Raw genomic sequence first — 72,089 nt, 5'->3', positions numbered from 1 at the left:
GAACTGATAATGTCTAAATCTAGACAGAAGAAGAAACCCTGAATCTAAAATCCTGCATTTTTAATTCAAGAAATGTATACAACGTAATTACATAGAAAATCATTTATCCTTGTGCCAAACTTTTGGATGTGATTGACCTAAATGTACACTAGATAGTGTTAGATATCATAAAGGGATGTACACTAGATTTTTTAAATAAGAAAGAGTAATTTGAGAGAGATTTAAAATCTGTAAGTTTTAAGAAAAATAGAACTTAGCACCTGGTTTTTTCTGTACATGTGGATGGTAGCAACTCTGCTGGTCAGGACTATCAACAGATCATCTGCTGAATTTATCCCTTTCCCCTCTCACCTGTATTATATGCCTAATGTCTGTATGTATATATTTGATATGTGTACAAACCCCACACAAGAAATAGTTCTGGTTCTTCAGGTATATTCTCTTTCTATCCCTCTCTAGTAGCTGCACATATTCCATGATCAGATTTGACCATAAAAGACAGCTTACACTTTGCATCATCCCCCAATCTTCTCTTCTGCCTTGTCCTCGATTTCTTGCTAATAAGATAAAGGAATCTAGTTCTGATTATAAGGACGTTTAAACACAATAATTTCCTGCTTACTTAAGACCTTAAAAAGTCTAGCATTTTAATGTTAAACCACCACCACTTTTTAATAAAAGATATTCAACCTAGTTACCTAGAACAAATTTTATCTTGTGTAAGCTTAGAAACATACCTAGTTTAGCATGTTAAGGATAGTTTCTCAAGTGAAAACATAATATCTGTGCTGAAAATTAAACTCATATTTGCAATTTTGTGTGGACAGAAGGAAGGTAGGCATACAGGAAGAAGTGTTTAATATTTATTAGACAAATCACCATCCTTATCTGATGTCAAACAAGGACAGGACATCAAAAGCTGTAACCCCATACTTAAAAACGTCAATCAATTTTTAATTTTTTTTCTTTAAATGGGGAATCTAATCCAGAAAGACATTGATAATTATGGAAAAGAAGTAACCAATATTTAATAACTAACCATTTGATCAGCCATAATTAAGACTGTCTTTAACGAGAACTTTCCTCCACAATAAATGAACAAATCTTCAAGACTTGGCCCAAGTAAATCTAGGACAAGCATATTATCTTCACCATCTACACCAGACCATTTTGTGCCAAGTATACCACCTAAAAAGACAAACAAAGTTTAAACAGTACACGACACCAAATAATTTGTTATTAAGGTTATGTATCACAATCCAGTGACAGAGCTAGGCGAAGACACATTTATTATACAAGAAAGAATTTTGTAATGTAAGAACTTTAAAAGTAATATACACGTACTTCCTCCCTGAAGAATATTATATAATTTGGCCTCATATAGAAGTTGTGGATTTTTTGTCTTGTTCTTCTCCTGCACGATAAAAAATAAAATCAAACTGCACTTGACATAAACATAAACATGCACATTCTCAAGGTCATAAACATGTAAACGGTCTCCAAACAACACACGAAACATGAATACATACAAAATAACTGAAAACATGCTTAGTCATTCCAAAACATATTCTTCTCACACTAATTAACATCACAATGCTACCCTCACTCTATTAATAAATATATTTATAAGCTCAGAAACCAATAAGCCAAACGATCACAATTCTTGTAAACAAAACCTACAACTCACCAAATCTACAAAACAACTAACTCATCCTCCCACTTCAATATACGCGCGGATAAACAAACGGCCTCAGAGAAAATAGAATAAAGCACTCAATTCATCACCAATATCAATACAAGCACCTATCCAAAGCTATAAATAATCAACTCTCCATAAATTCAAAAATCCGTAATCGTGCAGATCGGAAAACCTAATTGATCAAACAAGCCTACACAAATCATCAAAACACTCAATTTTCTTCTTGAGCTTCAATTTCCCCCTCCACATCCCCTTCACTTACTTGTACGCACAAAATAAGAACTAAAATCAGCACAAAATGAGAACTAAAATGAGAGAGAGAGAGAGAGAGAGAGTGATACCTCAAAATTAAAGACAGGCACCTTCCATTGAATCCACAAATAAGCCCTAAAGCCCTAGTTTTGAACACGAACTAAAACCCCAAATTGAAGTCGAATTGAAACCCTAAACGGAACCATACTCCATTAAAGAAACATACAAATCAATCAAATGAGGCTCAAATCGAAGCAAATATTTATGTATGTATAGATTTTTCATAACAAGGGAGAGTAGAGGGGGAGAAAGAGAGGGAGAGAGGGAAGGGGAGAGACCATAACCTAAATCAAAACTCTATACATAGGTACGGGCATAAAATGAAACTAAGGGTTGAGAGTGATGTTGAATAATCAGGAAAGAAGCAGTACCTTGAATCCAAAGACCAAAGCTCTAAATTACTCCTTTTTAATTGAAGATGTAGAAGAGAAAGAGAGAGCTATGGAGAGAAACAATAAAGACAATGAAAACTAATCAATAATCGGTGAAACCTAATCAAAGAAATAGAGGGAGAGGGAATTTATTCTCAGATCTAGATGTAAGGGGGGAACGAAATTTTGTTAACGGGGGAAATGAAAGATTGGCCCAGGGACCAAAAATTTTTTTTTGATTTCATATTATTAAAAAATCAAATTTTTAAATGATTGTTTTTCATATAATAATTTTTTCACCAAAATTAATATAAAAATCTAGCTAAATTTTAAATTTTTTTAATATCTTAATATTTGTACGGTTGAATCGTCGACGAGATATATTAAAAAAATTATTTATTCAATCACCTATCAATATCGTGTGCAAGAGTAGTATTTTTTTGAGTTTTTCCTGTTTCCAACAAGCTAAATAAATTAAAATTATTTCATTTATATATTTTTTAATTTTTTTATACAACTAAAAATGATAAATATTAATAACCGTATATTTGGATCGTCGAAAAAATCATTTAAAACAATTATCTTGTTAATCGAGAGTGGTACTTTTACTAGATTTTCCTAATCCTAACATGCAAGATGAATTTCAAATTTTTTAATAATTTTTTTAAATGACTAAAATTAATATATCCTAACATCCGTACGGTTGGATCGTCGAAAAAATCATTTTAAAAATTAATCTTGTAAATCGGGAACGAGTCTCGTTGTCGGGAGGGGTACTTTTACCAGATTTTTCTAATCCTGACGTGCAAGATGAATTTCAAATTTTTTAATAATTTTTTTTTATGACTAAAATTGATATATCTTAACATCCGTACGGTTGGATCGTCGAAAAAATCATTTGAAAAATTAATTTTGTAAATCGAGAACGAGTCTCGTTGTTGGGAGGGGTACTTTTACTGGATTTTTCTAATCCTGACGTGCAAGATGAATTTCAAATTTTTTAATAATTTTTTCTCATGACTAAAATTGATATATCTTAATATCCGTACGGTTGGATCGTCGAAAAAATCATTTAAAAAATTAATCTTGTAAATCGGGAACGAGTCTCGTTGTCGGGAGGGGTACTTTTACTGGATTTTTCTAATCCTGACGTGCAAGATGAATTTCAAATTTTTTAATAATTTTTTCTTATGAATAAAATTAATATATCTAAACATCCGTATGGTTGGATCTTCAAAAAAATTATTTTAAAAATTAATCTTGTAAATCGGGAACGAGTCTCGTTGTCGGGAGGGGTACTTTTACCAGATTTTTCTAATCCTGACATGCAAGATGAATTTCAAATTTTTTAATAATTTTTTCATATGACTAAAATTGATATATCTTAAATTCGTAAGGTAGGATCGTCGAAAAAATCATTTTAAAAATTAATCCTGTAAATCGGGAACGAATCCCGTGTTGGGAAGTAGCGGTTTTACCAGATTTTTCTAATCTTGACATTCGAGATGAATTTGAAATTTTTTAATACTTTTTTCATGTGACTAAAATAAGTATATCTTCACATCCGTACGATTGGATCGTCGAAAAAATCTTTTAAAAAATTTATCTTGTTCATCGGGAACGAATCTTGTGTTGGGAAGTAGTGCTTTTACCAGAATTTTCTAATCCTGACATTCGAGATGAATTTGAAATTTTTTAATATTTTTTTCGTGTGACTAAAATAAGTATTTCTTAACATCCGTACGGTTGGATCCTCTAAAAAATCATTTAAAAAATTTATCTTATTCATCGGGTATGAAAAAAATCTAGTACGAGGCAAAACCCAACGGTTTTCTATGAAAAAGTCTTGTCTGAAATAAATTGTGACAACAGTGTTTTAAAAAAAAACCGTTGTATTAGATGATCAACTGTTTTAAATCTTACGGCTGATATTAAATCTACTTTTAATCAACGGCTCTAATTATACCAACTTAACAATCCAAGTGAATGTTTTGTCACGAATCACATGGTGGCACCTCATCACACGCAACGCTTCAGAAATTTCAAGAATCAGACTTATAAACAACCGTTTTCTATGAAAAAAGGTTGTCTTAGATGAACATTGACAACATTTATTTGAACAAAAGCTGTTGTGTAAGCGTAGCAGCGTTTTTTAATCTAATGGCTGAAAATAAATATACTTTCAATCAACTGCTCTTATTACACCAACTCAGCAATCCAAGTGAAAGTTTTTTCACCAATCACATGGTGCCACCTCATCACAAACAATGCTTCAGAAATTTATAGAATCAGACTTCTAGACAATAGTTTCTATGGAAAAATGTCGTCTTAGATAAACATTGGCAATACTTCTTTTGAACAAATAAGGTTGTGTAAGCATATCAATGTTTTTTAATCTAACGGCTGATACAAAATCTCATATCAATGAACGTCTCTCATTATACCAGCTCACCAATACAAGTGACACTGGTTTTATGAGAAAAACGCTTGTGTGATATCGTGAGATATAACAGAAGAAAAACACTTGTATGTCAAGTGATATTCAAACAACACAATGGAAGAACGTTGTTTGATTGCAGCTTAACTAATCCATTGAGAAAACACTTGTCTAATTCCAACAACGGTGTTTCACAACATTGTCTCCATTACTTTCAGACAATGCAAAATTAAACTATTGTACAAACTACCTCATTTGCACAACATCGCTTTGGAAAGGCTTGTCTGTGTCGACTACCTAGACAATAGTTTTTAAAGCATTGTCGGAATGATGAAATCTTTTGATTTAAACAACACATTATCTCATAAAACGGTAGTCTGATACGATATGCTAGACAACAGTTTTAAACCTATTGTAGTAAAGGTTTCACACAACACCCGTTTTCTGGTTTTTAAAAAACTGTTGTGTAAAATTTTTGGGCAACACTTTTTTGGTCAAGCATTCTATGATGGAATTTTTCTTGTAGTGCAAAGTCATGCAAGGTAAGTTTGATTTTTTTGATAATATTTTTACATGACTAAAATTAATATATCTTAACATCTGTACGGTTGGATCTTCTAAAAAATAATTTTAAAAATTTATTTTTTATTCGGGAATGAATCTTGTTTAGGTAGTAGTACTTTTCCCGAATTTGCCTTATAAAGTCACCAAGATAAGTTTGAATTTTTTTATAATTTTTTCATATAACTAAAATATGTATATTTTAACTTTCGTATGGTTGGATCGTTCAAAAAATCATTTAAAAAAAATAAAATGATTATTCGAGATTCAAATTTAAGAATTCGATATCACACAACAGTTTTCTTAATAAACCATTGTGTGACACCTTTAGAAAATCAAGGGCTCTTATTGTGCCAACTAAGTGATCCTGGTGAATTCAATCAATAGCGAGATTTTTCCAACTAAGCGATCCGGGTGAAATATTTTCCACCAATCAGGTGGTGACATATTTTCTTATAAATAGACAACATTTATGGTCTTGTTAGAACCGTTGTCTGAACCTCATTTAAGAACCGTTGTTTGATATATAATAAGACCAGACTTTTCATAAACACTGGTCTGAAAGGTAAACATTCAGCAAAAAAACTTCTAAATTAACTGTTGTCTCGGGATCGCTTGGAAAACACCTTCATAAAATGTTGTCTTTTTACATTTACAAGACAACGGTTTTTTAAACCGTTGTATTAAGGCAATAGTTTAAAGAAACTCATGTGCATTATTTAACAACGGTTACTTGCATTATTATCTGACCTGTGTTAAGACAACAGATTTGAAAAATTGTTGTCTAACATTTTACAACAGTTTCTCATCCCGTTGTGTGAATCATATTGTTAGATATATTTGATAATGTCATGGCTAATATGATTTATGTTTAGTTTTCAGATCTTACTTAAACAGGATAAATCAGTACTTACTGGAAGTCAGGACTTAAGGATATCAGTACTTATATTATCAGGACATAATCATCAGAAGATGGATATCAGAACTTAAGTACTGAAGGATGATCAGATAAGGACAACAGCTGATTAAAGGAAAGAATATCGAGATAAACATAAGAAGAGATATGCATGAAGAAGGAATTCTATGAAGAATAGAATACTTGGAAGAAAAGATATCTGATTGATATATTTTAGGAAGCAGAATTATATTCCATATCAATTAGCGATTATCTTGTAACTGTGTAGTATATAAACACAAACATAGGGTTTACGCTAAACGTGTTATCATATTCGAGAAGATTATTAATTGTAACCCTAGCAGCTCTCGTGATATTTGTTCATCACTGAGAGGTAACAGTTCCATACTGTAACAGAATTTATTGTTTCAATAAAGTTTGTTTTCCGTTACTTGAGTTATTAAAGTTCAATTTGATTATACTTTACACTGTATTCACCCCCTCTACAGTGTGTGTATGACCTAACAAGTGGTATCAGAGCCTATCTGTTAACGCACATACAGTTTAAGATCCAAACACAATCATGTCTGACACAGAAACTCCAACTAAGCCTACCAAAACTGAAGAATCTCCAAAGACAGAAATTCAAAGTCGGTATGAGACCATCAGAGTTCCCATACTGAGACCATCTGAATATGCCATATGGAAGGTGAGGATGACCATGTTTCTGGAAGCTACAGATCCAGAATATCTTGATAGAATCAAGGAAGGACCTCACAAACCAACCAAGGTCGCTGTTGTAGTTGCAGGTGAAGCAGCAAAGACTGTACCAAAGGAGAAGAGTGATTATACTGCTGAAGATATCGCATCAATTGCTAAGGATGCTAAGGTACGACACTTACTGCATAGTGCCATTGATAATGTAATGTCAAACAGGGTAATTAACTGCAAGACTGCAAAGGAGATATGGGATGCTCTGGAAACAAGGTGTCAGGGAACTGATACAATTAAGAAGAACAGGAAGACAATACTCACTCAAGAGTATGAACACTTTGACTCAAAGGCTTATTGAGTCATTGACTGATTTATATGATAGATTTATCAAACTCTTGAATGATTTGTCACTGGTTAATAAGGAGTATGATCTTGAAGATTCAAACCTTAAATTCCTGTTAGCTCTTCATGAATGCAGGGATTTGAAGGCAACAATAATAAGAGACAACTATAATCTTGATGAAACAACTCTTGATGAAATTTATGGAATGCTCAAGACTCATGAACTTGAGATGGAACAAAGAAGCAAGAGGAAAGGAGGAAAGTCAAGGACAGTTGCTCTTAAGGCTGAAGAAGAATCCCCCAAGGCAGCTACCTCAAGAAAAGACAAGGGTAAAGCTCTTTTCAAAAAGTCTGATACTGAGTCATCAAGTTCTGAAAGTGATGATAACTCAGATTCTGAAAGCTTGCCTGAGACTGATGCTGATCAGGAGATGATGAGCTATGTGCTCTTATGGTGAAAGGGATCACAAAGATTGCATACAGGAAGTTCAGGAAGGGAAAGAAGTTTTCCAGGAAAGGCACAAGTTCTGATAAGAAGAATATCAGAAGATCTGAGGGCAGAGGAGGAAAGTCTGATAGAGGAGATTATACCAATGTCAAATGCTATAACTGTGGTGAAAAAGGCCACATATCTCCTGATTGCAAGAAAGTGAAGGGTGACAAAGGCAAGGCTCTTATCACAAAGAAGAAAAGCTGGACAGACACCTCAGACTCTGAAAGTGAGGAGAATTATGCTTTGATGGAAAATGTTGATAAAGCAAGTGCTGAAAGCAGTTCTGAAGCTGCTGAATCAAAGGTACCTCAGACTACTTATGCTTTTCATACTGATGATATTAATGAGTTGAGAAGATATCTTAAAACCATGTTTGTTAGTTATAGAGATCAAACTTTAACATGTGAAATATTAACTTCTGAAAATCTTACTTTTAAGAAAAGAAATGATTTCTTAGAAAAAGAGTTAGTTATGTTCCATCAAACTCAGAAGGATAGAGATGATGCTTTTTATGTTAGGAATGAAATGCTAAAAATGAATGAATCTCTAAAAATTGAGTTAGAAAAGGAAAGAGAGATTATCAGGACTTGGACTAACTCTGGCAGAACAACTCAAAATTTGCTAAGTAGTGAAAATTGGAAAGAGGGCTTAGGTTATGGAGAGGATAAGAATGATAAAGGAACTGTAGAAATTGAGCCTATTGTTAAGAAAAAGCCAAAGTTAAAACCTGTTAAGTTTGTAACTGTAAAGTCTGATAATGAGAAATCAGAAGTTAAAGAGGGATTAACTTCTGACAAACTTAAACAGGAAAAGACAACTGAAGTAAACATAGGTTTAATGACTAAGAAGCAGCTTAAGCATAAGCTGAAAGATGTTATAAACGCAAATAAGGTAAAATCACCTAGGAAAAATAGGAATGGAAAGGAAGGTGTGAATAAAAGCAATGATTATAAGCCTGTTCCTAAAGCTCCTAGGAAAACGTGTCATAACTTTGGAAGTTCTAACCATCTGACCTCTTTTTACAAGAAAAATAAGAACATAAACTCCTTACCTTCAAAGTCAGGAGTTAAGAGTTAGTCTGTTAGATATAAGCCACAAAATCCTTGTTTTCATTGTGGTAGTTTATGGCATTCCATTTATACTTGTAAGGAATATCATAGTTTGTACTATGATTATTATCAAATAAAACCTTCTTTAAAGAAAGTTTCCATTGTTCCTTCTAGTATAAATTCTGATTCAAAGTCTGATAGTGTAAGTTCTGATAAGAAAAATGTTAACATAAACTCTGATTGTAAATCCGCTGCAAATGTTAACAAACTTGATAAGGCCAAAGGATCCAAGCAAGTCTAGGTCTTTAAAACTAATCATTAGTGGTCTTTGTGATTGCAGGGCAACAGGAAAAATATCCTAGTTCTCGACAGTGGATGTTCAGGACATATGACTGGAAATAAAGCCCTGCTATCAGACTTTGTGGAGAAAGCTGGCCCAATTGTTTCTTATGGAGATGGCAATATTGGAAAAACATTGGGATATGGCAATATCAATCTTGGGAATGTCATCATTAAAGAAGTAGCTCTGGTCTCAGGACTTAAACACAATCTGCTTAGTATAAGTCAAATCTGTGACAGAGGATATCATGTTGATTTCTTTGAAGAACACTGTGAAGTTGTGATTAAATCTAAAGGCAAAGTTGTTCTGAAAAGATACAGGCGTGGTAACATTTATGAAGCAAAGCTTTCAACAAGTACTAATGGTTCTGCAATCTCTCTGATAAGTAGAGCATCAATTGAAGAAAGCTGGAATTGACACAAGAAACTCTCTCATTTAAATTTCAATAATATAAATGAGTTGGTCAAGAAAGATCTTGTGAGAGGACTGCCAAAGTCAGTATTTGCTCCTGATGGCCTTTGTGATTCTTGTCAGAAGGCGAAACAAAGAAAATCTTCATTCAAGAGCAAGACTGAACCATCAATTCTTGAGCCTCATCACCTTCTACATGTTGATCTATTTGGTCCAGTAAATGTCATGTCTATTGCAAAGAAGAAATTTGCTATGGTCATAGTGGATGAGTTCACCAGATACACATGGGTGTATTTCTTGCACACAAAAAGTGAAACTGCATCTATCTTGATTGATCATGTCAAACAACTGGATAAATTGGTCAAAGATTCCGTGAAGACAATAAGGAGTGATAATGGCACTGAGTTCAAGAATTTGATAATGGAAGAGTTCTGCAAAAACCATGGAATTAAGCATGAATTCTCTGCTCCTGGAACTCCACAGCAAAATGGAGTTGTTGAAAGGAAGAATAGAGCTCTCATTGAAGCTAAACGTACAATGCTTGAAGAAGCAAAGCTTTCAACCTATTTCTGGGCTGAAGCTGTGGAGACTGCTTGTTTTACTCAAAATGTAACACTCATTAACAAGCAAGGAAATACACCATATGAGATGGTGAAGAAAAAGAAGTCAAATCTGAAGTATTTCATGTATTTGGATGCAAGTGTTTTGTTCTCAAGACTCATCCTGAACAGCTATCCAAATTTGATCTAAAAGCTGATGAAGGAATCTCTGTTGGATTTCCACTTTACACAAAAGCCTTCAGAGTCTATAATCTGAGAACAAGAGTGGTCATGGAATCTATCAATGTCTCTTTTGATGAAAAGAAGATTACTGGACTTGAAGATTTTTTTGATCATGATCAGCTGAGATTTGAAAATGAAGACTCAAATTCTGATACTGAAAATCTTGACAATCTAAGTCCTGATACTGTAAACTCTGATGGATTAAACTCCGATGTTATTGAAACTGTGGTGACTATGCCAAAGGAAGATGCATCTATGCAGGGGGAGCATACTCAAGATCTTACCACATCTCAAGAAGCATCAGAACATACATCTGGCTTTTCAAGTTCTGATTCGTCAAGTTCTGATAAGCCAAGTTCTGATAGTTCTGAAAATCTAAATACTGAAGAATCCAACTCAGAGAGCATAGTTTCAGGGGGAGCATCAGAGAATGAAAATGAAGACAACATGGATCATGGGGGAGCATCCAATTCTAGAGAAAACCTTCCATCTGCAAGGAAGTGGACTAAATCACATACACCTGAGTTGATAATTGGAAATCCTGATGCAGGTGTCAGAACTAGAATAGGTACTTCAAATGAATGTCTTTACAATTCTTTTCTTTCTCAGACTGAGCCAAAGAAAGTGGAAGAAGCTCTTCAAGATGCTGATTGGGTGCAAGCAATGCAGGAAGAGTTAAATGAATTTAAAGAAACAAAGTCTGGACCCTAGTACCAAGACCAAAGAATAGATCTGTTGTTGATAGAAAGTGGGTATTCAGAAACAAAACTGACAGTGATGGAATAATTACAAGGAATAAGGCAAGGTTGGTTGCAAAAGGATATTCTCAACATGAGGGAATTGATTATGATGAAACATTTGCACAAGTTGCTAGGTTAGAAGCCATAAGGATATTTTTGGCTTATGCTGCTCACAAAAAGTTTACTGTCTTTTAAATGGATGTGAAAAGTGCTTTTCTCAATGGAGAATTGGAGGAGGAAGTATATGTTGAACAACCTCCAGGATTTGTAGATTCCAAATATCCAGATTATGTCTACAGGCTAGATAAAGCACTTTATGGACTTAAGCAAGCTCCTAGAGCATGGTATGAGACTTTAGCTCAGTTTCTTCTGGAAAGTGGATTTAATAGAGGAACAATAGACAAAACACTGTTCTACCTCAACCATGGAAAGGACTTACTTCTGTTCCAGATTTATGTTGATGATATCATTTTTGGATCTACAAATGACAGACTTTGTAAAATGTTTGCCAAACTAATGCAGTCAAGGTATCAGATGAGTATGATGGGGGAAATTAGCTATTTTCTGGGCCTTCAAGTCAAGCAGAATGAAGAAGACACTTTTATTTGTCAAACTAAGGACACCAAAAACTTGCTGAAGAAATTTGGAATGCAAGATTGTTCAAGTGCATCCCCTCCCATGACCACTGCAACAAAACTGGACAAGGATACTGGTAAATCAGTAGATATTACTGATTACAGAGGTATGATTGGCTCTCTATTCTATCTAACTGCTAGTAGACCTGATATTATGTATGTAAGATTTCAAGCAGATCCAAGAGAACCTCACTTAACAGCTGTGAAAAGAATTTTCAAGTATCTTAAAGGAACAGCTGATCTGGGATTGTGGTATCCCAGAGAATCAGATTTTAAACTAATAGGTTACTCAGATACAGATTTTGCAGGTTGCAAAATTGACAGGAAAAGCACAAGTGGAAGCTGCCAATTTCTTGGAGGCAGATTGGTTTCCACATCAACTGCAGAAGCAGAGTATATTGCTGCAGGAAACTGTTGTGCACAGATTCTTTGGATGAAGAATCAGTTACTGGATTATGGGTTAACATATTTCAAAATTTCTATTTACTGTGATAATCAAAGTGCTATTGCTATGACAGGTAATCCAGTTCGACACTCTATGACAAAGCACATCAGCATTAGGTACCACTTCATCAGGGAATATGTGGATGAAGGTACAGTGGAATTGCACTTTGTTCCAACAGATCAACAACTAGCAGATATCTTCACAAAACCATTGTGTGAAGCTACTTTTACAAGATTGGTAAATGAACTTGGAATGGTTTCAGGTTCTTTCTCGAAATCTGCTTAGTTTTGTTCTGATGCATCAGACTTTATGATCAGTATTTACAGAATTTACTCTCTTTGTGTATTCTGTGCTAAATTGAAAAATTTGCTTAAGTACTGACTGTTGTCTGATATAAGTCTCTAAACTCTAAAAATGATATATCTGTTTATGTAACTATTCGATCCTATGAGGATACCTGTGCTAGATGCTGACCTAGTAGTCTTCAATAAATAAGGGATCCCATGTTAGATTAATTATTTCTGTGGAAATCCATTGACACAAGCAAATTCTGATATTGAGCTTAGTTGAGTTTAGTTTGTCTATCTTATTACTAAGTCACAAACTAGAATATTGCTTCTCATCTGTTGAGTTCTGATGCTAGTAAATCTATTTGGATGTACTAAGTGCTGATAAACCTCACTTATCAAAAGAAAAAGAAAAAGAATCAAGTATTAAAATTCAGGTACTCCTTTGAGATCTAGAGTACAAATATGGAAGGAACGACCCAAGTCCTTTGCTGGTATTAAGTAAATATGCATCAGAAAAGCAAAATATTTCCTTGGTGACTTTTCACACTCTATGATTACTGGAGAAATACTCTGATAATAGCATAAATTCTGATAAGCAGTCATGACTCACTTACACTAAGAAGCCACTGTAAAATGGAATTTAAAAAGATGCAAAAAATTAGCACAAAATAGTTGAACTCATTCAATAGTAGGTTTCAGAATAATGACAGGTTTTTAGTAAAGTTTTAGTTATGCCTTATTTCTAAGATATACTGAAGTGAATTAGACTTTATTCTTTGTCTGATATTTAACTTAATGAACACACTAAACACTCCATATGAATGACGAAAATTACTGTGGTGATCTATGTTGGTTTAGATGAACAGTTTTTATGTCATATTGCACAAATTCTGAGGACAAGTTCTGATTGCACGTTTGATGATTGAGTTCTGAAGAATCTATATCAGAATTTGTGTGAGGAGTTACTAAGATAGGCATTCATTTTTCGAGTTAAGAAATCATCAGGAGGAGATCATTCAACTGGACATCAAAATCAATTTGGTGAACAGTCCATAACTGGAAGCTTCACTCAATCAGAAAATGATAGCACTGATATTGGCGAAGCTTCACATGAAAATAATGCATCCAATGCAGGGGGATCATCAGGAAATGGGACTGAACTTCTAAAAGTTGTTAAATGGATAAAAGATCATACACCCAATCTTATCATTGGAGTCCCAATGTTGGTGTTCAAATAAGGAGTGCAACTGAACATGAATGTCTATATCATAATTTTCTTTCTAAGGAGGAGCCAAAGAATATAGAGAATGCACTCAAGATGCTAATTGGATTCAAGCAATGCAGGAAGAATTAAAGGAGTTTGAAAGAAATGAAGTTTGGAAACTTGTTCCAAAACCAAAGAACAAATCAGTAGTTGGCACAAAATGGGTCACGAACAAGACAAACTCAGATGGTACTATAATCAGGAACAAATCTAGACTTGTTGCAAAATTAGAAAAATGCTTGCATACCTTGTTGGTAGTAAACCAAAAAATTATATCATCGACATAGATTTGCACCAAAAGCAGATACTTACCCTTATTAATGTAAAATATGGTTTCAAATGAGGTACAATTGACAAAACCATATTTTACATTAATAAGGGTAAGTATCTGCTTTTGGTGCAAATCTATGTCGATGATATAATTTTTTGGTTTACTACCAACAAGGTATGCAAGCATTTTTCTAATTTTAGGAAGTCAAGGTATCAAATGAGTATGATGGGGGAACTTAAATACCTTCTTGGACTACAAGTTACATAGACTAATGAGGGTATTTTCATTAATCAGTCTAAGTATACAAAGAATTTGTTAACTAGATTCAATATGCAGGAAAGTGCAACAGCTACAACTCTAATGACCACTGCTACTAAGTTGGATCCTGATCAAGGTAATGAGGTTGACATCACTGTTTATAAAGGTCTGATTGGCTCATTATTATATATAACTGCAAGTAGAAAAGATTTCAGGCCAAGCCTGGAGAACCTCATTTGGTTGCTGTAAAAAGAATAATGTGATGTTTAAAGGGGACACAATCTCTTTGTTTGTGGTATACAAGAGAATCAGACTTTAGTTTGATAGATTATTCAAATGCTGATTTTGCAGGATGCAAAATTGACAGAAAGAGTACCTCAGGTGGCTATCATTACACAGACTAATGAGGGTATTTTCATTAATCAGTCTAAGTATACAAAGAATTTGTTGACTAGATTAAATATGCTAGAAAGTACAACAACTACAACTCCAATGGCCATTGCTACTAAGTTGGATCTAGATCAAGGTAATGAGGTTGACATCACTGCTTATAGAGGTCTGACTGGCTCATTATTATATATAACTGCAAGTAGACCATATATTATTTATGCAACTTATTTGTGTGCAAGATTTCAGTCCAAGCCTAGAGAACCTCATTTGGTTGCTGTAAAAAGAATATTATGATATTTAAAGGGGACATAATTTCTTTTTTGTGGTATATAAGAGAATCAGACTTTAGATTGATAGGTTATTCATATGCTGATTTTGCAGAATGCAAAATTGACAGACAGAGTACCTTTGGTGGTTGTTAGTATTTAGGTAGAAGACTTCTTACATGGAAAAGCAAGAACCATAAATTCATTTTTACATCTAAATCTGAAGCTGAATATATTGCTACAGACAATTGCTGTGGATTGTCTTATTCGAAGATCCCTATTTATTGTGATAATCAAACTTCAATAGCTATGACAAGAAATCCAGTGCAACACTCTCTCACAAAAAAAATCAGTATCATATATCATTTTATCAGGGAACATGTCATGGAAGGAACAATTGAGCTTCACTTTGTTCCTACTGATCAACAAGTAGCTGACATTTTCACCAAGCCATTACTAGAAGCAACATTTGCAAAGCTCATACATGAACTTGGAATGATCAACTATGAGAAGAAATGATTTTTAAATCCTACTTGTATTAGTTAAATCCTGACACATCATGTCCTGACAAGATGAGCCAAATCCTGACATTGATAATTAAATCCTGACAAGATATGTCAAATCCTAACAAGTTGAATCCTGATGAGGAAATTGAATCAAGATAAGGTCAAATGCTGACTACGAGTACTTGTGATTTTATAAAATTATTTTTATTAATTACTAATTGACGTAATTCATTATAATTGGAAGTAATTTTTGTCCTTAATTTGAGAGTCATTTGTAATTAGAATAATTTATTAATATAATAGCTAGTATATAGGCGCAATAACACATAACTGTTCCTCAAAAGTCATGCAATATTAACTAGTTTAACACATTATATGGTCCACTAATAATGCCATCCAATTCATTACTGCCATGTGTCTATTTTGTCTTACTATCTTGTACTGAATTTATCAGTTTTTGACAAAACTATTCACATTCACAATATACACAATACACATAATTGTGCATCTTCTCTCACTCTCTCTCTATAAAATTTTCAAAATTAATTTTTCCTCTGAAAAACCCTAATCTTTAACAATGGTCAAAACTATTTTTTCCCTCTCCAATTGTTTTCACCATATACATTTAAAGCAATCGTACTTTTGGTGCTAACAATTTCAAAGCCCCATTATATCCTAATAACACTCATAATTATTTTAGAAAGGTTCAAGATTTTATTAAATAAAGTGATATTGGCTATTCTTTAACAACTCCTTATCAAGTTTGGTTTAATTAAGAAGATCATGCAGATATGGACCAATACTCCAATTGATGCTACAAGGAACAACCTTTTTTCTCTATGGTAAAAAGGAGTATGAGATCACTCCTGATGTTATGGAAAAGGCCTTGAAGTTTCCTTCTTTTGATGGTAAGGATGTTGTGGTGACATATACTACAACTCTCTTTGAGTTTGTAAGGGAGATAGGCCGTGGCCCAGAATTCACAAAGGTTAGAGTGTTGTACAGAATTCAAAAGAAATGGAAATTTTACTTTAACTGCATTAGTCATGCTTTTCTCAACTAGGTATCTACATTAATGCACTACTTCTGGTATCATTTCGATTATGTTATTCTTTAATCCATGGTCATGTTTTTGATTATGGAACTACAATTCTCCAATTCCTGATTTCTAGACTAAGTGATAAAGATGGTGTGATATGATACACTAGGTTTTTACAGCTAATATTCACTTATCTATTTCCTAATGTTTGTTTTAAAAATGATGAACTGATATCTATTTTATAAATTACATCAAAGTCTATGCAATATTTGGATAAAAGAAAAGACGAGTTTGTAGGTAAGACTGTTTTACCAATGCAGATGTGGAAATTTTTGCACGACATTATGCCATTTAAATACTCTTTTTCCAATCCTGACATATTGGAACAGGGTACATCCAAGCTTGTTCCTGACCTAAATGTTTCTATTTTCAAACATAAATCTAAACACATTTCCACCTCTGGTTCTTCCCAAAAGGAATCAATTGTAAAAATTATACAACTAGCTGAGACTGATGTGTTAGAAGGAAAATCAGGTCCAAGTGTTATCTCACCTGTACCATAAACACAGAAAGAACAAGGTGGAAAAAGGAAACTGCCTAGATATAAAAAGCGTATACCATCCACTAGGGTTAGACAAGAATCAGATTAGAAGAAAAAAAGTATAGCTGGTAGGAGAATAGTTGGTGAGTCATCAGACACTGATAGTGATAAATTTTTTATAGTATTAAACTGAATGTTAAACAACTAGAGGTTACTAGTATTGTTACTGAGTATACAAAGGCTAATGTTGTAGAGGATGCTCCAAAGAAAAAGAGAAAATTGATGAAGCAGGCTGACAGGCTTCAAGCAAAACAGGACAAAGTGAGGATGCAGACTACACTTCATGTCACTCCTGATTAAAAAAATCTATACCCAGACAGTGCAACATCATCACTTCCTGATGAGATCATATCAGTTCCTGATCAATCAAATCCTAACTCACCTCCAGCTAAAGGTATTGAAGTTATAGGTGAGAGAATGAGAGAGCTAACTAAGGAAGCTGGTCTTGATCAAGCTGGCAAGAGAAATGATGAAGTTATAGAAGTTTTTACCAGAAAGAAGTCTAAACTATAATTTCCACAAAATGAACACAGCACACAAAAACACTTTCTCAAAATAAAAGTGCAGTTGTTCAGTCTTATGCCCCACAGAAACCACTCTATCAAACTGAGAGTGCATACATTCTAGCTTAAAGAATAATTCATGGAAATGCTCAAGGTGGCCCTTATTCTGTGGAGACTGATATTATATAACATGTTCAATAAAAGAAATCTCATCAGGAGCATTTGACTCAATTGGATGTTATGATCAATGATCCTATTTTTGAGGTAATCCCACAAGAACTTTCAACTCAAAGGGTTAAAGCAGCTTCACAACCTCCAGTCACACAAAAACCATCAATTCAAAGTACGTATGCAGATAAACTTGCAAATTCTGACAAAGGGTCCAATCCTGACATAGCAGTTCCTGATCCTGATAAAGCTATTTCCAACACCTCAAATCATGATCAAGAAGTTGAATTTTTAACTGCCAAGAATAATACTCGAGCTACCCTAGTGACTCTAATCACCACTTTGCCACTGGATACAAGTGCTCAAGGTACAAATTCTACTATATCTTCTACTTTATCTGTTAGTATTATTATAAATAGACCTTTACCTGATGATACCCCTATTTATATGACTGCAGACCACTCTTCTTTTCCCACGCTTATTTATTCTTTTGTGAGTGATTTGAGCTTTTCTAGTGAGGTTGTGGGAAATATTTAGTTAAAGACATATATTTTGAGAGGCAATCTCCTGAACTGGAAAAAGGAGAGGTAGAATTGAGTGAAAATGGTAAAAAAGATATTGCTATTAAAAGTAATATATGTATGAGAAGTGATGAGATGACTTTAAAAAAATAGAGAGATTTAGGTGTTACTTGTTCTTTTATTTCAAGTTCATCACAGGGTACTGGTGTTCCTGATCTCAAACTTAAAGGCAATGTTAATGATCAAGTTCCTGATTCTCCTGATGTTCTTGAAGCCTACAGTACTGATTATAATTCTTATAATGATGATGATCCTAATGGTGCACAGCTTAAAGCTGTAATTGAAGCTTCTAAACATTCTACTTTTGGATCTTTATCAAACCAGGTTGCTCATAATTCTCATAGGGCTCTGAGTGAAATCATTCTTGGAGGCTAGCTAATAAAATAATTTATTTTGAAGATGCTCACACTCTTGTGGATCATGCTGTTAACTATTCTGCTAATCGTGAGCTTAAGAATGTGACGAAAGCTACAACTGTGCTAGTCAAAGGGATGCACTCTTCTATTTATGCCTTGAAAGATTCTAATATTGAGTTGAAAGAAGAAGTTGCTGACCTTTTTATAACTATCAAGGGCATAAATAAGCATAATGGATTGGTCAAGAGGATGGTGAGTGTGGAATCGCATCAACAGCAGATGAATGAAATATTGACTGCTATTGAAGCAAATCAACAGGCCGCAAATCAAAAACAGGATGCCATTTTCTCCTTGTTATAGGGTCAAAAAGGGGAAGATGGTGGCCAAGACAAAATGTGCACCTGAATCAATATTGAGGAAAAATATTGTCAATCCTGATAATGATGGTGCAGGGACCTCTAATACTGTGGTGGTTCAATTTAGAACTGGAATTAAAACTCAAAACCAAACCACACAGTCAACTCATATCTCTAAAGATTTTTCAAAGACTGTAAAAATTCAATCATTTATTAACTCTCATATTGTTATCACAAAGCAAACTGTATCTGTAATTCTTGATAAAGATGAAGTGATAATTGATAATCCTGATGATGCTCGGAGATTTTACAAGGCATTCAGGACCAAGGCTGGTGATAGTATAACTCTCTACCACAAGGCCAAAAGAGTTGAAGAGCTATATGATTGGAGGGCTTTCACTCACATGGCTGATAAATTTCCTGACATGTCACAAGAAGAAATGCTCAAAGAGTAGGAGGAAATTCTCAGTCAACTAGAAATTACAAATGACCTAGGAGTGGTAGGAGAGGTTTTAAAAGAAGGGCTACAACTAATTATCATCATGCCATTATTTCTTCTCAAAGAAGAACAAGATCAAGTGGGGTCATGATTGAAGAAATACCTGAGACATCTCAGTCTCAAGCTCAAAAAGTGCTCATTGATCCTTTATTTCTTAATTACGTACCAAGACCAATGGAGTTACCTAATCTAAATCTGTACAGAGAATAAGGCTATGAGGATGTTGAAGTTCAATTATCTAGAAGATCAAAAAAACTGCAAATTGTAGTAGCTCCTGACAATACATCTGCAAATCCTTACACGGGAAATACTAACACTATAAATCCTGACAGTTCAGTTCCTGATGCTGACAAATTGTTAATTTATGATGTTGTTGAAGATGGAGAAGTAGCTGTTTTGGAGCTTTTAAATCTTCAAGTCTTGTCTACTTATATTGATGAAATTGATGAAGAAGAAAGAAGAGTAGAAGAAATAATATGAATAACAATCAACATGGAAAATCATGAATTCAGAAATATGTTATGGAGGTCTGGAAGAAGTAGTTAGAGAATCAAAAATAGAAAAGTACTTAGAGAAAGGAAAGAGAAAAGGTCTTATTGCTTTTCCAAAATCAAGCACAATTACAAATGTGAGAAGGTTGATGATTTTAAATGCAAAAAGAAGTGAACTTTGTTCCTGGAGGAGTAAGGGATGAAGGACTACCTAATCCTAGTGATGTGGACATAAATGATGATACACCTTCATGAACTGATACATGCTAAAGCTCTCAAATTGTCTCGACCACACACAAGACCAGGAATTGGGTATCATGAAGATGAATTGATAAACTCGGGAATGGTGAATTTTACATTAGCTGATAAACCGAGTTAGGAGGTTATAGCTGATCATTTGGACAAGCTTGAAGCTGTGAAAATCATTATTGATAGACATGATGTCTTAGAACTAAAACATAAGATATTTCTTATGCTGCAAGGAGATCAAGTTCAAGTTTTTTCACTTGATGAGCTGATGGTGATGACAACCAAAGAACTCAAATACATTCATTATCTGTTGAGCATTAAAAATCAGGCATCTAAAGAATGGTCAGACTTAATATTTTATGCCATCAGAAGAAGGATTCATGACAAAGGCTCACAGTATTTTGGACACTATGTTCCTACATACATGAATCTTAATTATCGAGAAGTGAATATATGAAAGGGTGTAGTTGTATTAGAAACATTATTTACTTCAAGGAGATTAGCTATGTGATGATGGATGAGTTAATGATTGAAAGAACTCCAATTGGGAGTCTCGGAGCTTTCATATATCAGTGTCTGAAGAGACTGAATATGAAATAAATTTGAAGAATAGACTAAAACAGCTGCTTAGTAAGAAGACTGATGAAATAGTCAAAGCTTTTGTACACATATACTAATGGCTTTATCAAGAACCATGAACTGACTATCTACATCAGTAACTTAATCTTTCTACATTCCACTTACATTTTTATTTCCTATTTTTTGTATTAGACATAACAGAAAAATTTATGCTTATTATATAAAGCATAAATTAGGAGAGATTTTTGTAAAATGTCCAAGTCAGAAATAAGGATTTGTAAAATTCAACCAGGGTCCGTCATCACCGTCAGAATTTGCTAAGGCGTCAGGAACTCCATACAATCAGGATTTACATCAGGATGAAGACTGTCAGGATATGACTGTATTACAAGATAAATCAAAATTTGTTGATTTATACAGTCTCAGCATTTGAGGAGTACTATATTGTCATTTCCTGATTTATAGGATAAAAGCTGTTGATTTAGATATGAATAGAAACAAGATAAATTATATTATAACATATGTTATAATTGATAGGGTTTGTTTGTATAACTGTGTGATATATAAACACAGAATAAATTATCTGTCAGGGTGTGCATTACTCGAGTATTATCATAACCTAGCAACTCTCAAGAACACTATTTTTCTTAAGAGAGTTTTGTTAGAGTTTATTAGAGATGTAATATAAAATGTTATTTGATTCATCTATTCTTACTTTACTTTCTTAATAATTGAATTGTTTGATAATTGTATCTGACACTCTTAAATAATTATCATTTATTGGGTAACACAAGAGTAAAGTCAAGCCGGCTTTTATAGCCCACTTAAACGAGTTCGAGCCGATTTGAATTAGTACATCCCTGTCTATCGGAGAAATGCAACATACATATTACATTTATCTATATTTTTTGCCAACTAATCTTTAACAATTAAATATAAAAGATGAAAATATCCCTATAAAAGTGAAATAGTTAGGCTAATTAAAAAACTTGTTTTATTGGAGAATATTTTTTTATGAAATGATTTCATTCATGATTTGAGTTTAATATTTTACTTATAAATATCAACAATATCGAAGTTGAATATGTAACATTATCTTCATTCTTTCAACTCCAATTATAATTTTGTTTACTACAAAGATCAAAAGAATTATTGTTACAAATATAAACATAAAAAAATATTTTTTAGAAATAGTAAAAAAGAGGGTTACGAAGACATTGACTTTTTTCAGAAAGATGAAATTGTATTATTTTAGCATGATTACAGAAGATGGACATAATTTACCAAATAATTAGAACATCTCGAAGTTATTGCACACTTTCTACATTTTTCTTTAAAACTACATGCTTCTGAAGTTGCTTAGAAAATGGTCTCAAATCCACATCAGTGTCCACACACAAGGCCATAAAATACTGGCATTCAATCATTTCTCTGTCTTAGTAGATAAAGCAGCATTGTAACGTGGCTTCCACTCCCCAGTCTGCTCCTTTTTATTGGAAAATCCATATTGGCGATGAACTCAGCCGATTTGTGCCTAAGCTCCTCCCATGTATTAAGTAAAATTTTTACCTCACTTATATAGCTGGCAATTTTATGTAATTTCATGCGACTCTCTCGTTGAATTTCCATAATCCAATTCCAAGGTCGCAATTCCATCAAGCCAAATGTCAGATTTATCTGTATTGTAAGAGTCAACAAACTCCATGGACTCTTCATCTATAACTTATCTGCGGTATCACAATCATACACATAAGCTGATTAAAAAGTTGGATTTTATCAGTTTAACTATTGTTGAAGATATTAGGAGTCATGATTTGCATGTTAAACTAATAAGCTATAGTATTTATTATTTTAATTATCTAGAATGTTCTTGAAAATTCCTATATAGTCTTTGAGAGATTATAGAAAATGGATATTAAGAACCGGAGAATCAAACCAATCTTTCACCAGAAAAATTAAGCACTTTGAAGGAGAATAAAAAAAAGAAAAAAAAAGCTCTTTGTTTTATTTATCAAGCAGTGGAAGAAGTAATTTTTGAAAGAATTTCAATAAAATCAACATCAATTAGCCTTGGTGGTATATGTAAGCAATGTAGAAAAGTAATTTATAGACTCCATTTCTAGAATACATAACTACATGGGCGAGGTATTTAAAAAGAATCCATCACCAAAGACTTCATAATGAATCCACAAAACTATTATGAGAGTTTCAACTCAAGAAGTTAAATCCACAAAACTATTCTGAGAGTCATAACTCCAGAAATCAATTATAGAAATAAGGGAAAGTTGGACCTTCATTATTAAACAATTTCAGCTTCTAACTCTTTAAAAAGTGGTCTCTTTCTTATAGAAGCATAAACAAATAAGATGGTAGTCCAATATCTAATGCATAACGTAGATGAATAATATTTATGGCATCTGAGATCATGAAGATCAAATACACTAGGGGATAAAACTCAATAGGGGAGCATGGCTTTTAATCAACAGAAATGGAGAAAAAATATGTGTGTTCGGGTATTCCAAATTTGGTCTAGATAAGGCTTAAGAAGCAACAATAATTATAAGTGAAGAGAATACGACAATTACCGAATATGTTACTAAAAAACAACATTTTATGCCATGTAGAATATGTAATATTGAGTAAAGTTCTATGGAGTCCACCTTTAATTGGAGTCCTCGGAGTCCATATATGTTCTGCAAGTAAAATATAGCTTAAAATATTGCAAAACATATTATTTTCCGACAAACATCACTATTCTATCAAAAATCTTGTAGATTGTATACATTTTACAAGCAGAAAATTGCAAAAATATATATTCTACAAAAGATGTTTAGTTTGCAGAACATAAATGTTCATGTTGCAGAACATATTGCAGAACATACATATTGTACCGTAAATATATAAGATTTGCATGATTTTGTTGAAGTTATGCTATTTGTGTAACATGTTTTGCAAAATAACACGTTTTACAATATATTTTATTTGCAGAACGTAGATGGACTCCGAGGACTCCGATAAAAAGGTGGACTCCATAGAACTCAGCCCTATGTATATTATATATAAATTTTGTATGGTATTTTAGTCGGGAAAAAATTATATATAAAACACAAAATATAATGTTCACCCATAATGAGAGTGTAGGAACCAAGCATTATCCCTGGAAGACTCAAAGCAGTTTTTGTACCTTCCGCACGCTTGTCAGATAAGAAAAAATGAAAGACCATCATATCATGATTACTTGTATGCGTATTGTCAATATAAAATCTTCAACAACTTAACTCTTATTAGAGAACTCGATAAACCTAAACCAGAGAGCATAATTTGGGTCACCATAGATTCAAAAATCTACCAGGATTTTGGTATATGATATTGTTTATTATCATATATGTGCGGACCTAGACTCTGCCATCCGATTTCAATTTATTGAGTTCTCTAACAAGGATAATCTGTTCAAAATTTTATTTTTACCACGAACATATAGGTGCTTTTGATAGGGAGATCTTATATTTTTTCTTATCCAACAAGTATGAAGAAGGGGCACGAAATACTTTGATTCTTGCAAGAACTATGCTTGGTTCTCACATTGTCATTCAGGACTAAACAAATTTTTTATGATATTTAGGCAAAGTTCCGCATTCCATGATCAATATTATTTTTTGTTTCATTTACGAAGATGTCTAACATATAAAAAAAATATCAAATGTGTTATGTTATAGATCATTTACGATCTAAAACATAAGTAAGTGCATATTTATTTGTAAAACTAGAGTGTTGTGCTACTAAATATGTTATGTCAAATGTATTTTCATCAGAAAATAAATAATTTTACAAAACCTTGCTATCTCATAAATAAATTCGCGCTCTATAAAGGATCTAATCTTACCGATAAGAGTGAATTAGTTACACAAAATTAAAAATCATCTCATTGGAGAAGATTTCGTTATGAAATTATATATAGGTATGATTGGAGTTTTAGAAATCTTTACTAACCCATCTGAGCAGTGTTGACGTTATAAATGGAGCATCATCTTCATTGCTTGAGAAATAGATCCAACAATAATTGTTCTGATTATACACAGATATATATATATGTGTGTGTACGCAGTATCTGTAAAAAAAGGTATCATCAAAAAATATTAATTTAACAATAAAAGTATTTAAATTTGAAAATTTTTACGAAACTGGATTGGAAGGAAATTGAATTCAATCATAAATTATATAAAAATGAAATCGGATTATTTTGATATGATTTGACATAATGAACACAATCTATCATATATGTGCAAGATATACATTGAAGTGTCTCATTTTTTTTTAATTATCTTCTGTAATTAGATCTAAAAACAAAATTTAACCAATAAAAGCGAAATACGTACTTGAGTTAAAAATTATCTCATCGGAGAAGGTCTTGTCATGAAATTCTTTCATCCACGATTTAAGTGTGTAACCTCGTAGACGAGGCGAGGCAATAATTTATATATGATATTATAAGTAACAAGTTGTAAGTATATATTGGATTTTAATGTACGAGATGAAGGGTGTGCGGCAGATGCTATTGCTAAGAGATTATATATATATATATACATACAAAAATTAGGGTTATGGTACATGAAAGGCCCAATAAGTGGGTAACCCAAAAGTACTTAGGCTTGTGTATGGGCTTATACCTCGCCTAACAATAAGGATCAAAATAATTTGAACAACTGAACCCAAATTCGTGGAACCATCTTTCCTTTTTATATTTTAATTAGAAAATCGATATTGATCTGGAAATCATTTTGATCAAATATAAAAACATCCAAGCCAAGTTCATGTTTAAAATAGTACATTATTTTAAAATAGTACATTATTTTATTTTAATAATGTAATAGTTTATTAGTAGGATATTTTTTAAAGTCTAACTATTATCAAAGCGAATGAATACTGATTCAAAAATTTTGAAATCAATTTAATATTATTTTAATATGAATATTCATCAATTTGAATCCATATAAGACATGAAGCTAATTAAATTTGATATTATTCCAATTATATCCAAAAATATTATAACTGAAAATTGATCAAATCCGGGTTTTTGAACTTCTAAATCTACTTTTACCTTTACATGTGTCTAAAATTGTTTTTAATAGTAAAACTAGCTTAAACCCGTGCGATGCACGGATGAATAAATATTTTTCAATATTATATATTTTTAAAAAAATATATTTTAAATTGAAATCTTAAATTTATTCATTAATTTTTTTTATATTTACTTTTTTTAAATGATATAACTTCATGATAGTTATATTAATACACGTATATGTTAATAATTTTTTTAGAATAGTTAAACCTATTTAAGATAATAGTCTTGATATCGGGGGAAAATAATATCATTATAGCGATTTTATAGTTTTTTAGAGTAAAAATACAATATCTCCATTATGTTAAGACCTTAACAAAAATATTAATTTAGATAGGTTATTACTTAATCGATAAACTATAAAAACTATTTGAAAAAGACAATAGTACTAATTGAATGATCCAGTTTTATTTATCATTTTTATTTGTGTTTTAACTTTCAATAATAATAATAATAATAATAATAATGTTTAGGTGGAAAATTTTTGGTTCATATTAATAAGATATAAATTATTCTTAATGTGATATGAATTTGATTTATCCTGTATCAGAGTTTACATTATTTTATTTTAGCCCAACGCTCATTACGACCAAATCCAACTAATTATTTTTAATTTAATTCTAATTATTTATGTCCAGATCAATAAGATAATTTTGTTTTAGCCAACACGGGTAGTATATATGATTTTGTTTTAGTTGGTCGAATTTTATTTTGATTTTAATTTTGTGTCATTTTGGATCAATTGTATAATATTTTTTTATCTTAGATGACTAATCTATATTATTTTGTTTATCCTAATTCTATTGTATAGTTTTTTTTCCTGATCAGTAATATTTATTATTTTGTCTTAACCCGATAATTATCTTTAGTTTTTTTAAATTAATTTTTGTTTGAAATATTAATTAGAATAATATAGAACTAAGTATGAATTATAATTTTAAACTTGTAGAAGAAGTTGACTTTAATATTAAATAATAATGATATAGAGTTCGATATAAAATAGAATTTATATTGTTAGAGGATGTTGAGTATAATATCAATTAGAATTGAAATTTACTGATCCACCAACTGACTAATTAGAATTAAAATAATTATCTAAGGGTAATTAAGTAATTTCAGTAAGTACCGACCGACCGACTACCAAACTTTTAATGTTTCGTCTATTCATGACATAGATTTTTTAATATTACATAATTTAAAAAAATATATTTTGAATTCAATTCTTAATTTTGTTCATTTAAAATTTTAAATGATATGATTTCATGATAAATACATTAGTAAACGTACATGTTCATAACTTTTTTGTTAGGTCACACACACTATAGAAGGGGGTTGAATATAGTGTTTACTACAATCAAATCGAATATAAGAACTCAAGTAACAGAACACAGATTTTATTCAACACAATAAACTCTGTTACAAAGAACTGTTCTCTCTCAGTGATGAACAAATTATCACGAGAGCTGCTAGGGTTAAAATCAATAATAAACTCGATTAAGATAACACATTTAGTGTAAACCCTATGTATGTGTTTATATACTACAAAATTACAAGATAATCTTATAATTGATAGCGAATATAATTCTGCTTTCTAATATATATTAATCAGTTATCTTTTCTTCCAAGTATTCTATTCCTTATAGAATTCTTCTTCATACATATCTATTCTTATTTCAGTCTCGATCTTCTTTCCTTTCAATCAGCCGCCTTCCTTATCTAAAAGTCTCTTGAAGTCCTGATATTATCTCCTGATAAATATCTCCTGATAACTTAAGTTCTGAAAACTTAAGTTCTGATATCATAAGTTCTGACTTCAGTAGAAGTACTGATTTCCAGTTAAGTACTGATTTGTCCCGTTAAGTAAGATCTGAAAACTAAACACAAATCATATTAGACATGACATCACAAATATATCTAACAATCTCCCCCAACTTGTAAATTAACATAATAGACAAGTTCATCAGATATTTGATGATGTAAAAAACATTAAGTACAAATACATGAGAGTTTGACTAGATAAATACACCTTACAGTCCTTATAGATTTACCATCCTTAAAGTTTGATATTAGCTTCAGTCTGTATAGCCTTCAGAATTTAAGCAGTTGTAGATCTTTGACTTGGCTTTAATTTCTGATCTCTTTGATATCAGGAGTTATTCTGAGATAGTTCTTCAACAGACATCTCTCAGCATATTCAAGTTCATTGACCATCCTCCTTTTAGCATTTTTCAATTCAACTGTATCTTCACCAGTTTGAAAGATAGCAGCCCTGAGATCATTTTTTTTAGCTTTCCTTATATCCTGATCTAGTCTGATGATATAGACTTTATCAGACTCTAGATTGAATTCTAGTCCCTTAATACCAGAAAATGTAGTGATGATTTTATCAGTATTAGGCTTCATTTCAACAATTTCTCCACTGTGGGATCTGTACTTAGGACAGTATGGGCTGTCAGACTTTATAGAGTAAAGCTTCTTTTGTCTTTGAATATTTGATTTTAAACACCCTGGAACACCATCTGTTGATCTGTTTTTCACTTGAAGTAGAAATAGAACATGTTCTAATTCTTCAAAATACATCAATTAAAATTGCATTCTCCCTGATCTGGAATACCCTCCCATCTGTCATAAAGTATAACATGATATCTTCTTTCAAAACAGAGTGGAAACCCATTTGTACAGATTCAAGTTGATTCAATCTTTAAGGAGTTGCTCCTACTCCTGGTTCACTCAAGGAAGTTGGATCATTGGTAGTGTTGTTTACTCTCCTTTCTTTAGAACTACCCAATCCTGATTTGTCTCTTGCTTTTTTTCCTGTAACAACTCTTGCTTCAAAACCACTCAATGTAGTCTTCAAAGGTTGAGTCTGTTGAGATTTTGTGAATCCTGGTAGTAGCATCTTTAAAGGTTTAACATGAGCAATGTTAGAGGTTTCCTTTTTCTTATCTTCTGATATCAAGCCAACTTGAGCTATGTCAGAGGTTGCTTGCTTCAGTGTCATATAAGAACTTACTACATCTTGACACTGAACAACTTGACCCATGTCATAGGTTGGTTGAGAAATCTTCTTTTTCATCAGAGTAAGACTAGCATCTTCTTCAGATTTTTCTTCCAGATCCATAACTGGCATATATACCTTTATAGGGTCACCTATTTTTTCTTTTCCCTTGGATCTAGGATTTACCTCCACTTGTGATTTGGCTTTGGTTGCCTCAGAATTTGTCTTTTCTTTTATCATAATGCCCTTAGGCTTTGGAAGTTTCTTTTCAACAACATAAGTTTTAGACTTGGAGTTGATATTTTCTGCTTTAAGTCTAGCTTCTTCTTCCTTTAGACTTTCAAAGTCCATTCCAAGATTTTCTTAGAGAAATAATCTCTTTGAAATCTCTTCATCAAGTTCCAGATGTTCAGTAGAACTAATCCTTTTACCAGTATCAGAACTTATTCTTCTCCTAGTATCAGAACTTATTCTTTGACTAGTAGTTCCAGCTTTGCTTGATGAAAAACCTCTGCCTTGACCATGACCTCTACCCATTCCAGAGTTTCCCTGGTCATCATTTCCATCATCCTTACCCTTCAGTGGTTGAATAGATTTGCATTTGGACTTAATTACTTTCTCCCCCTTTTTGGCATCAGCAGGTAAAAGATGAGAGATAAGCAATTCCACTGAGTATTGGATCCCATTGAGTTGATTTTGCTGAGAAACTTGATTCTTTAGAATTTCAGAAATCTGATCTTGTTGCCTCTCCTAAGTCTTTTCAATATACCCAATTTTATCAAAGGCTGGCTTGAAAAATCTGTTTTTTCCAATTTTATATTCATATCTTGCTGGATCAGAGATTCTTGAATTTTATTCACCTTGTCATGAGTTATTAAATGTTGAGCTTGAAGGTGCCTTGTACTCAATGCAGTAACTCTCAAATGTGCCTTAAAATCATTATTTATCAGCATTTCATCAGCCTTGGCAAGGTGCTCAACAAGAATTTTTTCAGTAAGAATAAAACTAACTGTGTTCCATTCCTTAGTCCACTCATTTCCTCTAGGAGTTTCACTCCAAGGTACTGGTGCATCCTCTCTAACAAACTTCTTGATCAAATCAGCTTTGCATGGAGCTTGTTGAGGTACATGTCCAGATGGACCAATTGCATTAGCATCTACATTTGTAGCAGCTTCACCAGTAATTTCAGCATTGTCAGCATCAGAACTTACAGAGCCTGCAGTATCAGCATCCTCTGATAAAATACCAGTATATGAGGCTATAGAGGCTTCAACATCATCCTCTAAATTCTGATATGCAACTAAGTTCTTATCAACATCCAAATTTTGATGGCCACCTAAAATCTGATTTGCATCATCCAGATTCAGAATTGGTGTTGTTGGAATATCTTTATTGAAATCAGCATCTAGAATTGGTGTTGTTGGTGGACTGAATCGAGTTGGTGGAGCTTCCAAGTTCACAACCTCAGGCACAATCAAGTTATGAATATCAATTTTAGCATTTGTAACTGGGTCTTCAACATGTACTGGATTAATGATAGGAGACCCAGGAGGTGTAGACACTTGCTCTGGAATATCCTCTTGCTCTTGAATAGGAGACTGTTGAGCTTGATTAAAGTCTGATTCAGCTGTGGGAAGTAATTCAATTACTATAGGTTCTGTTGGGATCAGAGATTCCTGACCCCCTTCCTTAGCTGCTGCTTCCAGAATTTCTTCAGAGTATGATGATACACTTACAGCCCTCCTGGCTCTTTGCTTTTTAAGTCCCTTTGCAGACTTAGAGACTTTGGGAGCTTCATCATCAGAATTTAGCTTTCTAAGCCTTTTAAGGGGCCTAGAACTCCCAGTTTAAGTATCTTTCTGAGAAGAGATCTTCTCAGCTTCTATAACAACATTTTCTGATATTGGAACCTGTTCCTCAGTATCTGACTCATCTCTCAGAACAATTCTCCTTCTCTTCTGTTGAGGTTGAGGTACTATCTTAGTCCTCTTGGATTTTGAAGATGAAGGCTTCACTGGATCTGCTGAAGGTTGAGGTTGAGATAACTGTGTTGGTTTGTAATATGTCCTGATGGAGGGTTGAGTTGGTTCAGGTTGAGAAGTTTGAGGTATTTGTGTAGTTGTGGTATGTTCTGATGGCTGTTGTGTTGGTTGTGATGAGTTGGTGGGTTGAACATCAGGATAGACAGATGTATAAGTTTGCGGATCAGCATTTACCAAGATCTATTTTACTAATTGAGGAATTTGTAAGGGTCTCAGCACTGGTTTTTTATTGTCAGCATGTAATAGATCATTAAAAGCCCTTTTTGCAAGCTTAAAGGGTGAAATTAAATCAGTGACAGGTTGGGGTTCATCAGCACAATAGAAAGTATATATAAGATGACAGAATCTAGCAAAGTATACTACAATCCTATCCTTTGTCATCATATCCCCTATAAAACCTAGCACAGCACTTGCAAAATCAAAATGAGTTTGATAAATAAGGGCATACCCGATTTGGTGAATGCCTTAATGATACAATCAAAGAAAAAGCTCCATTCCTTTCTGATGTTAGATCTTTTCAGTTGACCTAGCTTTCCCAAATTTTTCTCATAGCCCAGACTAGCCAATAAGCTGCTGTAAAATAGGATCCTCCACTGTTGAGAATGTGCAACCTTCAGGTAAGTGGAGAACTTTACGAACTGCTCCAAGAGTAACCACATGCTCGACATCTCCTGATGTGAAAATAATGCTCGGAGTACCAGTAGCACCACCATCATCAAAAAGCCCAGTACGCCAAAATGTCCGCACTTGTTGGCTTGAAATAGTTTGAGGTTGGGTCAAAGCATACCCAATCTCACTATTGGCTAATAAATATTGCACAAAGTACAGATCTGATGGAGCTCTAGCCTTATTCAAGATTGCAGCATAGTTATTTGGTACAAACTTGGCTCCATCAAATATTAAATCCTTGGGCGCCATCAAAAATAAGTGAGAAGTTAGAGTGCCTGTAAGGTGTTTGATGAAATGTCTGTATAGAAAACCGTCAGAAAATGTGAGAGAGGATAAGAAAAAAGAGAGAGTGAGTAGAATAAAAATGAAAATAAAAGATTTGAAAATCTTTTATCTCTTTTACTTAGACACCCCACGTTGCAACAGTTAATGAGAAGTGGAACATACCTTTACACCTGTCAGCCATGCAGCAGTTAAGGCAAAAGTTAATAGGCACGGTAAATAAGTAATAATTACATTGCATGTTCAGTTTTAAAAAAACTGTTCCCACTAAACAAATGATTATTACTGCTTTATCTCACATAACCCAATATTCTGAGAAAATATAACCGTTCAAGTAATGACCAAAAATAAACCAAGTAAATAAATACTGCCACGTCAGCATCAGAACTTGATTATTATCAGAATTTAAAAGTCATCAGAATATGGCTCATTAACTCGAAAAGTTAATGTTTATTCCTGTAAATCTTCACACAAATACTGATATGGTTTCATCAAAACTTCCATCTGAACATGTCCTCAGAATTTATATAACTGACACTTAAACTGTTAATCCAAAACAACATTTATCACCACAGTAATTTTCATCATTCATATGGAGTGTATGTGTGTGCATTAAACTAAATATCAGACAAAGAGTAAAGTCTGATTCACTTCAGTACATCTTAGAAATAAGGCATAACTAAGAACTTTGCTCAAAATCTGTCACTATTCTGAAGTCTACTATAGAATGAGTTCATGCATGAGTCCACCTCAACTGTTTTGTGCTCATTTTATGCATCTTTTGAAATTCCTTTTTACAGTGGCTTCTCAGTGTAAGTTAGTCACGACTGCTTATCAGAATTTATGTTGTTGTCAGATTATTTCTCCAGTAATCAGAGAATGTGAAAAGTCACCAAGAAAATTTTATTTTGCTTTTCTAATGCATATTACTTAATAACAGCAATGCCCTTGGGTCTTCCCTTCCACATTTTTACTCTAGATCTCAAAGGAGTACCTGATATTTTTTTCTTTTTTTTTCTTTTTCTTTTGATAAGTGAGACTTATCAACACTTAGTACATCCATAAGATTTACTAACATCAGAATTTAACAGATATGAAGCATTATTCTAGTTTTTGACTTAGTAATAAGATATATAAAGTAAACATAACTAAGCTCAATATCAGAATTTGCTTGTGTCAAAATATTTCCACATAAACAATTACTTCAAATATGGGATCTTTAGTATGTTAAAGACTACTAGGTCAGCATCTAGCACAGTTATCCTCATTGGATTGAATAGGCACACAAAACATTCATATCACTATCAAAGTTTAGAAATTCATATCAGATAACAATCAGCACTTAGAATATTTCAATTTAAGCACATAATACACAAAGATAGTAATATCTGTAAATACTGATCATTAAGTCTGATGTATCAGAACATAAACTAAGCAGATTTAGAGAAAGAACCTGAAACTATTCCAAGTTTATTTACCAATCTTGTAAAAGTAGCTTCACACAATGGTTTTGTGAAGATATCTGCTAGTTGTTGATCGGTTGGAAGAAAATGCAATTCCACTGTACCTTCATCCACATGTTCCCTACTGAAGTGGTACCTTATGCTGATGTGCTTTGTCATTGAGTGTTGAACTGGATTACCTGTCGTAGCAATAGCACTTTGATTATCACAGTAAATAGGGATTTTGGAATATGTTAACCCATAATCCAGTAACTGATTCTTCATCCAACGAATCTGTGCAGAACAGATTCCTTCAGCAATGTATTCTGCTTCTGCAGGTTATGTGGAAATTTTCTTTTATTTCTTGGTAAACCAAGAAACCAATCTGCCTCCAAGAAATTGGCAGCTTTCACTAGTGCTTTTCCTGTCAATTTTGCATCCTGCAAAATCTGCATCGGAGTAACCTATTAGCTTAAAGTCTGATTCTCTAGGATACCACAATCCTAGATCAGTTGTACCCTTAAGGTACTTGAAAATTCTTTTTACAGCTGTTAAGTGAGGTTCTCTTGGATCTGCTTGAAAGCTTGCACAAAGACAGGTAGCATACATGATATCAGGTCTACTTGCAGTTAGATAGAGTAGTGAGCCAATCATACCTACGTAATCAGTAATCTCTACTGATGTACCAGTATCCTTATCCAATTTTATTGCAGTGACCATAGGAGTGGATGTACTTGAACAATCTTGTATTCCAAACTTCTTCAATAAATTTCTGGTGTACTCAGATTGACATGAAAAGTTCCATCTTCATTCTGCTTGACTTGAAGGCCTAGAAAATATCTAAGTTCTCCCATCATACTCATTTGATATTTTGACTGCATTAGTTTGGCAAACCTTTTACAAAGTATGTCATTTGTAGAACCAAAAATGATATCATCAACATATATCTGCACCAAAAGTAAGTCCTTTCCGTGGTTGAGATAAAACAATATTTTGTCAATAGTCCCTCTGTTAAATCCACTTTCCAGAAGAAACTGAGCTAATATCTCATACCATGCTCTTGGAGCTTGCTTAAGGCCATAAAGTGCTTTATCAAGTCTGTAGACATGATGAGGAAATTTTGAATCTACAAAACCTGGAGGTTGTTCAACATATACTTCTTCTTTCAATTCTCCATTAAGAAAAGCACTTTTTACATCAATTTGAAAGACTGTAAACTTTTTGTGAGCAGCATAAGCCAAAAATATCCTTATGGCTTCCAATCTAGCAACTTGTGCTAATGTTTCATCATAATCAATTCCCTCATGTTGAGAATATCCTTTTGCAACCAGCATTGCTTTATTCCTTATAATTATACCATCACTATCAGTTTTGTTTCTGAACACCCACTTTGTACCAAGAACAGATCTGTTCTTTGGTCTTGGCACCAGGGTCCAGACTTTATTTCTTTCAAATTCATTTAACTCTTCCTGCATTGCTTGCACCCAATCAGCATCTTGAAGAGCTTCTTCCACTTTCTTTGGTTCAGCCTGAGAAAGAAAAGAGTGATAGAGACATTCATTTGATATTGATGTTCTAGTTCTTATACCTGCTTCAAGATCTCCAATAATCAAGTCAGGTGTATGTGCTTTAGTCCACTTCCTTGCAGATGGAACGTTATCTGTAGAACTGGATGCTCCCCCATGATCCATGCTGTCTCCATCAACATTTTCCAGAATTATCAGTATTTGAGTTTTCAGAATTATCAAAACTTGGCCCATCAGAACTTGATGAATCAGAACTTGAAGAGCCTAATCTAGATTCCGATGCTTCTTGAGATGTGGTTGAATCTTCAAAATGCTCCCCCCTGCACAGGTGCATTTTCCTTTGGCGTAGTTACCACAGTTTCAATGACATCAGAGTTTAATCCATCAGAATTTGCAGTATCAGGATTTAGACTGTCAGGATTTAGACTGTCAGGATTTACAGAATCAGAATTTAAAACTTTATTCTCAAATCTCAGCTGATCATGATCATTGAAATCTTCAAGTTCAGTAATCTTCTTGTCATCAAAAGAGACATTGATAGATTCCATGACAACCCTTGTTCTTAAATTGTAGACTCTGAAGGCTTTTGTGGAAAGTGGATATCCAACAAAAATTCCTTCATCAGCTTTAGATCAAATTTGGATAGCTGTTGAGGATGAGTCTTAAGAATAAAACACTTGCATCCAAATACATGAAAATACTTCAGATTTGGCTTCTTTTTCTTTACCATCTCATATGGTGTCTTTTCATGCTTGTTGATAAGTGTTACATTCTGAGTAAAACAAGCAGTCTGCACAGCTTCAGCCCAAAAATAGGTTGGTAACTTTGCTTCATCAAGCATAGTTCGTGCAGCTTCAATAAGAGTTCTATTCTTTCTTTCAACAACTCCATTTTGCTGTGGAGTTCCAGGAGCAGAGAATTCCTGCTTTATTCCATGGTCTTTGCAGAACTCTTCCATAATCAAATTCTTGAACTCAGTGCCATGATCACTTCTTTAAATTTTCACAGAGTCTTTGACCAATTTATCCAGTTGTTTGACATGATCAATCAAGATAGATGTAGTTTCACTTTTTGTGTGCAAGAAATACACCCATGTGTATCTGGTGAACTCATTCACTATGTCCATAACATATTTCTTCTTTGTAATAGACATGACATTCACTGGACCAAATAAATCAACATGTAGTAGGCGATAAGGCTCAAGAATTGAAGATTCGGTCTTTCTCTTGAATGAAGATTTTCTTTGTTTTGCCTTTTGACATGAATCACAAAGGCCATCAGGAGCAAATACTGATTTTGGCAGTCCTCTCACAAGATCTTTCTTGACTAGTTCATTTATATTGTTGAAATTTAAATGAGAGAGTTTCTTGTGCCAGTTCCAGCTTTCTTCAATTGATACTCTACTTAACGGACAGATTACAGAACCATCATTACTTGTTGAACGCTTGGCTTCATAAATGTTATCATGCCTGTATCCTTTCAGAACAACTTTGCCTGTAGATTTGCTTACAATTTCACAGTGTTCTTCAAAGAAATCCACATGATAACCTCTGTTACAGATTTGACTAACACTCAGCAAATTGTGTTTAAGTCCTGAGACTAGAGCTACTTTTTCAATGATGACATTCCCAAGATTGATATTTCCATATCCCAGAGTTTTTCCCATGTTGCCATCTCCATAAGAAACACCTGGGCCAGCTTTTTCCACAAAGTCTGATAGCAGGGCTTTATTTCCAGTCATATGTCCCGAAAATCCACTGTCCAGAACTAGGATGTTTTTCCTGTTGCCCTGCAATCACAAAGACCACTAATGATTAGTTTTAAGGACCCAGACTTGCTTGAATCCTTTGGCCTTAATAAGTTTGTTAACATTTGCAGCGGATTTACATCAAAGTTTATGTTAACAGTTTTCTTATTAGAATTTACAATATCAGACTTTGCATCAGAACTTACACTAGAAGGAATAATGTTAACTCTCTTTAAATAAGGTTTTATTTGATTATAATAATAGTACAAACTATGATATTTCTTACATGTATAAATTGAATTCCATAAACTACCATAATGAAAACAAGGATTTTGTGGCCTATATCTAACAGACTGACTCTTAACTCCTGATTTTGAAGGTAATGAGTTTATGTTCTTATTCTTCCTGCAAAAAGAAGCCAGATGGTTAGAATTTCCACAGTTATAACATTTCTTTTTAGGAGCATTAGGAACAGACTTATAATCATTGCTTTTATTCACACCTACCTTTCCATTCCTATTTTTCCTAGGTGGCTTTACTTGTTTACATTCTTAACATCTTTCAGCTTATGCTTAAGTTACTTGTTTGTCATTAAGCCTATGTTAACTTCAGTTGACTTATCCTGTTTTGGTTTGTCAGAAGTTAATTTCTCTTTAACTTCTGATTTATCAATATCAGACTTTACAGCTACAAACTTAACAGGATTTACCTTTGGATTTTGTTTAACAACTATAGACTCAATTTCTACAGTTCCAATTTATTATTCTTATCATCTCCAAAACCTAAGCCCTCTTTCCAATTTCCACTACTTAACAAATTCTGAGTTGTTTTGCCAGAGTTAGTCCAAGGACTTCATCTCTAATATAGAAAGCATCATCTCTATCTTTATGAGTTTGATGGAACATAACTAACTCTTTTTCTAAATAATCATTCCTCTTTTTAAAAGCAAGATTTTCAGAAGTTAATCTTTCACATGTTAAAGTTTGATCTCTATAACTAATGAACATGGTTTTAAGATATCTTCTCAACTCAGTAATATCATCAGCATGAAAGGCATAAGTAGTTTGAGGTACCTTTAACTTAGCAGCTTCAGAACTGCTATCATCATTTGCCATCAAGGCATAGTTCACCTCACTTCCAGAATCTGAAGTGTCTGTCCAGCTTTTCTTCTTTGTGACAAGAGCCTTGCCTTTGTCACTCTTCACTTTCTTGCAATCAGGAGATATGTGGCCTTTTTCACCACAGTTGTAGCATTTGACATTTGAGTAATCTTCTCTATCAGACTTTCCTCCTTTGCCTTCAGATTTTCTGAAACCTTTCTTATCAGATGTTGCACCTTTCCTGGAAAATTTCTTTCCCCTTTTCAATTTCCTATATGCAATCTTTGTGATTCCTTTCACCATAAGAGCACACAGCTTCATCATCTCTTCATCAGGGTCCACTCAGATAGACTTTTAGTTTCTGAATCATCATCATTATCAGAACTTGATGACTCAGTATCAGACTTTGTGATGAGAGCCTTTCCTTTGCTTTTCTTTGAGACAACCACTTTAGGGGATTCCTCCTCAGCCTTAAGAGCAATTGTCCTTGACTTTCTCCCATGCCTCTTGCTTCTTTGATCCATCTCAAGCTCATGAGTCTTGAGCATACCATAAATTTTAACAAGAGTAGTTTCATCAAGAGCATAGTTGTCTCTTATAGTTGTGGCCTTCAAATCCCAACTTTCAGGAAGAGCTAAAAGGAATTTGAGATTAGTATCTTCAAGATCATATTCCTTATCCATCAGTGACAGATCATTCAAGAGTTTGACAAATCTATCATATAAACCAGTAAATGACTCATCAGGTTTTGAGTCAAAGTGCTCATACTCTTGAGTGAGTATAGTCCTCATGTTCTTCTTAATTGAATCAGTTCCCTGGCATCTTGTCTCCAAGGCATCCCATATCTCCTTCGCAGTCTTGCAGTTTATTACCCTGTTTGACATGATATTATCAATGGCACTATGCAGCAAATGTCTTACATTTGCATCCTTTGCAATAGATGAGATATCTTCAGCTGTATATTCACTTTTCTCCTTTAGTGCAGTCTGTGCTAGCTGATCTGCAACTACAACAGAGAGGTTGGTTGGCTTATGTGGTCCTTCATTGATTCTGTCAAGGTATTATGGATCTGTAGCTTCCAGAAACATATACATCCTCACCTTCCATATGGGATACTCAGAAGGTTTCGGTATGGGAACCCTAATAGTCTCATATCGATTATGGATTTGAGTCTTTGGAGTTTCTTCAGTTTTGGTGGGCTTGGTTGGAGTTTGTGCTTCTTCAGACATGATTGTTTTTGGATCTTTACTGTATGTATGTTAACAGATTGCTCTGATATCACTTGTTAGGTCACACACATTGTAGAAGGGGGTTGAATATAGTGTTTACTACAATTAAATCGAATATAAGAACTTAAGTAATATAACAAAGATTTTATTCAACACAATAAACTCTGTTACAAAGAACTGTTTTCTCTCACTGATGAACAAATTATCACGAGAGCTGCTAGGGTTACAATGAATAATAAACTCGATTAAGATAACACATTTAGTGTAAACCCTATGTCTGTGTTTATATACTACACAGTTACAAGATAATCTTCTAATTGATATCGAATATAATTCTGCTTCCTAATATATATCAATCAGTTATCTTTTCTTCCAAGTATTCTATTCCTTATAGAATTCTTCTTCATGCATATCTCTTCTTGTTTCAGTCTCGATCTTTTTCCTTTAAATCAGCCGCCTTCCTTATCTGAAAGTCTCCTTAAGTCCTGATATTATCTCCTGATAAATATCTCATGATATCTTAAGTTCTGACAACCTAAGTTCTGATATCTTAAGATCTGACTTCAGTATAAATACTGATTTCCAGTTAAGTACTGATTTGTCCTGTTAAGTAAGATCTGAAAACTAAATACAAATTATATTAGACATGACATCACAAATATATCTAACATTTTTAGAATATTTAAACTTATTTAAAGTGATTGCATTGGTAAGGGGAAAAATATTATAACGAAATTATTATTTTATTGAGGGTAAAAATATAATGTTTCCATTATGTTGGAACCTTAAAAAATATTATTTTAGCATGGTGATTACTTAATCAATTAACTATAACTCTATAAAAGATATTTTAAAAAGATGATATTATTGATTGAACGACATAGTTTTATTGATAATTCTATGTGTATTTTAAAAAAATTATGTTTTAATTAAAATTTGATTTTTTAGTTCACGTCAATAGGATACGAATTATACTTAGTCTAATATTAGTTTGATTTATCTCGGATAAGTGGTTTACATTATTTTATTTTAGCCCGATGCCCAATACACCGATCAAATCAAACTAAATATTTTTAGTTTATTTTTAATTTTTTTAAATTCTGGATCAATAAGTTAATTTTGTTTTAGACTGAATAATTAGTATATATAATTTTCATTTTGTTGGTCGAATTGTATTTTTATTTTAGTTTTGTGTTAGTCTGAATCAATTGTATGATGTATTTTTATATATCCTGGATAAATAAAATATATTATTTTGTTTATCCTAATTCATTAGTATAATATTTTTAGGAGGATTGATAGTATTATTATTTTATCGTAGCCCATGTCACATTATATCAACTAAATATTAATAATTATATTTAGTTTGTTTAAATTTAATTTAGCCCGAATTAATAAATTAAAATAATATAGAATTCGATATGAATTAAAATTTAAATTGGTAGAAGAAGTTGAATTTAATATAAATTATAATAATATAGAGTTCAATATAAAATAGAATTGAAATTAGTAAGGCAGCGGAGGAAGTTGACTTCAATATCAATTAGAGTTAGAAATACTCGACCCAATAATTAGAATTAGAATAATTAAGTAAGGGTATTTAAGTAATTTCAACAATTACCGACCGACCGACTACCAAACTTTTAATGTTTCGTCTATTATAATATACTCCCTCTGTCCCACTGTATTGTCTACGTTACTTTTCAGCACGCTTTTCAATGCTCATTTAAAGTATATAGTTTCATAATATTTTAAAATAAAAAAATTTGAATAAAAGTTTTATGTTTAAACTTTTATTAAATTTTTTTTTGAAAAAACATTATGAAACTATACTTTATAGAAGCCTCGAAATGCGTGCCGAATAGTAACGTAAACATCCTAGTGGGACGGAGGGAGTGCTAGCTTAAAACCCGTGCGATGCACGTATGCATAATTTTTTTTAATATTATATAATCTTTTAAACAAAAATATTTTGAATTGAATTTTTTAAATTTGTTCATTACTTTTTTTTATTTATACCTTTTTAAATGATATAACTTTGTGATAATTATATTAATACATGTATATGTTCAAAGTTTTTAAAAAATATTATTATAGAGATTTTATAGTTTTAAGAATAAAAATACAATGTTTCTATTATATTGGAAATTTTACAAAAATATTATTTTTGAGAGGTTATTACTTAATCGATAAACTATAAGAACTATTTGAACGATATAGTTTTATTGATCATTTTACATGTGTTTTAAAAATAAAAATAAAAATATTTATGTTTATGTTTAGTTAAAATTTAATTTTTGGTTCATATCAATAGGATACGAATTTTGCTTAATCTGATATTAATTTGATTTATCCCGTTTACTTTATTTTATTTTAGCCTAAGGCCCATTACTACGACCAAATTCAACTAATTATATTTAGTTTACTTTTAATTTTTTATGTCCGAATAATAAGATGATTTTCTTTAGCCTTAATAATTAATATATATGATTTTATTTTAGTTGGTTGAATTATGTTTTATTTATCCTGAATGACTAATATATATTATTTCGTTTATCCTAGTTCAATATAATATAATTTTGGAGACACATCGATAGTACTTATATTTTTTCTTAACGCGATGCACATTAGATCAACTAAATTCAACAATTATATTTAGTTTGCTTAAATTTATTTTATTCCGAAATATCAATTAGAATAATATAAACTAAATATGAATTAGAATTTAAAATTAGTAGAAGAAGTTGACTTTAATATAAGTTAATAATAATATTGAGTTGGATATGAAATAGAATTTAAATTCTTAGAGGAAGTTGACTTCAATATCAATAATAATTGGAATTGACCGATCGACTAACTAACCAATTAGATATAGAAAAATTAATTAAGGGTAATTAAGTAATTTCAAGAAGTACCGAACGCTCACCAAATGTTTCATATATTATAATATAGTATAGATGTGTAGTTCTACAAATATTTCGAACAACTGAAAGAGCGTCGTATTTTTTAAAATTATGATCCATGTTTAAAGGAAAAAGATGTATTTACGGTGTATTTTTTTTCGAACGAGTGGTTAAAGACCGATGTATAGGGATCGATCGTGGGAAAGATGGGAACACTAAGATGCACTTTTTGTTCCAGGGGAAGAGACGGAGAGAGTTGTAGATAATAATTTTGAAGATGAGGATAAAAATGATGTTATGCCTTTTTTATGTTTTTATATATTTTTTGTAAAAATCAATTTGTTAGAGCATCTCCAAGGGGAGTAGCTAAATTGGGTTGCTAAAATAATATAAAGTAATGGTTATGTAAAATTTGTTGAATCTGTAAGGTGTTGGACTCCAATGGTGTTAGCTATAATGGTTAGCTATATTTCAAAAACAGTTTTTTTTGGTTTTTTTCAAATTGTAACGGTTATATTCCAACGGCTATATTCCAACGCTCATAATTTTTTGGTTATAAATACCAAATTTCAGAACTGAAGTAAACACAAATTTTCTACAAACTCAAATTCATTCACACTTCTAAAATACTCATTTGTAATGGAAAACACCACACAAATGATTCCTGATATCATGCAAGCAGAAGAAGAGGAGCATGAAGCAAGAATGAGAATGAGTGTTGCTTACTTCCACCATCGACGACAAAGAGCAAATTCTGAATCGCATCACGGTGGTTCCACGATGAATCATCGTGTAATTGATCAAAATAGAGAAGAAGGCCATGCTAGATTGTATCGTGATTATTTTGCCGATACACCTACATACACAGATACACAATTTCGTCGAAGATTTCGGATGCGTAGATCGTTATTTTTGAAAATTCAAGAAGCAGTTACAATACACGACAATTATTTCACCCAACGAAATGATGCTGTAGGAATGCGGGGACTATCATCACTCCAAAAATTGACAGCTGCACTTAGGATGCTTGCATACGGAACGACATCAGAAGCTATTGATGATTATGTTCGAATTGGTGAAAGTAATACAATAGAGAGCCTAAGAATATTTGTTAAAGCTATCGTTGAAGTCTTCGGTGCTGAATATTTAAGACGACCAAAAGATGAAGATGTGACCAGATTGTTAGCAGAAAATGAACAACGAGGCTTTCCTGGAATGTTGGGTAGTATTGACTATATGCACTGGAAGTGGAAGAATTGTCCTACTGGCTGGCAAGGTATGTATATAGGTCATGTTCATGATCCTACTATTATATTAGAAGCAATAGCTGCAAAGGACTTGTGGATTTGGAATTCTTTCTTTGGATTATCGGGATCGTTAAATGATATTAATGTTTTGGATCGATCTCATTTATTTCAAGAATTGCCAGAAGGTCATGGACCTGAAATGAGGTATACCATTAATGGGCATGAATATAATATGGGATATTATCTTGCTGATGGTATATATCCTTCCTGGCCAACTTTTGTGAAAACTATTCCAAAACACCAAGGTAACAAAAAAAATATTTTGCATGTGCACAAGAATCTGTTAGAAAAGATGTTCAGCGAGCATTTGGAGTATTACAATCTCTGTTTGCTATGATTCCTGGACCTTCACGATTTTGGGATATGGAAACAATGAAGTATATTATGATAGCCTTCATCATATTACATAACATGATCATTGAAGATGAAAGGGAATTGCATACCGAAGAAGAACAATTTGATACAAATGTTGAACCAACTGTTGAAAGAGAACCACATCATCCAAATACCTTTAGGGAATTCATACAGGTGCACCAGCAGATTCGAGACAAACAAGCTCATATTCGGTTACAAAATGATCTTGTGGAACATCTTTGGCAGATTCACGGTGACGTCATGAATTAAATGTTTGTTATTTGATTTATCTTCAGTATTGTGTTGTAATTTTTTCATTTATGTCATGTAATTTACTTTTATAATTGTAATGGTATTCTCTATGTATTCTGCTTTGTAACAATAAGAATCATTGATTTACAAAATAAGCAAAATTAAGTCTAATACATAATATTGGCACAATAAAGTCAAGTACATGAAATAAAACATATTATGATATATTTCTAATTATCCTAGCTTTGAGTGCATCATAATATATAGCTTGATCCAGTAGCATTTTACTAGTGTCAATTGCCATGATGGATGCTTCATAAACTTGCCTCTCTCGCTCCTCTTTTTACCTCTCTCGCTCCTCTTTTTTCCTCTCCCACTCCTCCTTAGCTAAGCGTAGCTGCAACTCCTCCTTTTGTAACTGCATCATATCCTTCTGTAACTGCACGCTAATTTGAATTGATTCTGTTCTTCAAGAAGTAATGGCCAATGCATCTTTCTGCATTGTTTTAAGAATTTCCAAGCCCTCCTCATCTTTTGCTTCATTGGAAGCTCTTTTCAGTTTCTTTGCAGCTTTGCTTCCCATTGGACGTTCCATCATTTCATCAGAATCTCGGCTTGTAGGAATTTGACTGTCAACAGACTGTGAGGATACATCTTTGTCCTTAGTTGGCTTGTTCTTTTTTTCTAGACTAGCTTGATATTTTGGTGAAAATTGCAATGCATTCCAGTGATGTATAAACATGAACTTCTCTTTCATAACCCCCTCATACATCTCTATTGCCTGGTCAACCTGCACAATGATATACACACATAAAATAACTACCATAAACCTCTGCAAAAACAAGAGTTCTGAGTACCAGAGAGGTGAAGTGAGATGGAATGTCTTATATGATTTTTAAATATGCAAGGACACCAAGCATGAACCAATTGAAACCGGTATTAAATTGCTTCCAAGAGTTATTTTTTTCTGAGTATTTCCCCAAAAATGAAAGAAGCATAATGTTGAAAAAACATAGCATAAGATCAGTTCAGGCCTTCAAGTTTTTGATGGACCGGATATAAATTATTACATGAATTTCCATTGATGAAGCATAGTCATTTAACAAAAACTTGAATGTAAGAGTCCTGAAAAACTGTAATTCTTGTTGTAGAATCAGAGAGAAGAGAACTCTCCCATACCACTATATAACTTTTATATGCTAGCATTAGTAAGCTGTAACCAAAGTTTCATGTTCTCTATTGATACTAAAAGCCAATAAGCATGGCCACTAACATACTGCAGTTCCATAACATGTCTAAACTCTTCTCAAAACTAAAGTGTTCCTTACCTTCAAATAAACACTAGTTCATGAAAATGACATCTTATTAAACATAGGCTTTTGATCTCTATTAACCATTGCCAAGAAAATACACATCAATTAAATAACTTAACACCAATAGTAAATAATCAAAGACCAATATACAAAATCAAAGCATTTCAGAAACTACCTAATAGCAAAGCATAATGGAGGTCACAAAACTATAATAAACACTTTTAGATATCAAGTAAATAACAATGTACCTTATCTTGTTCAGTCAATCCACTCTGATTTCTTCCGAAAATCTGATTGTAAAATCCAATAAACTTGGCCACTTTTTCATTGATTGTGCACCAATGATTACACAATGAATTAGCACTCCGATCACTCTCTAGCCTTTCTTTATTTTCTTCGTAATATTTCCAAATCCTAGCCCAATAGTTAGTATGTGTCTGATTATTTCCTTGCACGGGATCCATACTAACATTCAGCCATGCGGAAATAAGCAGCATATCCTCTTCAATCAAAAAATTCTTTGACCTTTTGCCTTTCTTCAGTTTCAGAGCTTCTTTTTGGGGTTGGGGCTGGGTTTGGGGCTGAGTTTGGGGTTGTGATTGAGAATGAGTTGGTTGAGAAAATATCAAATCATCAATTTCTGAGACTGATCCATCATTAAGCAAAGAAAGAAACGAGGCCTCCATCTCTATTACAACACAACAAAAATTGAATGAATGAAGTGAAAACCCCCAAATTTCTAAACCAAAACCCTAATTATATATATGTTCTATCAAAATAACACAGACTTTGTAAAACAAAATCCTAATTACATACACATAGCAATTTTGATTCAAGATAAAATCAAAAAAAGTAAATACAAACTAACCTCTGCAATAGGCGGGAGAGAAGAATAGAAGTTGCGGGAGAGAAAAAAGACGCGCGAGATGAGCTGGATGATTATAGAAGAAGGTGTTGCAATCTGTAGAAGTAGCGTGCCAAACTCTGATAGCTAAAAATTTATATAACAGACGAAGACGGTTGGAGCGGTGTTTTTGAGCGAAGATATGTATAATTGGTACTGTTCACTGCCAGCTGGAGAGTTTTAGCTAACAGGGAGTAAACATTGGAGTTGCTCTTAGTATACCCTTGTGTATACATACCCAAAGTTTCGATCTAAATTAAAACATAGGATGACGGGTGCCCTTAAAAAATTGTGAATAATTTCTTATTACAAATTTATCATATTAATACATATATTGTATCGAGTGCTCCTTGTAAAAAAAGTTCAGAATTCCTATATTTTTTATATTAAAATGGTCGTTAAAAAAATAAATGCCCCTATGTTATTTGTATTTACATGATCGCATATGAGGGGAAAACTGTATCTTTAAACTTTTTCTATTTAAAATGAACAGTCGAACGAGAACAAAAAATATAAATCAACAATTCACTTTAGAAGAGATGTATTCCTAGCATATAAAAAAAAAGATTATGTACAACATTTTCAATGTGAATATCATCCAAAAGGTCACTTGAGTCTGCCATCCAAACAATTGATGCCTTTCTTATGTCATGATTTTTAATCAAAATTGATTTTTGTTTACTAATTTCCTGTACACGTTAAGAGATATAAATTCAATAGCTTTTTTTGCGTGTGTTTCTATGTTTCTCATTTTTTTATCTTAGGTAACCATCAGCCGCTACCCTTAGGGTGCGCACTGGGTAAACCCTACGGGCTCACGCAATAGCCTGCAAACCACGTGAACCAAGATAAACCGTATTTAAGTGACAGACTCTGGCTCCGGAGGCATAATCAAAATTGTTACGTAGAAAAACTAAATACTGTTATGCCCGCTTTCGGTCATGGCCCTAAACAGGTCCTTATGGGCTCGCACATTTAAGTTGGGCTCACACATGCGAGCTGGGCTCACATTTTCCATCTGGGCTCTCATATGCGAGCTGGGCTCGGTTGTGCCTTCACGCGAGGTGGGCTCAGGTACCTTCACGCGAGGTGGGCTCAGATGCCCACACGCGGGCTAGGCTCAGGTGCCCACACGCGGGCCGGGCCCATGAGCCCACATCTTATAAAAGCAGAGGTAACATTGTATATATTGATAAAAAAGGAAGGCGGTGCGGGCCGAGGCCGCCAGGCCGGCCTGCATTAGAGGACTTTGTGTTCGACATGGAAAGTGGCTCATAGATGATTGATTTACTCGTAAATTTCGGGGCTGGCACGGGTTGTTCCTATAATCATGGGAAGGATTGCGGAGATGCCGCGAGATTGTAGGAAGCGTGTGGCGCTGGTCGAGATTTACGTGACTAATTGGCTGAAGGCCTGACTTTATTGTGGGCTTGGGCTGCACGGGATGAAGAGTCCTAACCCTAGCCTACGTGACTTGTTCCCCAAGAACTACGTGAGGCTTGATCCCTATAAATAGGGTACGTAGGCACTTGTATTAGACATGAGTTGACACTTGATAGAGAATAACAAACCTTATTCGTTCTTGAGGAGTCAATATACAAGCTCAGCCACCACCATACATAACCTTCCTCTGCCTTCAAACACCACCCTTGATCCTTGTTCCATCCATTAACCTCCATAACACTGTTATACGAAATTCTCCCTATAACAATTGGCGCTAGAAGGAGGGGCTTTTCATCTTAGGGAGAAGAGATGACCAAAGAAGTCAAACAAATGGCGACACCAAGAAGCGGGGGCTAGAAGAAGGACCAGAACGGGGTCGAGCACACGCCCCCAGAGAATCAGGCGCCACCTCCACCAATTGCAACTGTGGATGGGCAGGCGGTCATGACGTATCTCGAAGGGCTGGCCGATCAGATAAATCAGATCAACGCCCGGAGAAGCTCGGTCCAGAATGCTAAGCGTAAGGGCGCGCCGCCTCAAGGTCTCCCAGTGCAGCTGGAAGGGCAAAGGTCCTCAAAAGAGGCTGATCCACAATTTTGATGATGCGGCAACTAACATTAAACAGAGGAAAGAGAGATCAGAAGGAGAGAAAGATATAGCCCAAGGTCATGATGAGCGGGGCAGCCAGATCTCTAATAGATCGGGGCAGAAGCCAGCTTCGTCTGAGGCAAGGTCGAAAAGCGTGCTAGACCGGGTGGGTAATAAGCTAAGTGAGCATGACCTCAGGCTTAAATTAGAGAATTGCAAGAAGGAGAGAGAAGGGAAAGAACCTGTGGATCAGAGAGGCTTGAAAAGAGAGCGGGCGGCAAACCCTCCGGAAAGACGTCAACACACCTCGCCCAGGAGGGAGGATCGACATAGGTGCAGAGACAATCGCGAAGAGGAGTCGCAAGTGCGAGCCGGAGGAGGGGGACGCCGCGAGCGACCTCAGGGCTCGCACCATTCAAGTAACGTGGGAGGTGACAGAGAAAGATAAGGTGTTAGAGTAAGGGACCTGAGGAGGATCTTAGATGAGATGGAGTGAGAGAAGAGAGGGCCCCCGGCCTCAGCTGCCCCCTCTCCATTTACGGGTGTTATCCGATCATCCCCCTACCCCGGGTATTTAGGCACAACCCCGACCGTTAATTCAACGGCGAAGCCGACCCGGTGGAATTCCTTATACAATTTAACACTGAGATGGAAGTCTATCCGGTGCTGGAGATGACCCGCTGCAGACTCTTCGCGACATCACTCAGAGGTAGTGCCCAACAGTGGTTCTCCAATTTGGGACCGGATAGCATAAAGATGTTGCGGCAATTGGAGCACTTGTTCATCAAAAAATTTCAGTCCACCCTCCACTACTCACCTCCTGTGGCCATGTTGGCCAACATCAAGCAAAGGGAGGGGGAGCCCCTGGCAGAATACTTTTGTCGGTTCAACGCCGAAGTCCCCAAGGTGAGGGGAGCCAGTGAGGGGAGCCAGTGAGGAGACCATCAAGAACTTCTTGATAGCAGGGTTGAAAGAAGGGTCGAAATTCTGGAAGAGCCTCCAAGCAATTGAGCCGAGAACCTTGGCCGAATTCTATGAGCAAGCTGAACCCTTTAAGAGGGTAGAGAAGTCGATGAGAGAGTTGAAAATCAGTGAGAATTATCGAGATAAAAGAGACCGGTCTTCGAGCCCTGATGAGAGGAGAATGACGTACCGGCGAAGCTCGAGCCCTGATGAGAGGAGAATGACGTACCGGCGAAGCTCGAGCCCCAAAAAGTCTTCCCGAGGTAAAGAGACAAGCAAAGATTCAGGAAGACCTTATACAAGAAAATGGTAGACACATACCCCTCTGGTAGCCTCTATTGACGACATATATGCTACCTATTATGGGAAGGGGGTATTCAGAAAGGCAACCCCTCTCACAGACTATAACAAGAGGGATACTTCAAAGTATTGTGCATACTATGAGGCTACGGGGCACGATACAGCTGATTGCAGACAATTGAAGGATGAAATCGAGACGTTGATAAGGCAAGTGAGGCTGACATAATAGGTCGTTAAGGAGTTTCGAAGGCACATGACTGATTATCATACCGTCCCTCCTCCGCCTCCAGAAGATAAAGAGAGGGTACCTCGGGTCGGAAGAATTCATATTATTTTAGGCGGGTCTCATATTTGTGGAGACAGCCGGAAGGCGATGGACAAGTATGCCCGGGAAGCAAAGGATAAGCCCCCTCACCAACGTCAATCATCTGAGCCAGAGGCCACCGAAGCTCTTTGAAAGGGAAGCTGATGACATCGTATTTAGGGAGAACGATGCCAAATGGGTGCATTACCCTCATACAGATCCCGTGGTCATAAAAATGAAGATTGGGACGGTGAATGTTCACCGGGAAATGGTGGATACTGGGAGCTCAGCTGACGTTTTAACTTATGATGCCTACAAGAAGCTAGGACTATTGGACAAAGAGTTAACCTCAACAGGGGGACACCTGTACGGGTTTACAGGAAACTCGATCGGGGTGAAAGCGACAATTCGGCTCCCGGTGTCCATAGGAGAAGAGCCTTATGTGGCCACTCAGATCGCTATGTTTAAAGTAGTAGATCATCCTTGTGCCTACAACGTTATAGTAGGTAGACCACTTATGAGGGCAATGAGGATGGTGACCTCAATTCACCACATGACGGTAAAATTTCCAACCTCCACGGGGTCGGCTTCTTGAAGAGCTATCAATATGAATCAAGGGTTTGTTATAACCAGGCGCTTAGGGCGACCGAGTCAGGAAATGCCTCAAGGGAGATGGTTGAACCGGGTGAGTGTGATGTCCCCATCGAAGAGGCAGAGGGCATGAAGAGAGTACGTCCTGAGGGACACGAGACTTGTAATCTTATTTCAATCGAGGAGTTTCCCGAGAACTATTTCAAGCACATGGGGATTCAGGTAGAAACCCTCCCAGGAGCCTTGCTGTTGGAAGCCTCTCAGCCCAGCATGTTGATACAAGAAGCGATTGTAGAGGAGGCGAGTGATGAAGAAGAGAGCTTGGAACAAATCACTGCAAAATTCCGGAAATGGAAATGGACACGCGAACAGACGATGACAACTATGGATCTCCCCAATGGAATCACTCGTACTGTCACTACGACATCTGAATGCTTGATAAATCCGGCCCGAGCTCATCAGCCCGAGCTCGAAGATACGGAGGGTTTGACAATCAAGGTAGTGGGGAAATCTAGTGAGGCTCGAGCAGACTTAGACCCGAGAATACCCCCAATGGTTGAGAGGGCTGGGGCCGCAGAAGATACAAGGTACTCAAAATAGGCTCTAACCTAAGTCATGACTTGAGGGAGGATCTAGCCCAATTCCTAAGGGAGAATTTGGATGTCTTTGCATGGTCACACTCTGATATGATAGGGATTGACCCAAATGTCATGTGCCACCGGCTCAACTTGGACCCGAAAAAGAAGGGGGTTAGACAGAAGAGACGGCCGATTAGTGGAGAGCGGGCAGAGGCCCTTAGAGGAGAAGTTGATAGACTAATGGAGGCAGGGCTTATAAGGGAAGCCTTCTACCCCATGTGGCTTTCCAACCCCGTGCTTGTCAAGAAACCTAATGGCAAGTAGAGGACATGTGTAGACTTCACCGACCTGAATAAAGCTTGCCCGAAATATAGTTTTCCTCTGCCCTAAATTGACCAGCTGGTTGACTCTACAGCTGGGCATGCGTTACTTAGCTTCATGGATGCTTATTCGGGATATAATCAAATCCCAAAGTATAGGCCAGATAAGGAGCACACCTCCTTCATTACTGATCGGGGCCTCTACTGTTACATCAGGATGCCTTTTTGGCTCCTTAATGTGGGGGCAACCTATCAGAGGCTAGTGAATAAGATATTCAAACATCAGTTGGGGAAGATTATGAAGGTCTATGTAGACGACATGCTTGTGAAGTCAAAAGAAGCAAGGGATCACGTCCGCCACCTTGCAGAAATGTTCCAGATCCTAAGGGAGTACAGGATGAAGCTCAACCCCCAGAAATGTTTGTTTGAGGTCGAATCGGGGATGTTTTTGGGGTTTATTGTCAACCATAGGGGCATTGAGGCCAACCCCGCCAAGATACGAGCCCTACTCGAGATGAAATCCCCCCGACGGGTGAAGGACGTCCAAAGCTTAACGGGGCGGGTGGCTGCCTTAAACCGCTTTATCTCAAAGTCTTCCAACAAATGTCAGGAGTTCTTCAAGGTGATTAAAGGAGTTGGGAAGAATTTTGAATGGATAAAAGAATGTGAGGAAGCCTTTCAGAACATAAAGAAGCATCTCAGCAGCCCTCCAATATTGTCCAACCCAAAGGCAAAAGAGACGTTGGTCCTATATTTAGCCGTCTCTGACTTTACAGTAAGTGCGGTATTAGTCTGAGAGGAGGATGATATCCAGTTCCAGGTATATTATGTGAGTAAAAGGTTAGCCGATGCTGAGACCCGGTAAACAAGCCTCGAGAAGTTAGCATATGCTCTAATCCTGGCCTTCCGAAAGTTCAGGCCTTATTTTCATGCGCACATGGTAGAAGTGCGAACCTCCTACCCCCTCAGACAAGTGATGCACAAACTAGAGTCTTCTGGTCGAATGCTGAAGTGGACGGTTGAGCTCAGCCAATTCGACGTGGATTATAAGCCAAGGACCGCAATCAAAGGCCAAGCCCTGGCTGATTTTGTTCTAGAATTTCCTCTACATCAAGAAGTGGAGTCGGGAGCCCTTGTTGTCATGCCTAGCACAGAAGAAGTTGGGCTGTAAAGCCAAAATAGTGCCCCATGGTGGAGCCTATTTGTGGATGGAGCCTCTAATGGTGATGGAGAAGGAGCTGGAATGGAGCTAATCAACCTAGAGGCGCACAAGATTAGACGTGCAACCCGTCTGGACTTTCATGCAACCAACAATGATGCTGAGTATGAGGCCCTGATCACCGGTCTCAAGCTAGCTTTGGAAATGAAGGTGGAGAATTTGAATGTGTTTAGTGACTCCATGATTATGGTCTATCAGATAAATGGGGTGTATCAAGCTATGGGGTCGAGAACGGAGCTTTACCTAAAGTGCGCACAGAGGATAATCGCAAGGTTCAACGAGGTGAGGCTGGAATTAATCCCACGCGGGCAGAATGAAGGCGCGGGCGAGCTAGCTAAACTCGGATCGTGCCACGAGGCCACCCTGCTAGGGGTCGTGCCCCTTGATATACAAAGGCAACCTAGTGTACCCGAGCACGAGGTGGGCAACCTCAGTGGCAACCTCGGCCCCACATGGATGACACCTATCTTAGCCTACATAAAAGAAGGATCACTCCCTGATGAAAAGAATGATGCAAAAGAATAAAACACAAGGCAGCCCGCTATATGATATATGATGGGGTCCTATACAGAAGAGGGTTCAGTATGCCCCTCCTCAAGTGAATAGATGAGGAGGAGTGCAATTATATACTTAGGGAAGTATACGAAGGCATTTATGGAAATCACTCGGGGGGTAGCTCTCTAGCTCAGAAAATCCTCCGTCAAGACTACTTCTGGCCATCGCTGAAAAAAGACGCATTCGAATTCTCCCGAGCGTGTGATAAGTGTCAGCGATATGCAAATTATTACAACAGCCCTGTGGCCTCTCTCACATCCCTCATGAGCCCTTGGCCCTTCTCTATGTGGGGAATTAATCTGATTGGGGAACTCCCGAAGGCCAAGGGACGTGTCAAGTATGCGGTTGTTGCGGTAGATTACTTCACTAAGTGTGCAGAGGCCGAGCCTCTAGCCACTATCACGGAAAAAATGCTCAGAGAGTTTATATACAGGGCTATTGTGTGTCGCTATGGCATCCCTTACAAGTTGATATCTGACAATGGGAAATAATTTGATAGCAAGAAAATGCGAGAATTTTGTAAGTAGCTGGGGATTCAGAAGAGCTTTAGCGCAGTTTGCCACCCCCAGAGCAACGGACAGACAGAGGCTGTTAACAAGATCATTAAGCACACCCTGAAGGCAAAACTTGAAGAGAAAAAAGGGACATGGCCAGAAGAATTCACCCAGGTCCTATGGTCTTACAACACGACACCTCGAACTACAACTGGAGAGACCCCTTTTTTTCTGGTGTATGGGTGTAAAGCTATGGTGCCCGTTAAAGTGTGGGCAGGATCTTTCCGGAGAGACAACTATGACTCAGAGGAAAACAAGGTCAATCATCGGCTCTATTTGGACATGATCGAAGAAACTCGAGAACATTCTCAGATCAGGATAGTGGCATATCAACAGAGGATAGCTAGGAACTACAACAGTAAGGTTCGAGCCCGGACTTTTAAGGTGGGAGATTTGGTTCTGCGCCGAGTCATGCCAAACACCAAGGTGGTGAGCCACGAAGTCTTTGGGGCAAACTGGGAAAGCCCCTACAAGATAAAATCAGTGCTCTGGGAGGGAACCTACCACCTCAATGATATGCAAGACAAATTGATCCCGAGAGCCTGGAACGCGGAACACCTCCGTAAGTATTATCAATAATATTATTCTTTTCAGACTTAGTAATATCTTAAAATATTCCTAAGTCTCGGGAGGTAGTGCCATATAGGTGCCTCCCTGAGACCACAAGCATGTACTCCTTTCACTTCCCATTATCTATGAATAAACGATTGATCTCTATTTGGGCACTTGATATTTTAACTTCTGTTAATAGATTAAATACCTAGCAGGGGAGCCCATTCTTGGGAACCCATGCGAGGACAAAACGGTTGTTTTATTAACATGTTAAAATCACAAATTAGGCCGGGCCCCGGCCCGCTTGACGACAAGTATAGGAAAGGAGCTGGGCCATGACCCGCTTAAAAAAGATATGAGCACAAAGCAAAGATAAAACTATGAAAATAGTGAGAAGACACATGAACAAGATATGAGCTCCTAGGACCGGCCCACTAATGCGAGTACACCTACAACATTTGCGAGTAAATAATAATACGAGCCTGCTCGGCTTACTGAGAAGGTGTAATACCCGTCATACGCGGCCAGGGCTATGATAGCTTTTGGTCAATAGGGGCATGGTATATTTACATAAAACAAGATAAAACCAGCTATCACAAAACACAAATACGGGCACAAAAGACTTAGAAATTATATAAACAAAAGGCAAATAAGTTATACCCCAAGGCAGAATATTTTAAATACAAACGCGAGGCAAGAAGGGTGCCCGCCTACCCAGTCAAAATTCTAGTTCTGAAATAAAATTACACTAAGGCTTATCATCCTTTGCCTCCCTACGGATTTCATCATCAGCGACCCGGGCCTGCTCGGCCGCGAGCCGGGCCTCCTCCGCAATTTGGGCATCCCTTTCCATCTCCAGCTTCAGCTTCTCGGCATGCCTAGCTGTGCTTGCACCCAAAGCTGCCCAATCAAAATCAGGAACCTTCTTGATGAAGATTTTCATAAAGTTCATGGCCCCCAGGTTCCTAGCATCAGCGTGGGCGGCCTCGCGGCCCTCGATCAGGGCAGAAACTGATCCCTCCAGCTCGAGTACCCTACCCTCGAGGCTATCCTTATCCTTCTTCCACGCCTCAACGGCCAGGTCATGAGCTTCCTTCTGCTCCCTTAAGGCCTTCTCATGAGCAATGTTCAAGTCAAGCATCTTTTGATTATAATTATTCACCAGCGTAACTTTCTCCTGCCCGTGCTCAGCTACCTTGCTCTGAAGAGATTTGACCTTAGAGTCGAGCTTTATATTGGTCTGGATGAGGGATCGCATTTCTCGAGCCTTAGACAGCTGACGATAATACACCTCAGCCGCGGCCCGGGTCAGTGCGTCCTGGTTAGCCTCGAGAGAAGAAGAGGACCAATTCTTCACATCCTGGTCGCGGATGTTAGCTTGAGCGAGCCGGCCAAATGTGGTCACGACTGTGTTGACTGAAGAAGAAGTTGGAAGAGGGGCATCAGATGGAGCAGCCTTTTTTGGCTCAGATGGAGCAGCCTTTTTTGGCTCAGGCTCGCCAATTTTTCCCTCCTTATGGCCTCTATGCCTTTTCAGCCGAGGAGAAGCCCCTGAATTCTTGAGATGCTCGGAGAGAGTAGTCATGCGGGCTGGAGGATTAGCCTGAAAGCAAGCCCTTGTGATCGTAGCCGCGGGCTAAACTGGGCTCGAGGCCGCAGCCTGCTCGGCCTTTTCCATGAAGGGGATATGGGAGATGGCCATTTCTGAAAAAGAAAACAATGAAGTGATAGATTAGTCACAGCGAGATGCAATGGAAAGAAGTAATGAGAGCAGATGAAAAATACGGAAAATTAAGGTGCAATGTGAAGTGAGATGCATGCAGGAAATGCAAACACGCGAGCATTTGAGCTCGCGCATGCGAGCAAACAGGCTAGCACATGCGGGCCCGATATTCTTACCCTTTCTGGCTCTCTTCTTAGGTTTCTTCTTTTGAGGAGTCAGCCTCACCCCTTCCTTCAAAAACCCATACGCGACCAGGTTCGAGGTTGTTATGAGTTTTCGAATGTCCCTGTCCGCCTTAGGAAGATCTAGAAGGCTATCCGCATTTGTTTTTTCTTTTCCCACAAGGACAGTGCGAGGCGGGGTGGCTGAAGATGAGAAAAATAAAAACATTTCTTGTTAAGGAAAAGAATTATGGTAGAAAAGACGAGAGCGGCCAAGGAAGACTTACATGGATTGTAGGAAAAATGAGTCTGGACTCGAGGCACCTCGTGGATATAGAAATAAGGGCTCTTCCACTTCCCTGAGTTGCTCGGCCCATTATGGATAAGGTTTTTTTTGGTGAAGCACTGCCAGACAGACAAGTAGAAATATCCAAAGTCATTAGGAGAATGCTTCAGATTAAGGAAGTAGCCCATCTGCCTCGCTGTTTGAGGCGGAAACCCGTATTTATTGTACATGATGTACAAGGCGAGAGCGGCCCGGTATCCGTTTGGATTGATCTAAAGGGGGGCGAGCTGGGCATCTTTGATGAAGGGATAAAGGGGTGAGGAGATTCCTAGCCTTAATAGGAAGGTGGACAAGACCATGCGAGGCACCCTGCCTCCATTCTACGGATGGTTAAATCTGTAGCACCTCATGTGAGGCAGGGGCAAGACAACATGGCCCTCGAGCTGGAACTGCTTAATATGCTCGGCCAGATGTTTCTAAGTCAGTGAAGTGGGCAGGTCACAGCAAGAGAGCACCTTAACCTCCTCGTTTACAGTTGAGCTCTCCTCCCCATCAGGAATGATCTGCCTCTTAAAAATAATTTCACCCTCAAGCTCGGGCTGGGCAGGAGGCACATAAGGCTCAGGACAGGCCGCAGGGACATAGTTATAGTTGCAAATCTTATACTGGCTAGTGACATCTGCCACCTCCTCCCTTTGAGGGGAGTCATAAGACCAATGCGAGCTGTCTTCTTTACCCTCGAGCCCCAAGATGGGATATTCTTCGGCTATAAGCTCTTTTTCCTTCTTGGTGTCGTAGTATGCACTTCCCAGGTCGCTGTCAGTGGACTCTTAGTTGAGGTGAATGGGATCGAGGTTGTTAGCTGCAGCTTGCCTCAGGAGGGCCGTCCTTTCTTCAACCATTTCTCTTAGAATCTCCTTAGCTCGCTCTTTATCTAGTGGAGCGGGCTCACGGTTTAGAAGCTCCTCCACCCCAAAGGAAGTTAGAATGTTGAAGAGGTCCACATGCCTGTTTCTCCAATCATATATATTTTTTTCCCTGGTATAATCTTCAGGGTTAGGGTCGACGTGAATATCAAGCGAGCCGGAGCCGGTTGCTCGCATCGAGTTCTCAACTCTAGCAATGTTTAATGCCCCTTGAGGGGTGATAGCTGAGCCGGGAGAGATGGGTTGGCTGAGACAGCCAGAAAGAGAAGTCAGCTCGCATTGAAAGTCCTTTGAGCCTCACTGCTCGGGTGGATATTGGTTTATTGGAGACGGAGTGGCTGAAGAGCGAACCGGGCTAGCACAGGAGCGAGCCGAGCTCGAGGAGCGAGATGATCGATAGGAGCGAGCTGAAGATGCACTCGACATCTGGAAAAGATGGTGAAAATTACTGTGTGTCCCTAAAAAGAAAGTAAAAACAGGTATGGGGTCGCACCTAAGTGTCCTCACATCTCACACGGGATCGTACCTAAGTATCTAAATGAGCAGACGGGCTCGCATCGCATATCATGTGTGTATGTGAGCTCACATCAAACAAGTGGTGTGTGCTCGAGTTGAATGACTAAGTATGAATGAAAATGGGCTCGAATCGAAGAGTACCTCTTGGAGAGGTGTATGAAGATCCTGATGAATCTGGTCCCGGAGAATATCACCGTCGGTAGAAGGTTCTTCTGGTGATGATGGTTTTCGACGTGGTAGATCCTTGAGCAAAATGGGCTGCAATTCGTTAGTGTTCTTGGCAAAGTGAAGAAATGAACTGAAATCCCACATATTTATAGGGTATAGGAGAAAGAAAGGGGAAGCGACACGTGTCACCATCTCAGATGACGACACAAATCCCCACGCCAACTGTCGAACAACTGTCATTCGTTCAGAATGCATGGTAGAAGAAAGGCATGCGAGGCGAGGCACGCGAGGCGGCTTGGTACAGCCTGGTGGGCTCGCACCTGCGAGGCTATGAAAGACTAATGTTGGAAAATTCCTAGCCTTAAGATACGACCAGGAATTTTGGGGTAGTTGTTATGCCCGATTTCGGTTATGGGCCCTAAACAGGTCCTTATGGGCTCACACATGTAAGCGGGGCTCACACATATGAGCTGGGCTCACATTTTCCATCTGGGCTCACATTTGCCATCTGGGCTCTCATATGCGAGCTGGGATCGGTTGTGCCTTCACGCGAGGTGGGCTCAGATGCCCACACGTGGGCTAGCTCCGGTGCCCACACGCGGGTCGGGCCCATGAGACCACATCTTATAAAAGCAGAGGTAACATTGTATTTATTGATAAAAAAGGAAGGCGATGCGGGCTGAGGCCGCCAGGCTGGCCCGCATTAGAGGACTTTGTGTTCGACATAGAAAGTGGCTCATAGATGATTGAGTTTCTCGTAGATTTCGGGGCCGACACGGGTTGCTGCTACAATCATGGGAAGGATTGCGGAGATGCCGCGAGATTGTAGGAAGCATGTGGGGCCGGTCAAGATTTACATGACTAATTGGCTGAAGGCCTGACTTTATCGTGGGCTTGGGCTGCACGGGCTGAAGAGTCCTAACCCTAGCCTACGTGACTTGTTTCCCAAGAACTACGTGAGGCTTGATCCCTATAAATAGGGTACGTAGGCACTTGTAAGAGACATGAGTCGACACTTGACAGAGAATAACAAACCCTATTCTTTCTTGAAGAGTCAACATACAAGCTCAGCCACCTCCATACATAACCTTCCCCCGCCTTCAAACACCGCCCTTGATCCTTGTTCCACCCATTAACCTCCACAACACTGTTATACGAAATTCTCCCTATAACAAATACCCATATTAAAAGTGGATTTTAATGATATTTAAATCTATAAATTATCACATAACATTGTTGTATACTTTGTACAGGGTTAAAAAATTAGTAAAATTACTATAAATCTATGTACACGTGTAATCAAGGCTACATTTTGTTGTACAATGTTCTTACTTGTTGCATGGGAACTAGTATTGTGATGATCCTTAATCAATAGATATATCAATCTGATACTTTTAGATGTCGTTTGGTATACGTATATTTATGTAGGAATTCTAAATTCCAAGGAATTAATTATTTACAGTGTTGTTTGGTTGGCTATAATATGGGAAATATAAATAACCCTAGAAATTGAAATATCCCAACAGTTCAGGAAGTGGCTTACCGACTCCCCCATTGGATAGTGACACTTCCCTTATCCAATAACCCATAAAATTACAAAATTATCCCACAAAATAAAGGAAGAAGCGCGGGTAATCACATTAAAAAAGGGCGGACTGATTTTCAGCTATATACACATCCATACATCTATATATATTTCCCAACTTTCTTGACTATCATCTTCTCAAACTGTTCTATCTAGAAGAAGAACTAACAGGAGGTATATAATTTATATTCTTCTTTTTGTTATTTAGATGTGGTAATTACAAGTACTTATAGTGAAAGTGAATTTTAAATTTATTTTATTGAAGATTTGCAATAATTTTTTATCGATTCAGATTAGTGTATTCAATCATTTTTGATTTTTATAAATTGTTTGTGTTATTATTTAAAAGTATATGCAACTAATTAAATTCATTATTTTCATGTGGGGAACTTGTGCATATCATACAGTTATGGCGCGCACACCTTTGAGTAATCGAAAAAAATCCTGACTTCTTATATTGTGATATATAGACATATCATGATTATGCTTGTGGAAATAATAGCTGAGTTGGTGCATCTAATTGCTCTTACAAATATTAATATTCCTAAATCTATATCCTATATTTTTGATAATTCTACCCAGCATTTAAATCTTAGTCCAATGATTGAAAACATTGATATAGCTTGTTTAGATAACCTAAGAATGGATAGAACAAAAATTCTAGTCTAGAGGAAGTACTTGCAATATTTTTGTACATACTTTCTCATGATACAAAAAATCGAAGAACTCGGTTGCATTTTAGAAGAAGCGGTGAGACTGTATCTAGACATTTTAATTCTGTACTCCGGGCTATTCTTAAATTCCATAATATGTTGTTGAAAAAGCCTCAGCTAGCAACCAAAAATTGTCAAGACGAGAGATGGATGTGGTTTCAGGTAATATAAAATTTTTAAAGCTTTTAGATTTTTTATTACTTCTGCAAATTTGCATTATGTCTATTAATGAAAAATTTATATTTATAGAATTGTTTAGGTGCTTTGGATGGAACACACATTAAATTTCGAGTTTGTGACAAAGATAAAGTTAGAATTAGGAATTGAAAAGGAGAACTAACCACCAATGTACTAGCAGCCTGCACATATGACATGCAATTTACATATGTCTTACTAGGATGGGAAGGTTCAGCACATGATAATAGGGTATTACGTGACGCACTTTCTAGAAAAAATTCTCTTAAGGACCCTCAAGGTAACATTAATTTTGGAGGTTTTTTACAATTATTTTTAAATTCTAAATTTATTTTTAAATGATTAAAATTTTTTTGCACTTTTTTTTATTATAGGAAGTTACTACTTGTGTGATGCTGGATATATGAATTGTGATGGATTTTTAACTCCATTTAGAGGTGAACGATATCACTCGAGTGTGTGGAATGATGGTACTCAACCAACATCGGCACCAGAATATTTTAACATGAAGCATTCTCAACCTAGAAACGTTATCGAGAGATCTTTTGGATTGCTAAAGATGCAGTGGGGGATCCTAAGAAACACTACTTGGTACTATAGGAAGACCATTGGTAGAATTATTCTGGCTTGTGCATTGTTGCATAATTTCATTCGTTCACACATGGCTCTTGATCCTATGGAGCATTTACTTGGAGATGACATTGAAGATTTAGAAGAAAACAACATTGAGGTTTTGGAGAGTAGTAATGAATGCACTGGTTTTAGGAATAATTTAGCAAATGAAATGTACAAGGCACACCTGCAGACACGACATTCCTAGACTTAAAGAAAATTGTTTAACTAGCATCGACAACTATCCTCAGCCATTTAGTAGTGTTTACTATTTCTTTTATTAGTTTCTCTAATTTAATTATTTTTATTGGATTAATGATTATGTAATTTCTTTGCTTGGATGGATATTTATTTTATAATTGTACTACTTATCTGACTTGTTAAGGATTTAATAAATTTGCATATTTCATTTTATTACTGTTAATTATATTTTTATTGTATTGGTATTGTTACATTGTTACATTTTATTTTCCAATTTGAAGTCATGTTCCATGTCTGTATTATAATAATTTTTATGTAATTTTTAGTAAAATATGCAACGATCTCAAGGAAGCAATAAGCAAGCTACAAATGAAAGCAACTCAACCAGAAAATGCTCTAGGTGGACACCTGCTGAGGATCGTGCGCTTATCACCACAATCATTGATCTTCTAGAAATGGGTGGTTGTAAAGCAGACCATGGTCAATTCAAAAATGGTACTTGGGCCAAAGTGGAAGCTATTATGTTACGGAAACTACCAGGTTGTGACAAAAAAGCCAAACCTCATATCGAGTCCAGAGTAAAACTCTTGAGAAGACATTATGATGCAATTGTAGAGATGTTAAGTCCAAATGCTAGTGGTTTTGGATGGAACGATGAAGGAAAGTTTGTGAGATGTTCGCAATCAGTTTGGGATAACTGGGTGAAGGTAATTATCTTATTTAAAGTCTCATTCTTAGTGTCATGTTTCTGTTGGTATATATGTTGATCCTGAGTAACAAATTTCAATAGTTGTAGTAGTTTAGAACTATCACTCAATCATTTCTGTTGTTGGAGGAATTTCGTAACAACATGAAATCAGAGGGTTGCTGGAATATTAGAGCGATTTGTGTTTAATTGTGAGTTTAGGGTTTATAAAAAAGAGGGGCTGGACTTGGGAGGTGTCTCGATTTGTCTCGTTGTATCGGATCCCTTTGCCAAGATGCCTGCGTACCAATTTATATTGGATCAAGCCAACGCAGTTCTGTGAAATTTGGGCTTATCCCTAAGAGACTTTAGGGATAAGTTTCGTTAATGTGGTAATTACCGTTTTTATCTGATTTAATATGAGCGTTGTGATATCTTCCTGATTTGAAGAATATTATTGAGAGATATTTTCCGTTATTGATTTATTGAGATTGATTATTTCCTCATTTCGGAGAGAGGATAATTTGGGCCTTAAGCAATTAATTATTAAATAGAATTAATAATTAATAAATTATAAAATTATAAAATTATTAAAAAGTATTTGCCATGCCAAAACGTGATATAACAACTACCCCCAGTTCTTCTGTGTAGCTTGCTGGAGTGGAGAACTAAATATTCTTCGATTGCTGAAACAACTAAAAATCAGAGTTTAGTACATAACATAGAGCACCTTCGTGCTCAAAACAATTATGCAAATGCGCGTGCGAGACCATGCAAGATTTGAAAAAGACACATATTTCCCTTGTTTGTGGCTGCGCGAGCACAAATTAAAAAAACCATTGCGAATATCATTATTAAGTTGGACCTTGGCGTACACACTTCAAGATAGATATAACAGACGATTGTAAAATTGTATTATTGAGGTGAACAACTGGTATTATATGAATGTAACAAGATCAACGAACATGCCTTCAACAAAAGATAAGGTGGAACTCCCGACCTTCAATCTCTTTCTATACTTAAGATAATGTGAGCTCGCACCTTGAATCTTTTTCCATACTTGAGATAAGGTGAGCTCGTACCTTCAATCTTTCCGTTTGTAATCTTTCTGCATATCTAGGCGTAAAGTGTCAACAATACAAGTTCACAATCGGTAGTGTATATCATTCCAAGTGGTTGTCTCAGCTACCCAACATAGCAATTCTCATTCACAAGTTTGAAAATATTTTTCGACATATATGTATTATCGCGACAGTATATACAAAATATTTTAAACACAATTCAATCATAATAAATATGCCAATTTAAAATTGTCGTGATATTTGCTTTTCCCAAAATAATGCTTTTTCTTAAACATTTTTCTCAAAATTATGCATCTCGCATATATAATTTATATTTCAGAAAGATGCTGCTCGTATGATCATCTAAAAATTTATAATTCTCTCAAATAAATATCACGTACAATATTTTCTAAAAATATATGCGTCATTCAACGCAATAATTTTACAAGCACAATAATATATTACTCCCACGCATTTTCAAGTAATAAATATTTTTATGCAAAAATATTTAAAATACAAAATTTATGCATGCATGGCGTAATATTAAATTCACAATATATATGTGAAATTGTAAAACTTTGTAAGATAAATAAAAAACTTATCTCTTTTAATTAAGTCGGGTCGGACTGATTCATGAATGCAATCATCTGTTGTTTCTGTTGCGTCCCTGTGCACAACTGTCTTCCTCCGGAAATTTTTTTATATTGCACGGGTCCCCGACAATAGTCTCCTATCTTTGTCTTTGATATTCACACTACCACTTTTTTTTCTTGTTTTCCTATGCATGCTGAACTTTCTGACCATAACTTCTATGTTTTTTATGTTACTTCCACTTTTGTATTGTGTCGAGTGTTGGGTCGTCCTTAGGTAATGGTTGAAGTTCGCCCGCTTTGTATTTACAGCCACCATGTATCTAATAACGTTGACGCTCTTGTAATAAAACCCAAAACTCCTAACTTGTGAATAAAATTATCCGTTCCTCCGTCGGATAATTACCCCTCCTTCTAGCGCCAAATGTTGTTGGAGGAATTTCGTAACAACACGAAACTGGAATATTAGAGTGATTTGTATGTAATTGTGAGTTTAGGGTTTACGAAAAAGAAGGGCTGGACTTGGGAGGTGTCTGGATTTGTCTCGTTGTATCGGATCCCTTTGCCAAGATGCCTGCGTACCAATTTATATTGGATCAAGCCTACGCAGTTCTGTAAAATTTGGGCTTATCCCTAAAAGACTTTAGGGATAAGTTTCGTTAATGTGGTAATTACCATTTTTATCTGATTTAATCTGAGTGTTGCGATATCTTCCTGATTTGGAGAATATCGTTGAGAGATATTTTCCGTTATTGATTTATTGAGATTGATTATTTCCTCATTTGAGAGAGAGGATAATTTGGGCCTTAAGCAATTAATTATTAAATAGAATTAATAATTAATAAATTATAAAATTATTAAAAAGTATTTGCCAAGCCAAAACGTGGCATAACAATTTCAGACCAAAATAAGGATCTGATGACATAGAGTACAACACATATTTCTTATAATGCTCTTGATGATAAATGATAAAAAAATTTACTTGCACCTTCTCAGTGATTACCTCATGTCTAGGTGCACTTAGTTTTTGGACCTTTAGGATATTTTTACAATTCTAAATTTATTGAATGCATGATTACATTTACGTTTTGGGGGATTATAAAAAATTAAACTTTAACATATGATGGTTATTTTCATTGACAAAATCCTTTCAACAAGGCACCCAATATTGTGATTTTGTGTGCAAAATGTACCTAGTAGGGCATCTGTTAAGTGTATCTAGTGAAGATATAATTAATAAGTAAATAACATAAATAGAATAATACCGGCACCAATATTGCTGCATTTGCACTACTAAGCTAGTTTTTATATTTTCCCATTTTACTCTCCGTTAAACATTTTGTCATTAACTAAATTATCTTATAGACTTGAATACTTGATTATTACTAATTAACGGATGCCACATTATATAGTTAGAAAAAAGGTTGGTCTTCACTTGAGTTTCTCCCAAGAACTAGTTAAACACTGTTGCATAGTTTAGAATTGAATGCTCCAGGTGTAGAATCAAAATTGTCAACCAATAAAATGTTTCTAACTTGCCGGATCCGAGTGTGTCTAACTCTTTTATATGTTGTATATAGGTTCTTATTGGTTGAAGCAATTATTTGCTACTATTATTATTTTTTTGTGCATTGCAGAGTCACGCGAATGCTGCAAGTTTAAGAAACAAACCTTTTCCCTTCTTTGATGAGCTGGGCATAATTTTTGGTAAAGATAGGGCTATGGGAAATGAGGCTGCAAGTACACTTGATCCACTCGAGGAATTAGAAGAAGAAGGCAAATACATAGAAGCAGAACAATTTTACGACTTAACCACTGAAGAGGAGGTAACTCCTAACACCCAAAACAGTCAAATGAAAACACCATCATCAACTGCACCTACAAATGCCAAGACAAAGAAGGCAAGAACTGAAACTATTGAAGCTTTAAAAGATTTTTCAAGCAAACTTAAAAAAATAAGCGGCGTAATGGAAAATGCTAGTGAACATATAGGACAAGTTGCTAGTTGTTTTCAACATGAGTCTGATTCGGCTGAGAGAAGGATGAAGGTGATTTCAGAGGTAATGAAAATTGGAGGATTAACTACTACTCAAGTTCTTTTAGCATCAAAGAAAATAGCACTTAATCCACTCGAAGTTGATTTTTTCTTCAGCCTTCCCCATGATTATATATATGGTTATGTTCAAGGTTTACTGCTTCTATATCAACAAAACTATCAGCAAAATTATGAGGAGACAAACTAGTATTATCTTTTCAATATTTACTTATGCCAAGAATATTAGTTTTACTCATTTAAAGGATTGTGATTCAACTTTTATATTATTATATATTTATGAATTGTAATTTTTTTAAGTGTATCATTTTTCTGTTTCAGTTTCTTTTTTTAGTTTATTTTTTGAGAATTTCATGTTTTTACATTATTTTTAGCTAGAAGGATTGTGGGTCATTTGCTTAAATAAGTAAAATTTCAAGCTAAAATAATTATATAGATGTAAATTTTCTAATTTTACAAACCTGAAAATAAAAGCAAGTCATTGTGATAAAGGACATTAACGTCAGTAACATTATATTACACGTGAAGTTAAAACTTGAACCAAATAGAATGTGGGAAGTGAGTATGGAGGAAATACAAAATCCCCCATGTCAACCAAACACTTTTATTTCATTTTCTAGGAATTTTATTATCATAGGAAATGTAACTGACGGTAGGAAGTTAATACCTATACCATACCAACGACCTCTTATATTACTAGCTTAGAATCATTGTGCCTTGTAATAATTTATATTTTTTTATTACTCACGGCTATGAATTTTGTGCACTTTTTATTATTGTGTTATTTTTTATTTGCATATTTGTGTATATTTTTTATTTTTTTAATAATAATTTGACTTTTTAACATGATCGTATACTATAATGTTATGTTTAAACATAAATTGTAGGATGGAGTTGTGTTTAGGAACTTCTATAAAATACACTAAAATAAGATATATAGAAAGAAAAATTACATATGTTGTTCACTTCACAATTTCCCGGAAAACTTTTCGTAGAAAATAGAAAAATAGGAAAATGTTCTCAATTTGGATATTTTCTAAAATGTGTTCAAAACAAAATATTTGAATAAAAAAAGGATGATATTCCGTGGTAAGTTATCAAAGAGAGAAATTCAACTTTTTTCCCAAAATTTTGACGGTAAATTTGGCTTTTCTCAAATTTTTGGCGGGCAATAATCTATCTCGGATTCCGTCGTAAATTAGCACATGATTTTTTATATTTTCATTTTTTTAAAAAAAATTCTTTCATGATCTAACCATATTAATGTCAGCATATATTTCAAACACCAAATAAACACTAATTCAGGATTAAATACTAGTTAGCTGTACTAGTCAAACTGATTCTTGATTGTTAAAATGGAAAATCAAATAAAATAATTTTGATATGAAAATTTAGTTATATCACTAATATATATATGTATTGACATCCAAATGGTTGGATTGTTGAAAAATATTTTTAAAATAAATGAAACACCAATTCAGGACTAAACACTAGCTTGTTAGACAAATCAAACTCATGCTTGACTGTTAAAATCGCGAAACAAATAAAATTATTTCGATATGTAACTTTGGTTATATCACTAATATATATTTATTGACATCCATATGGTTTGGATCGATGAAAAGTATTTTCTAAATAATCGAAACAAAAATTCAGAACTAAATACCAGTTAGTTGTATAAGTCAAACTAATGCTTGATTGTTAAAATGGCGAAAAAAATCAAATTATTTTGATATATAACTTTGGTCATATCACTAATATATATACATTGACATCCATACGTTTTGATTGATGAAAAGTATTTTTAAAATATCGAAACACAAATTCAGAATTAAATCTCAGTTAGTTGTACAAGTCAAACTCATGCTTGACTGTTAAAATCGTAAACCAAATAAAATTATTTTGATATGAAACTTTGGTTATATAACTGATATATATATATATGGGCTGAGTTCTATGGAGTCCACCTTTTTATCGGAGTCCTCGGAGTCCATCTACGTTCTGCAAATAAAATATATTGTAAAACGTGTTATTTTGCAAAACATGTTACACAAATAGCATAACTTCAACAAAATCATGCAAATCTCATATATTTACGGTACAATATGTATGTTCTGCAATATGTTCTGCAACATGAACATTTATGTTCTGCAAACTAAACATGTTTTGTAGAATATATATTTTTGCAATGTTCTGCTTGTAAAATGTATGCAATCTACAAGATTTTTGATAGAATAGTGATGTTTGTCGAAAAATAATATGTTTTGCAATATTTTAAGCTATATTTTACTTGCAGAACATATATGGACTCCGAGGACTCCAATTAAAGGTGGACTACATAGATCTTTACTCTATATATATATATATCTATTGACATCCATATAGTTTGATAACTGAAAAATATTTTTAAAAAATTGAAACACCAATTCAGAACTAAACACTAGTTAGCTGTACTAGTCAAACTGATGTTTGATTGTTAAAATGGCAAATCAAATAAAATTATTTGCATATAAAAATTTGATTATATCACACACACACATATATATATATATTGACATCCATACGGTTGGATCATTGAAAAATATTTTTGAAAAAATTGAAACACCAATTCAGAACTAAACACTGGTTAGCTTTACTAATCAAACTGATGTTTGACTGTTAAAATGGTAAACCAAATAAAATTATTTTAAAATGAAACTTTGGTTATATCAATGATATATATATATATATATTGACATCCATATGATTTGATCATTGAAAAATATTTTTAAAACATTGACACACCAAGTCAGAACAAAATACTAGGTAGTTGTATTAGTCAAACTGATGCTTGACTGTTAAAATGGCAAACCAAATAAAATTATTTGGATATGAAACTTTGGTTATATCACTAATATATATATATATTGACATCCATACGGTCAGATCATTAAAAAATATATTTAAAAAAACTGAAACACCAATTTAGAACTAAACACTAGTTAGCTGTACTAGTCAAACTGATGCATGACTATTAAAATGGCAAACCAAATACAATTATTTGTATATGAAACTTTAGTTATATCACTATTATGTATATCCATTGACATCCATATTTTTGGATCATTGAAAATATTTTTAAAAAAAATTGAAACACCAATTCAGAACTAAACATTAGTTAACTGTACTAGTCAAACTGAGGCTTGACTATTATAATGCCAAACCAAATAAAATTATTTGGATATGAAACTTGAGTTATATTACTAATATATATATATATATATATATATATATATATATATATATATATATTGACATCCATACGGTTGGATCATTGAAATTTTTTTTTAAAATAATCAAAACACCAATTCAGGACTAAATATTAGTTTGTTATACAAGTCAAATTCACGCTTGATTGTTAAAATGGCGAAACAAATAAAATTATTTTGATATGTAACTTTGGTTATATCACAAAATATCTATTGACATCCATACGGTTGGATTGATGAAAAGTATTTTTAAAACAATTGAAACACAAATTCAGAACTAAATATCAGTTAGTTGTACAAGTCAAACTCATATCGGACTGTTAAAATGGTAAACCAAATAAAATTATTTTGATATGAAACTTTGGTTATATCACTGATATATATATATATATATTGACATATATACGGTTTGACCGTTAGAAAATATTTTTAAAAAATTGAAACACCAATTCAGAACTAAACACTAATTAGCTATATTAGTAAAATTGATGCTTGACTGTTAAAATGGCAAACCAAATAAAATTATTTGGATATGAAACTTTGGTTATATCACTAATATATATATCCATTGACATCCATACGGTTGAATCACTGAAAAATATTTTTTAAAAATTGAAACACCAATTCAGAACTAAACACTAGTTAACTCTACTAGTCAAACAGATGCTTGACTGTTAAAATGCCAAACCAAATAAAATTATTTGGATATGAAACTTTGGTTATATAACTAATATATATCTATTTATATTCATATGGTTGGATCTTCGAAAAATATTTTTAAAAAAGTTGAAACACCAATTCAAAACTAAACACTATTTAGCTGTACTAGTCAAACTAATGCTTGACTAAATAAAATCAAATATCACCCCACACTTTTATTAGTGGTATTTATGATAAATTCAACCACAATGACAATTCCATTTTCTAAATAAAATAACGAGTTATTAAAATAAATTATAATATTTTTAATATTTTGTAAGAAAATGATTAACTCATTATAATTTTCTGTCCTAAAAATTATAAATAAGTTTATATTTTAATAGCATAAATAATAAGCACGAGCTGGTTGAATTTAGAAATAGACACCTCTGAATACTTAAATTCAATGTATCAGTACTATAATTACTAGCTTAAATCCCGTGCGATGCACGGGTTCCCGTTAATATTTAAATTTTTTATTTATCCCGTCATATTATAATTTTAAAAATTATTTATATAAATATATAATAATAATAAATTTATAAAAAATAGTAGAATAATATGTGGTTGTAGTTTAGTAGGATAAATATACTATATATAGTAGTTTAACAATTTTAGACTATATAATAATTTAGTACTTTAGCGGATATAAAACAAAATTAGGGAATAACCGTTGAACCAAATTATACCCCATTGTGATTATGATAGTATAGATATAGATACTACTACGAACAAATGTTGAGGTTTGTGTGTTGGACACATGGCAATATTTCATTTGACCGCAGCATATCACTTGGATTGCTATTTTGTAATCAATTTACAAACATTGATTACCAGAGTGAAGAGCAGCTATCTTAACGCGGTTCTAAATGAAACACAACTTCTCTCTACCCTCTCCACCACTCCCCTTACATCTTCCTCTCTTTCTCTCTCTCATTTTTCTCCCACCTCTCTCTCTAAAACTCCCACTTTCTTTATATTAAAATAACTCACCATGTCAAACTCCGATGGACTCACAGGCACAATTATCGGCACATAACAGCGAGGCATTGTCCATACGCCGGTGAAGAAACCGTCGGTGAAGGACCGGCACAACAAGGTCGACAGCCGTGTCCGACAAATTTGCATTTCCATCATCTATGTTTCAATTATATTATATTCTAGGTAGTACTTTTTTAGGAACCTTGTAATCTCATTGTGATTAGTCGTTACTGCATATTGTATTAAACAGAAACTTTGTTGATGGTTGAAGTTATTGTTGTGGTGATTGCACGTATTGTCCATCTCTATATAACATTTGGAGTCTATACAAGATTTTCAAGTTCCTGATGGTTAAATCTAGTAACTTCTATATTTCCTGGACATTTAGTGTAATTATTAGCTGTGCTTTATTGTTCGAAAGTCTAGATTTTTTAACGTGAACTCTTAGAATGGTTTAACTCGTTTATGCTTCATAGATTTATAGTTATTTGACGTGTTAAATTGCACTAAAAATGATGTTTTTGTTGAGTATAGTGCTGCCGGAAGTTGCCAAAATGAAGCTCAAAGGAATCTGTGTTTTCCAGATTCCGATATTTTTTTTAATTCTAATTATCGGTAATACGACGCTTTCTCCGTCATAAGTTCTAAACATACTACAATATATTTTGTCGTAAGCTTATTTATTATTTTATTGAGCATGTGGGCCCCCTTACTAACTTGCGACAGAATTTTACTTTGTGACGAAAAATTGAACTTACTACTCGAGCAAAAACGATGAAATTATTTCGTCGTAAATAGCTCAATTATGACAATTTTAGTTCAAAAAAAATATCGTAAAAGGCCTGATTCCTTGTATTGTTTGTATTAAAAAGCTAAAACAGACTCGCATAGATTTTGAAAAAATTGTAATAATAAAGTAGCAGTAATTAAATTATTGACATAATAATATAAAAAAAATGATATATTAGACAACTCTTGAAAACTATATAAAAATAAATATTTATTTAAAAGTAATTTTTTTTGCTGTGCATGCAGGTATATATATAATAATAGTAAGTCATATTGACAACCCTAAGGTTAAGTTGTATGATAATCTATATTTGTATTATGTAATTGTATTCCTTGAGTCTGTAAAAGTTTTTAGTAGATTAGACTGGGGGATTTTTCTGTGAAAAGCCTTCAAGCTAAGAAATAATCTGTGGAAGAAGATCAAATCATGACATGTCTCGGAGAGAAGTGTAGCAGTTTTGATTTAAAATAAAACTATTCTAAGAAAATTATTCTAAGTCAGATATCGACAAGTCAGAGATCAAAGGATATCGAAAAGTTTGTCGAGAAGTCCAAAATGACCTATCGAAAATTCTGAAGAGATGGGGGGCTAATGCACAGTGAAGAAGCTTAGATAAGAGAATATGTCAAAAACGGGAAAAGCGTCATTCGAAAACTTGCACTACATGTAGAGATCTCACATATGAACAAGTTAAAATGTCCATATGGAGAACTGGAGATATCGATAAATTATTTCTACATGTAGAGATCTAGAGATATCGACAAGTCAAAATCCTTATATAAAGGACTCAAAATGTCGAAAAGTCAAAAGCCTATATCGAGAAGTAGGGACCTCGATAAGTCATTTACA

General features: G+C 35.0%; 2 protein-coding genes and 2 long non-coding RNA genes across 4 annotated transcripts; 2 read left to right on the top strand and 2 right to left on the bottom strand.

Annotated features, from left to right (window-relative positions):
* Window positions 1-1,039: 1,039 nt before the first annotated feature.
* Window positions 1,040-2,492, bottom strand: LOC141664275 (uncharacterized). Its single transcript, XR_012551936.1, has 4 exons — window positions 2,383-2,492; window positions 2,041-2,158; window positions 1,345-1,414; window positions 1,040-1,188 (listed from the first exon to the last, which is right to left on the bottom strand). It is a non-coding gene; the product is annotated as an uncharacterized LOC141664275 (long non-coding RNA).
* A 19,629-nt stretch (window positions 2,493-22,121) lies between these two features.
* LOC141668210 (uncharacterized) lies at window positions 22,122-25,425 on the bottom strand. The gene is made up of 3 exons (XR_012552962.1): window positions 25,270-25,425; window positions 24,884-25,001; window positions 22,122-22,620 (listed from the first exon to the last, which is right to left on the bottom strand). It is a non-coding gene; the product is annotated as an uncharacterized LOC141668210 (long non-coding RNA).
* Window positions 25,426-42,589: 17,164 nt separating this feature from the next.
* LOC141666117 (uncharacterized) lies at window positions 42,590-43,881 on the top strand. Its single transcript, XM_074472115.1, has 2 exons — window positions 42,590-43,451; window positions 43,535-43,881. The coding sequence occupies exons 1-2, from the start codon at window positions 42,590-42,592 to the stop codon at window positions 43,879-43,881; spliced, it is 1,209 nt and encodes a 402-aa protein (XP_074328216.1).
* Window positions 43,882-52,410: 8,529 nt separating this feature from the next.
* LOC141666116 (uncharacterized) lies at window positions 52,411-52,911 on the top strand. The gene has a single exon (XM_074472114.1). It carries the CDS (start codon window positions 52,411-52,413, stop codon window positions 52,909-52,911), a length of 501 nt encoding a protein of 166 aa, XP_074328215.1.
* Window positions 52,912-72,089: the final 19,178 nt, after the last annotated feature.

This window comes from Apium graveolens, chromosome 6 (assembly GCF_009905375.1).
Source record: "Apium graveolens cultivar Ventura chromosome 6, ASM990537v1, whole genome shotgun sequence".
In the NCBI taxonomy this organism is placed as follows: domain Eukaryota; kingdom Viridiplantae; phylum Streptophyta; class Magnoliopsida; order Apiales; family Apiaceae; genus Apium; species Apium graveolens.
This window is presented reverse-complemented; position numbering and strand designations above follow the sequence as displayed.

Excerpts from the sequence above, each read along its gene's own strand:
- LOC141666117 (XM_074472115.1), top strand. The coding sequence starts at position 42,590 with ATGGAAAACACCACACAAATGATTCCTGATATCATGCAAGCAGAAGAA. Across the intron at positions 43,452-43,534 it reads GGGATATTATCTTGCTGATG|AATCTGTTAGAAAAGATGTT; the intron begins GTATATATCCTT and ends CATGTGCACAAG.
- LOC141666116 (XM_074472114.1), top strand. The coding sequence starts at position 52,411 with ATGGAGCTAATCAACCTAGAGGCGCACAAGATTAGACGTGCAACCCGT.